This window comes from Nicotiana tomentosiformis, chromosome 1, assembly GCF_000390325.3.
Source record: "Nicotiana tomentosiformis chromosome 1, ASM39032v3, whole genome shotgun sequence".
NCBI classification, from domain to species: Eukaryota; Viridiplantae; Streptophyta; class Magnoliopsida; order Solanales; family Solanaceae; genus Nicotiana; species Nicotiana tomentosiformis.
The window spans coordinates 70,243,345-70,315,433 of NC_090812.1; the positions used below are offsets into that span (position 1 = coordinate 70,243,345).

General features: G+C 40.9%; 1 protein-coding gene and 2 pseudogenes across 5 annotated transcripts in view; all 3 read right to left on the reverse strand.

Moving 5' to 3' along the window:
• Nucleotides 1–12,426: 12,426 nt before the first annotated feature.
• Nucleotides 12,427–59,302, reverse strand: LOC138906769 (uncharacterized; annotated as a pseudogene).
• LOC104095327 (cysteine--tRNA ligase CPS1 homolog, chloroplastic/mitochondrial-like) lies at nucleotides 23,888–37,606 on the reverse strand (annotated as a pseudogene).
• Nucleotides 59,303–67,805: 8,503 nt separating the features above from the next.
• The window catches only part of LOC104105991 (cysteine--tRNA ligase 2, cytoplasmic-like), a 7,819-nt gene continuing 3,535 nt past the window's right edge, over nucleotides 67,806–72,089 (reverse strand). For 2 of the 5 annotated variants that reach the window (XM_009614437.3, XM_070184581.1), the window contains 7 exons: nucleotides 71,728–71,791; nucleotides 71,390–71,551; nucleotides 70,727–70,897; nucleotides 70,370–70,654; nucleotides 70,166–70,291; nucleotides 69,323–69,739; nucleotides 67,806–68,957 (listed from right to left, as the gene is read on the reverse strand). In XM_009614437.3, the coding sequence (XP_009612732.1) occupies nucleotides 68,565–68,957; nucleotides 69,323–69,739; nucleotides 70,166–70,291; nucleotides 70,370–70,654; nucleotides 70,727–70,897; nucleotides 71,390–71,551; nucleotides 71,728–71,791 (1,618 nt within the window). In that variant the 3' untranslated portion in view covers nucleotides 67,806–68,564. Of the gene's footprint in view, nucleotides 68,958–69,322; nucleotides 69,740–70,165; nucleotides 70,292–70,369; nucleotides 70,655–70,726; nucleotides 70,898–71,389; nucleotides 71,577–71,727; nucleotides 71,792–72,089 lie in introns of all 5 variants that reach the window. The other 3 variants (XM_070184586.1, XM_009614438.4, XM_070184596.1) reach the window with 3 other exon arrangements.

A 72,089-nucleotide genomic window follows, 5' to 3' on the forward strand; every position in this document is an offset into this window, starting at 1 on the left:
AACATCAAAAAGTGGTTAAAACATGGGCAAAGTAACATCAACACATATCGAAATATGCCAAACATCACTACCCCACACTTAAACCTTTGTTCGTCCTCGAACAAACCATCCTATAGTAGACGAAACAAAATTGAGCTCTTATCATTCAAAGCACACTGCACCTCTGACCGTGGTTATTTGCAACAATTAGGCTCTAGGCTATGCATCACATACCCTTCGCTTTACTTAAGCCATTCTTTTAAAAATATTCGAACAAAGATAACATGCTCACAACAATCCTAACCTCAAAAACCGACTCAATGTCACTATGCACTCATGGCTTGAACACCCAACATCATAGAGAAGTCTAATAACGTTACCTATCCCTCGTGAAACCATGTGCCCTCACAACAAGAACAATAGAGCGAGTTCAATCCACACATTCGAATCTCATGATCAAATATATTTTAATGACTCACATATATCAAAGAAAATCGCTCACTCTCACAAAGAAGTCACATGCATGAAATTAGTACCATAGGCTTGCCCTTAATGTAAATCTCTACTAATGTAAGCTCGCTCGATCTAAAATCAATTAGGACTTTTTCATGGTTGTAATGTGGGCTAAGGGACGGGTAGGATATATTTAAGGAATAGTGACTCACCCTCCTAAGCACTTTAATACATCACAAAATTACTTTAAGCGCAAATTCTTCAACACCACTTCAATTTCACAAACAATATCACCCCCAAAACAGTCCCTTTTTCTTTAAGCACTACTTTAATTCATACCCACTAGCAAGAACAAGATAACAATTTATTCATTTATATATATATTTTTTTTTTCTCTTTCAATTTCCGCTAGTGGTGTATTATTTTACAAAATAAGTGCACCCTTCTTTCTTTCATTGGTTCCACTCAAAAGTCACCCCACACTTAGTCCCTTCTTACTTCTTTTAGCGCTCATCTAACAATTAAAGTGCTTTAAGAGGTAAAAGGATCAAAACAATGTCAATTAAGAATAAAAAGGGTATAGGCTTGTAATGTGGGTACCAAATAAAAGGTCTACAGGCTCAAAAGGGTTAACTAGGGATAGATTCTATTTGTGATAAGCAATAAGCTCAAAAAGATCAAAGAAAGCCTAAAATCATTTTTCAAACCGAGCATCACCTAAAATTTCGCTTCAACTCACATACCGGGCAAGTTCTAGACACAAGTACAATACATGGACTACACAAAAAATCTCACCACACATGGCACATGACTCATTAAGGACGATCACATTCCGACTCTCAAGCAATGCAAGTATTCACGGAGCCACGAGATATTAAGCATTAAGCGCAAAGTGAACACAAGTCAAGAAAGTGAGAAATAGGCTGCAACAAAACATGCTATCCGTTTTAACAAGGCATCATCAATAATTTCAGAGTGAGAAGGGTCCCTTCTTACTTCTTTTATTCCCTACATTCCTACTCTAAAAAGAAAACAAAATTACCCGGTTCAAACTACATCCCATGGAAAAGAACCGAGGCACAAAGAAAAACCACAGGGGATTATTACTATCTACAAAGATACTATAAATATATATATATATATATATATATATATATATATATATATATATATATACATTTTTTTTAAAAATAAACTAATAGATAAACTGATAATTACTCCATATAGATGAATTTACTGCTATTTTATGCCATTAATCCAGTGAATATATTAGTACATTCATCCATACATCAAACATAAATCACCCCCACCCCACACTTAGGACTGTGCGTTGTCCCCAACGCACACAAACAAGGTAAAGTAGGGTGAGAAGAACTCCCTCAAGTCAAGGTGGAGGGCTCATCCGCAGTCTGTGGAGGAGCATCTGCATCCATAGCATTCCTATCATTAACAACTGGTGCGGATTCTGTATCAGGTGTTACAGCGACCTCAATAGGCCTGTTGAGTGGAGCCTCGGTGACTATGGGAGGAACAGGAGTGGATGGTCCGGCAGTGGATGATGCAATCAGCTGGGATATGTCTGTACCTGCACATTGAACCAGAGCTCTGAGGAGTAATGATATCTCCTTCATCATCGTGGCCTGCTCGGTCTGAACTCGGCTTAGATCTGCACGAGTCTGTCTCAACTCATCCCTGGTGGCACTCAACTCGACACGAGTCGCTATCAGCTCAGCCCTGTTCTCTTGCATATCTGCTTGCATATGTTCAAATAATTGTTGGATGGTGAGCTTAGAAGACCTTCCCTTGTTCGGCTCTAGAACATGAGTGACATCATATGGTCCTGGAGCTTTAGCCTCAATGTCGTCATTCTCCTTATCCCATAGTACTCCCCTCTCTGTTAAAAAAGCCGTTAGGGTATTAGCAAAGAACAGCCTCCACTTGTAATTCATCCTGGTTCGCTGCATTTGATCATGCATGATGGCTCCGAAGTTGAGTGGTATCCCCTCTAATAAAGCATATAATACGAGTGCGCGGTAACGAGGGACATCAGTTTTATGTTGGCATGGCAGCAGTCGGTTACAAATGAAATTTAGAGCCACACGTGCTAACGCACTCATGAATTCCTTTGCTATAGAGTGGTACTCCATACTCCCATGCTTCCATTCTGCATCCTTCCTGGTAGGGCATAGGACAGACTTAATGTGTGCATAATCTGGTGTTTTGCATATGGCGTCAAACCTGTCTGTGAGTGTGTGTGGCACCCTTAAGAAGTTATTCAGAGCTTCAGCTGACACATTAATATCTACCCCTCTTACTCGCACAATGTTTCCCCTTGCGTGACGCCAATTGGCGTAGAGCTCTCTAACAATGGTGAGGTTGGCTTTGCCATGGCCTTTCAGAATGGGTCCCCATTTTTGCACCTCTCGAATTGACTGGAGAAACTCTGAGTACTTTGTCTTAAGTGGTCCGATGTTTATCGGCTTTTCCGGAATGTACTTCTTTGAAACCAATATCTTCTTATAGGCTCGGAATGCTTTCTCATTAACAAAGTATTTCTCCCAATCAACTCGGTCTATGGGTTCACCCTCGTCTTCATCACTCATGTTGATCTGTAGGTGGTCATTGTCCGAATCGGAATCGGATTCAGATTCTGTAGTAATCTTCTCCTTCCCTTTATCAGTTGGAGCACTCATTCTCGAAGCTTTTCTTTGGTATGTCACAGGCTCTCGTATCTCTATTCCTTTGCTTGGTGTAATACCCTTCTTCACTGTCCTCCTGACCAATGTTTCCTCCTCCTCTTGCTCTGAATCATCACTTAACTGCCTAGGCAGCAGTTCCATTTCCTTCTCCGTCCGCTTCCTCTTTTTCTGTGGATTTGGACCGCCCGCTGCCCTTCCGGTAGGCTTTTTGGGCGGTTGCTTGTTACCATCTTTGTCTTGTTGCTTGGATGGTTTACTCGCTGCTGTCATTTTACGAATCTAAGTACCTGCAATGCAAAGAATTCAACAATTAGCAGATGAAACAGCGAAGTTCAGCTTGAAAGCAATTGCAACAGCTTGCAGACTTCAATTTATTCGTAAAGTCATGCCATTCACTCTTCATGGAATTGTAGCTCATGACTTTCAGCAAGTATGTGATAACTCTCTTCAAAAATTCAATTTCACATAGCCCCTCACTCGACCCCACACTTATTCTCAAGCATACACCAATGTTGCTCGGTTACTCAGACTTCACCGACGCCTAAATTTTCCTCAGGGACAATTCGTCGAACATGTGGTATGCAACAAGTGTGCCTAGTTCATTCTATCAGTTGAGCAATGCAACTACCCTCCCAAAATTGGACGAGATGAAGGGAATTATAGTTTATCATCTCGCAACCATTACAACTACCAAGAACGACAGCCCTAAAAACCTTGAAATTGCAAAACCTACTTGTTGCTACCATTGAAGGAGGGAGGAGAGATGAATTAGGAGAGAAGCCAACGGAAGAACGAAAAGGATGATGCGTACCTGTCGCATTTGAGCTTATCGCGTTACAATTTTGATGAGAGAATTCTGTTCTGCGTTCGTAGGCTTCGCCAAAAAAAATGAGTGGATGCGTCGCAAGAAACGTTTTTTTTTCGAATAGGTTATCTTAAGATGTGTTAAAATATATATTACTTACCTGTGCGTGCGAGCTTTGACGCGACGCATCCCCTTGTCTTCCTTCAAAAATTTTCGGACGCGATACGGGCGCGATAGGCAGACTTCACTGCCTTGAGCAATTGGCCCGTCAAATTTTTTTTTTTTTTTTTGCTGAGGGGGACGCGACGCATCCGCCTCGTTTTCTTATAAAATCTATGTCCTACGAAAAGAAAGAAAAAACAACAAAATAAAAAAAAAAAAAACTAACTAACTTGGGTGGCCTCCCAAGAAGCGCCTGATTTAACGTCGCGGCACGACGCAACATGTTCTTCATGCCTCCACTAAATCCATTGTGGTCTTGTGACGTGCAATGTCACCACCCCAATAGTGTTTTACTCTTTGGCCATTTACCAAGAATGTCGTATTGGACCCCTTATCACACAATTCTATCGCACCATGAGGTTTCACACTAACCACTTCAAACGGACCCGACCATCGAGATTTAAGCTTTCCTGGAAAAAGCTTTAGCCTTGAATTAAACAGTAGAATTTCTTGACCTGGTTCAAACTCACGATGTTGGATATGCTTATCATGCCATCTTTTGGTCTTCTCTTTATACAATTTGGCATTTTCATACGCATACAATCGAAACTCATCAAGCTCGTTGAGTTGTAGCAATCTCTTCTCACCGGCCAAGTCCATCTCCATATTTAGCTTTTTAATCGCCCAATATGCTTTGTGTTCAAGCTCGACGGGCAGATGGCAGGCCTTCCCATAAACCAACCTGTACGGAGAAGTGCCTATTGGGGTCTTGTACGCAGTGCGATATGCCCATAATGCGTCATCCAGCTTCCCGGCCCAGTCCTTTCTATTCATACTTACTGTCTTTTCCAAAATCTGCTTGACCTCTCTGTTGGAAACTTCTACTTGACCACTCGTTTGGGGATGATAGGCAGTGGAAACTTTGTGCTTGACTCCGTATTTTGCAAGAATATTATTCAGCAGTTTGTTACAAAAGTGAGTTCCCCCGTCGCTTATCAACACTCTTGGGGTCCCAAAACGTGTGAAGATGTGCTTCTTTACAAAGCCTACCACAACCTTTGCGTCGTTAGTAGGAAGAGCTATGGCCTCTACCCACTTAGAAACATAGTCGACCGCCACCAAGATGTATCTGTGTCCGTTAGAATATGGGAATGGTCCCATAAAATCAATCCCCCAAACATCAAAAAGTTCTACCACCAGTATATTTTGCAAGGGCATCTCGTGCTTCCTCGTGATAGTTCCAGTTCTTTGGCATCTATCACAATTTTTAACGAAGGCATGTGCATCCTTAAACAATTTTGGCCAATAAAAACCTGATTGTAGCACTCTTTGGGCGGTTCTATCCCCGCCGTGATGACCTCCATATGGTGACGCATGGCAGTCATGTAGTATAGCCTTCATCTCTTCCTCAGGAACATACCTTCTCACCAACTGATCTGCACACTGCCTATATAGGAATGGCTCATCCCACACGTAGAACCTTACATCATGTAGGAATCTTCTTCTATTGTCAGCTGTCCATTCTAGTGGCGTTACCCCACTTGCGATAAAATTCACATAATCTGCATACCATGGGGCTTCACCTGAGGTGATTGCTAATATTTGCTCATCCGGAAATGTTTCTTTAATTGACCCTCCTTCAGCTACATGGTTCCGGCTCTCTAATCTGGACAAATGATCGGCCACTTGATTTTCTGTCCCTTTTCGATCTCGGATCTCTAAGTCAAATTCTTGCAAGAGGAGGACCCAACGAATCAGCCTCGGCTTGGCGTCTTTCTTTTCAAATAGGTATCTGATAGCTGAATGATCCGTGTAGACGATGACTTTGGTTCCCACTAGATAGGATCTGAACTTGTCAAACGCCCACACCACTGCAAGCAACTCCTTTTCAGTCACTGTATAATTTATCTGAGCTGGATTCATGGTTTTGCTTGCATAATAAATGGAGTGAAAGATTTTATCCCTCCTTTGCCCCAACACCGCTCCAATTGCTATGTCACTTGCATCGCACATCAACTCAAATGGTTGTGCCCAATCGGGGCCAATGATAATTGGTGCAGTCACCAATCTTCCCTTCAGCTCCTCAAATGCTTTCAGACATGCATTATCAAACTTGAAGGTAACGTCTTTCTCTAGAAGCCTGCACAAAGGGGAAGAAATTTTCGAAAAATCTTTAATGAAACGACGATAAAAACCTGCATGACCCAAGAAACTGCGAATGCCTTTGATGGATGTCGGCAGGGGCAATTTTTCGATCGTCTCCACCTTTGCCTTATCCACCTGTAGACCATCTTTTGAAACCTTGTGCCCCAAAACTATACCTTCACGTACCATGAAATGGCACTTTTCCCAGTTTAGCACCAAGTTCGTCTCTTCACACCTAGCTAGCACTTTATCAAGGTTCATTAAACAACTATCAAAAGAACATCCAAACACAGAAAAATCGTCCATGAATACTTCTACATATCTTTCAACCATGTCAGTGAAAATAGCCATCATACACCTTTGAAAAGTCGCAGGTGCATTACAAAGACCGAAGGGCATTCTCTTGAACGCATACGTGCCATAAGGACATGTAAATGTAGTTTTCTCTTGGTCTTCTGGGGCTATAGCAATCTGATTATACCCCGAATAACCGTCCAGGAAACAGTAGTATTCCTAGCCAGCTAATCTATCAAGCATTTGGTCAATAAAAGGAAGGGGAAAATGGTCTTTCCGGGTGGCATTGTTCAGTTTTCTGTAATCTATGCAAATTCTCCATCCAGTTACAGTTCTTGTAGGAATTAAGTCATTATTTTCATTAACTACTACGGTTATCCCCCCTTTCTTCGGCACACATTGAACGGGGCTTACCCATTTACTATCAGAGATTGGAAATACAATACCTGCATCAAGCCACTTAATCACTTCTTTCCTTACCACTTCTTTCATGATTGGATTTAGTCGGCGTTGGTGTTCTACACTTGGCTTGTGTCCGTCCTCCATGAGGATTTTGTGCATGCAGAAAGCTGGACTAATGCCTTTAATGTCAGACATTGTCCACCCAATTGCTCGCTTGTGCTCACGTAGCACCCTTAATAGCTTTTCTTCCTGTAATTTAGACAAGTGAGCAGAAATAATAACAGGTAAAGTGTCAGAACTTCCCAAATAAGCATATTGAAGGTGAGGGGGTAGGGGTTTAAGTTCCAAATTTGGAGCTTTTTCAATTGACGGCTTTGGTGGAGGGCCACTTGGCCTATTCAGGGGCTCAAACGGGATTATTCCTTGCATGTAACCACATGATGTATCTAGGATTCCCTTCATCTCCTCAACCTCATCATCCATCTCCAAGCTATCAAACATCATGATTGCTTTTTCTAAACAGTCGCCTAGATATACACTCGTGTTAAGAAGTTTCTCATCCACCTCCACCACAGATATCATAGAGAGCTCCTCATAGTGGCGGGGGAGTTGGATTGCTTTGTAGACATTGAAGACTGCCTCCTCGTTGTCCACTCTCATAATCATTTTCCCTTCTCTCACTTTAATTATTGCATCGCCAGTAGCCAAGAGAGGTCGTCCCAATATGATTGGAACTTGTTCATCAGCCTCGAAGTCTAGAATAATGAAGTCAGCTGGGAAGATGAATTTTCCAATTTGCAGCAGCACATCTTCAATCACTCCTTCGGGGTAGGCTATGGACCTATCAGCTAATTGCAACATCACAGTGGTTGGTCTCGGAGCTCCCAGACCTAATTGCTTAAACAAGGATAACGGCATCAGATTTATGCTTGCACCCAAATCACACAGAGCACGTCCCACGTTAACATTACCGATTTGTACTGGAATGGTGAAGCTGCCAGGGTCCTTAAGCTTTTGGGGAAGCTTGTTTTGGACCCTTGATGTGCACTCCTCAGTAAGTGCAACCGTCTCGAACTCAGTCAATTTTCTCTTATGAGCCACTATGTCTTTTATGTACTTAGCGTACTTTGGAATTTCACGAAGTACATCCACTAATGGAATATTTAATTGAACCTGACTCAACATGGCGAGAAATTTGTTGAACATGCGATCGTCATTCCTTTTCTGCAATCTTTGGGGGAAAGGTGGTGGTGGCCTTGTAACCTCCATTCGCTCTGAACTTGCATCATCTTCCTTTGACTCTTGTGTTGCCTTAGGTGTCAACTCCCCCCAGGTATAGGTTTTTCTTTTATCTTCCTTGGCACTTCCTCTAGTTCCCTCCCGTTTCTAAGTGTAACTGCATTAATTTGAGGGTTCTTCTCTGTATCACTGGGAAGTGAGCCTGTAGGTCTAGTATTTTGGTTTGCTGCTAACTGCCCCATTTGCCTCTCAAGATTTCTGAAATCGGTCCTGAGCTGTTGATTGTCTAGTAACAACTTTTTCAGCAAGTCATTCGTACTTTCTTCCATTTGATGGGGTGGCTTCTGAGGTTGAGTAAAATTCCCTTGCGGCCTATACTGATTCTGTTGACTTCCGCCCCATGAGAAGTTAGGATGATTCCTCCAGTTTGGGTTGTAAGTGTTCCCATATTGCGCATGTTGATTCATAGGACCTCTGTTTTGTTGCCCCACATAATATATAGATTCAGGATTCGTGGGGCACATGTCAATCATATGACTATCTCCGCATAGTTCGCAACAAATAGACATCTGCTGTACATGTTGCATTTGTTTTGTTGTCATTCTATTCATCTGATTTGCCAATTTTGCTATATCGGCTCTCATGGCGGAAAAGTCATCAAGCTCAATCAAACCGGCGGCCTTCTGTTTAATTCCCCTTCGTGAATCCCCCTCTCCTTGCCAATTATGGTCATTAGCAGTGAAATTATTTAGCAAGAGTTGTATTTCACTATACGGTCTTGCCATGCAACTACCCCCACAAGCTGAGTCAAGATTCATCTTTGATGCTTCATCTAACCCATCAACAAAAGTGTGACCCAATACCTCATCAGTTTGACAATGATGCGGGCAGTCTCTGAGTAGTTTCTTGTATCTTTCCCAAGCTTGACGAAGTGTCTCGCCATCCCGTTGTTGGAACCCAAGAATTTGGCTCCTCAACGACTTTGTCTTCTTAGTTGGGAAAAACTTGATTAGGAATTTCCTTGCTAGATCATCCCAAGTGTGGATAGAGTTCGCGGGCTCCTTTTGCAACCATTCTTTAGCTTCCCCCAACAGTGAAAAAGGGAATAGTGTCAGCCTGACATAGTCCTTGGAGACGTTCGGATAATTGTAAGTGTCCGTGATTTCCAAGAAGTTCTGAATATGCCTCTGCGGGTCCTCATGAGATAGACCCACATATTGTCCTGTGGACTGAATCAGCTGTACCATGTACTGTTTGAGTTCAAAATGCCCAGTGATATCAGGCTTCACAATAGCCTGAGTCATATTCGCAAGATTGGGCCTTGCGGCTTCAATTACCGGACGCTCTTCATTGCCTGCCATATCTATTGGCTGTGGTTGGACTGCGATGTCCAAATCTCTTTCTATTCTCGTTCTAGCTTCGTGTTCCCTTCTCACTCTATGTAGTGTTCGTTCGATTTCTGGATCAAGAGGAATGAGGTTGTTTGCACTTCTACTCCTCTGCATTCGAGAGAAAACCTTGCATTGACACAAACCAGGCAAACTGAAAATTAAAACTTGAAAACAAATATCTAATAAAAGCTTAACTTAGTCACGTAGCTAATTTCTAAGTCCCCGGCAACGGCGCCAAAAACTTGTTGCGACCAAACACACTCACGCAAGTATACGCGGTCGTCAAGTAATAAAGTGACTAAAAGTCGGATGTCGAACCCACGAGGACTTATGATTAACTATTAACTAAATTAGACTATCCCAATTATCTAAACAAGAATTAAACCTAAAAATATTTTATTCTAAACTAATTAAATAAGAAAAATATAAATAATAAACTTTGAACAGAGAAAGAGCAGATTTTTATGATATCAATATAATGAAAACGATCTAGGGTTATGGGCTATCTAACAATCCTATTGTATTCTTCAATTGAATTGACCGACTAATTTATCTAGCTTATTGGTTGACAGGGTTAATATTGCTCATAAGAATCTGTCGAGTTCTTACTCGCCTATTCAAGCTAACCTAACGCCTATATGTCTATGGAGTTAGAATCAACAAGAACGCATTTATAATTCCTGTAAATCAACCAAGCAAGGCAATTAGGTATATGTCTATCCTAACTACGAATCCGTTCCCCGATGCCCGAGTTCAAGAACTTGCCCTACTCAATCCTATATGCAATATAGAATTCCCACTTTCGAGTTCAATTCTAGATTCGTAGATAATATTCAATTGGTGATCAAGCAATTAAATAATTAAGTGCAAGATTGAATAAATAAACTAATATGATAAATCAAGAAGTCAAAATCAATATCCGAATAACAATAGTCATGAAAGAACCACAACCCTAGAACGTGAAGTTTAGCTCCCCATAGACATGGTAGCCAAACAAATCATATAAAGAAACATAAAAATTACTAAGTTTGGTGGGAGAAAGAAGAAACTTGATGAATAACAGCCTCCACAGCTTTTTCGTGGCTTTTTCCCTCTTCCCAATATGTTAGATAACCTAAAGGAGGCGTTTTTGGCTTATATATTGCGTACAAAAGTCGTGGGCCAAAGCTCTCCTATTCCTAGTCCAAATCGGATTCAGGGATTGATGCTAAGGTGGATGCGACGCATCCACCTTGTCCTCCATTTCAATTTTTCTTCTGCGAAGGTGGATGCGACGCATCCACCTTGTCCTCTATTTCTCAGCTTGCATGCGATGGTGGACGCGACGCATCCAGCTTCACTTCTACTTCCCAGTTTCGCACGCGATGGCGGACGCTATGGCCCAACTTCACTGCTAAGGTTGCATGCAGGATGATGTTTTCCTAGGTTGGATGCGACGCATCCAACCCTTCTTCCTCTGGCTAAACCACCTTTTCTTCATATTTTGCACTCCGAACACCTTAAATCGTCACACATAACTTAATTAGTCATCAAACCAATAATTACACCATGTTGGGTGTTTTAAAGATTGAATAACATCAAAAAGTGGTTAAAACATGGGCAAAGTAACATCAACACATATCGAAATATGCCAAACAAATTTCAAATACCCTTACTTTTATTTTTTAATTCCAACTTACTTTTACTTTTCATTTTTTAAATTTTCACATTCTTTTGCTTTTATGTTTTTAATTTTTCACTTTCTTTTACTTTTTATTAAACAATTTTTACCTACTTTTACTTCTACTTTTTAATTCTATATTTCTACTTTTTCTATTTTTTTTATTTCCATCCGAAATTTTAAAAAAAATTAATTTTTTTTCGGTTTTTAATTTATTTTAAAATAAAGCTAAAAATAAAAATAAAAATAAAAATAATACTAATAGTAATAATTGACCTTTTAAATTATTATTAATTTTTACCCCATATATATATATATATATATATATATATATATATATATATATATATATATATATATATATATATATTAAATTTCTGAAAATATTTACATAGTAGAAGGTGATAAAAATTCAAATATAATAAAATATTAGGTGCTCACAATGGGTAATTGAAAGAAAGTAGTTTGGAATCACTTACCAACAAATTAGGGAAGAAAATGTCTCTTGAGAATCGCCTCTAAGTTTTCTAGTTTTGAAATTTTTGAAAGAATGGCAAATTCCCGTGTTTGATTATGTTTTAAGTCACAGGTGTCAAGCCTTCTTCGCATTCGCGAAGGCCTGACACGTTCGCGAATGGCAGCAGCCCAAAAGGCCTACGCCTTCGCGAAGGCTACTCCCCCCGGCCTTCGCGTTCGCGAGCCAGTGCTCGCGTTCGCGTAGAAAAATGGTTGTCCCCTCCCCCAGGTCCCTAACGTTACGCTTTCGCGAGATGCCAGTCGCATTCGCGAGATGCCGGTCGCGTTCGCGAAGGGTAAAACCCCTACTGCTCCGCGTTCGCGAAGAATAAAATCCACACAACTCTAGTTCACTCTTCGCGTTCGCGAGAGTACCTTCGCGAACGTGAAGAAGGAAACCAGAAAATACTGAAGCTGAAGAAAAATCAGATTTTTTTCTAAGTTCAATTCACCCCGTAGCCTATCCGAAACTCACCCGAGCCCTCGGGGCTCCAAACCAAACATGCACATAAGTCCTAAACCATCATACGAACTTGCTCGCACGATCAAATTGCCAAAATAACACCTAGAACTACGAATTTAGCACCAAATCGAATGAAATTTTCAAGAAAGCTTTTAAACCTCTATTTTCACAATCGGAAGTCCGAATCACGTCAAACAAATTCCGTTTCTCACCAAATTTCACAGATAAGTCTTAAATATTATAATGAACCTGTACCGGGCTCCATAACCAAAATACTGGCCTGATACCAACAAGATCATACATTAACCAAATTCTTAAAACCATTAGATTTTCAGTCTTTAAATTTTCAACAAAAATACATATCTCGAGATAGGGACCTCGAAATTCGATTCCGGGTTATGCCCAGGTCCCATATTTCGATACGGACCCACCGGGACTGTCAAAACACGAGTTCGGATCCGTTTACTCAAAACGTTGACCAAAGTCAACTCAAATGATTTTCAAAGCAAAATTTCATAATTTTCACAGTTTTAACATAAAAGCTTTCCGTACCATGCACACAACTCGAGTAGGGTAAAAGTGAGATTTTTAAGGCTTCGGATCACAGAATTAGGTTTTAAAATATAAGATGACATATCGGGTCATCACATTCTCCACCTCTAAAATAACCGTTCGTCCTGGAACGGACATAGAATAGTACCTGGGCTGGTGAAAAAATGCGGATATCTACTCCGCATATCTGACTCGGACTCCCAAGTAGCTGCCTCAACGGGCTGACCTCTCCATTGCACTCGAACTGAAGGATAACTCTTAGACTTCAGCTGTCGAACCTGCCGGGCTAGAATAGCCACCGGCTCCTCCTTGTAAGTCAAATCCTTGTTCAACTGGACAGAGCTGAAATCTAAACATATGGGACGGATCGCCGTGATACTTCCGGAGCATGGACATATGGAATACCGGATGAACAACTGCTAAACTAGGTGGCAATGCGAGTCTGTAAGCCATCTCGCCCACTCTCTCCAGAATCTCAAAGGGCCCGATATATCTAGGGATCAACTTGCCCTTCTTTCCGAATCTCATTACACCCTTCATGGGTGATACCCGAAGCAACACTCTCTCTCCGAACATGAATGCAACATCACGAACTCTACGGTCGGCATAACTCTTCTGCCTGGACTGAGCTGTACGAAGTCGATCCTGAATAATCTTGACCTTATCCAAGGCATCCTGTACTAGATCTGTACTCAAAAACCGAGCCTCCCCCGGCTCAAACCATCCGACCGACGATCGACACCGTCTACCATATAGTGCCTCATAGGAAGCCATCTGAATGCTCGACTGGTAGCTGTTATTGTAGGCGAACTCTGCAAGAGGCAAGAACTGATCCCACAATCCTCCGAAATCTATAACACATGCGCGGAGCATATCCTCCAAGATCTGAATAGTACGCTCGGACTGTCCGTTCGTCTGAGGATGAAACATTGTGCTCAACTCAACATGCGTGCCTAACTCACGCTATACTGCTCTCTAGAAGTGCGAGGTGAACTGCGTACCTCAATCAGAAATGATAGACACGGGCACACCGTGAAGACGGACGATCTCGCGGATGTAAATCTCTACCAACCGCTCCGAAGAATAGGTAACTGCCACAAGAATGAAATGCGTTGACTTAGTCAGCCTATCCACAATGACCCAAACTGCATTGAACTTCCTCTGAGTCCGTGGTAGACCAACAACGAAATTCATAGTGATACGCTCCCACTTCCACTCAGGAATCTCTATCCTCTGAAGCAAACCACCAGGTCTCTGATGCTCATACTTTACTTGCTGACAATTTAGACACCAAGCTACATAAGCAACTATATCCTTCTTCATCCTCCTCTACCAATAATGCTGTCGCAAGTCCTGATACATCTTGGCGGCGCCCGGATGAATAGATTACCGGGAACTGTAGGCCTCCTCTAGCATCAACTCACGAAGTTACATTAGGCACACAAACACGACCCTGCATCCTCAAAACTCCTTCATCTCCGACCGTAACCTGCTTGGCATCACCGTGCCGCACCATGTCCCTAAGGAAAAGCAAATGAGGGTCATCGTACCGCCGATCTCTGATACGCTCAAACAAAGAAGACCGAGCAATTGTACAAGCTAGAACACGTCTAGGCTCTGAAATATCGAACCTCACAAACTGGTTGGCAAAAGTCCGAACATCTAAGCCAAATAGCCTCTTACCGACTGGAATGAACGCAAGGCTGCCCATACTCACTGCCTTTCTACTCAATGTGTCGGCCACCACATTGGCCTTTCCGGGGTGGTACAAAATAGTGATATCATAGTCTTTCAACAGCTCCAACAACCTCCTCTGCCTCAAATTGAGATCCTTTTGCTTGAACAAATACTGAAGGCTCCGATGATCCGTGAAAACCTCACACGACACACCATTAAGATAGTGCCTCCAAATCTTTAGTGCATGAACAATGGCTGCCAACTCTAAGTCATGGACAACGTAATTCTTTTCATGAACCTTCAATTGTCGCGACGCATATGCGATCACCCAGCCCTCCTACATTAATACCGCACCAAGCCCTACACGGGATGCATCATAATATACTGTATAAGATCCTAAACCTGTGGGAAATACGAACACCGGCGATGTAGTCAAAGCAGTATTAAGCTTCTGAAAGCTCGCCTCACACTCGTCCGACCATATGAACGGGGCACCCTTCTGGGTCAACTTGGTCAACGGGGCTACTATAGATGAAAACCCCTCCATAAATCGATAGTAATAGCCTGCCAATCCCAAGAAACTATGGATCTCTGTGGCTAAAGTAGGCCTAGGCCAATTCTGAACGGCCTCAATCTTCTTAGGATCCACCTGAATACCCTCTACAGATACAACGTGCCCCAAGAAAGAGACTGAGTCCAACCAAAACTCGCATTTTGAAAACTTAGCATACAACTGGCTGTCTCTTAGCGTCTGAAGTACGATCCAAAGATGCTGCTCATGCTCCTCTCGGTTGCGGGAGTAGATCAAGATATCATCAATAAACACAATCACAAAAGAATCCAGATAAGGCTTGAACACCCGGTTCATCAAATCCATAAATGCTGCTGGGGCATTTGTCAAGCCAAATGACATCACCAGGAACTCATAATGCCCATAACGAGTCCGAAAAGCTATCTTAGGGACATCAGATGCCCTAATCCTCAACTGATGATAGCCAAATCGCAAATCAATCTTCGAAAACACTTGGTACCCTGAAATTGATCAAATAAATCATCAACCCTCGGCAATGGATATTTGTTCTTGATGGTGACCTTGTTCAACTGCCGGTAATCAATGCACACCCTCATCGACCCATCTTAATTCTTCACAAATAGCACAGGCGCACCCCAGGGCGAGACACTGGGCCTAATAAAGCCCTTATCAAGCAAGTCTTGCAACTGCTCTTTCAACTCTTTCAACTCTAGCGGGGCCATATGATATGGCAAAATAGAAATGGGTTGAGTGCCCGAAACCAAATCAATACAGAAGTCAATATCCCTATCGGGTGGAATCCCCGGCAGGTCTACAGAAAACACCTCTGGAAACTCACAAACGACGGGTACTGAATCCATGGCAGGAACCTTCGTACTAGAATTGCGGAAATAAGCCAAATAAGCTAGACAACCCTTCTCGACCATACGCCGAGCCTTCATATAAGAAATAATCCTGATGGTAGAATGACCAAGAGTCCCTCTCCACTCTAATCGAGGCAACCCCGACAAGGCTAAGGTCACTGTCTTAGCGTGATAGTCCAATATAGCATGATAAGGTGACAACCAATCCATCCCCAAAATAACATCAAAATCAACCATATCGAGAAATATGAGATCTACACAAGTCACAAGGCTCCCAATGGTAATCATACACGAACGATAAACGCGATCTATAACAATAGTATCTCCCACAGGGGTGGACACATACACGGGAGCACTCAAAGAATCACAAGGCAAAACCAAATATGAGGCAACATAGGATGACACATACGAATAAGTAGAACCCGGATCAAATAGAACTGAAGCATCTCTACTGCAAACTGAAACAGTACTTGTGATAACAATGTCAGATGACTCAGCCTCAGGCCTGGTTGGAAAAGCATAACACCGGGGCTAGGCCCACCACCATGAACTACGTCTCTGGGATGGCCTCTAGCTTACTGGTCTCCACCTCTAATGGCCTGACCTCCACCTCTAACAGTCTGGCCCCTACCTCTAGCTGCCTGACCCCTTCCTCTGGCTAGCTGAGCAAGTGGTGCAGCAACTGGTGCTGGAACCATGGCATCAGAACCCTGATGCTGTGAGCTGCCTGATGTCTGAGGGCAAAATCTAGCAATGTGTCTCGAATCACCACAAGTATAGCAAGACCTCAGCTGCTGTGACTGCTGGCCGTGAAACTGACCCTGTCGACCTGAGTAACTACCCTGAAAACTCTGGAGCGGAGGTGCACTAATAGGGGCTGGTGGTGCACTGTAGGCTAGCTAGTCGGAATAATGCATCTGAGGGCCACGACCATCGGAGGCACCGTGGGATGCCTGGAGTGCTGAATGAAACGGCCTAGATGGCCTCTGCAATAAGTACCTCGGCCTCCAGAGGAGGCTCCACTGAATCCACCGGAGTGATGAGGCCTCTTATCAGACCCCTGACCACTCCCCTAAGCTAAAACCATCTCGACTCGCCTGGCAACATTGGCAGCTGCTTGAAAAATAATCTCACTCCCAGTCTCCTTAGCCATCTGCAATCTGATAGGCTGAGCAAGTACATCAATAAACCTTCTCACCCTCTCTCTCTCTCGGTAGGAAGCAGAAGAAAATCATGACGGGCCAACTCCACAAAACGGGTCTCATACTGAGTAACAGTCATACTCCCTTGTAGGAGACGCTCGAACTGACGACGGTGCTCCTCTCTCAGTGTGATATGGAGAAACTTCTCTAGAAAGAGCTGGGAGAAATGGTCCCAAGTAAGAGCAGACGACCCCGCTGGTCTGGTCAACAAATAATCTCTCCACCATTTCTTGGCGGAACCAGTCATCTGAAATGTAGCAAAATCGACCCCATTGGTCTCCCCTATACCCATGTTCCGTAGCACCTCATGACAGCTGTCAACATACTCCTGAGGATCCTCTGAAGGAGCACCTCTGAAGTGAACCGGGAAGAGCTTGGTAAACCTGTCCAATCTCCATAAAGCCTCAGAAGACATAACTGACCCATCACTGGTCTGTGCCGCAACAACCGGCTGAATTACTCTGATTGGATGAGCGGATGGAGTATGATACTGGGGAGCCATCTGCTCCGGAGTGTGAGTAGCAGGAGTCTGGGCTCCTCCTCCAGCCTGAGAGACGACTGGTGCCATGGGAAATGCGCCAGTCTGGGCCACACTTTCCATAAGGCCCACCAAACTGACCAAAGCGTCTTGAAGCACTGGGGTGGCAATGAACCCCTCCAGAATCTGAGCTGGTCCGACAGGCACAGCCTGGGCTGGAACCTCCTCATCAAACTCTACCTGAGGCTCCACCGTTGGTGCCGCTGCTCGGGCTCTGGGCTGAGCCCTACCCCTGCCTCGGCCTCTGGCACGGCCTTGGCCTCGACCTCTGCCCCTCGTAGGAGCTGCCACTGGAGGCTCTGGCTGCTGCTCGGCTGAAGATGCGGTATGTGTTCTCGCCATCTACGAGAGAATAAGAGTAGAAGAGTTCAATTAGCATTGTGAGAACAAAATCGCTTGACAGAGAAGAATAGAAGTGAAATTTGTTCCTAAACTTCATATCCTCTAGGAGATAAGTACAGACGTCTCCGTACCGATTTCCCAGACTCTACTAAGCTCGCTCGTGAATTGTGAGACCTAGGCAACCTAGTGCTCTGATACCAACTTGTCACAACCCGGAATTTCTACCGTCGGGACCGTGATGAGGCCTAACATTTCACCTACTAGGCAAGCTAACATTAGATAATCATTAAACCAATCCTTTTTCCATTTAGTAAATAACAACAACTTAGCTAAGATGAAATATAGTGAGTGTGGAATAATATAAAAACTACATTAATTACTACCACCCGGATTTGGAGTAACAACTCACGAGCTACTATGATTTACTACAAACAGAGTCTGAAAAAGAAAAATACACTGTTTTGGAGTAAGGAAACAGTAAATGATAAAACTAGGAAGAGACTTTAGGGTCTGCGGACGCCAGTAAATCTATCTTGGGTCTCCTGACAGTAAATCCAAGCTGCTAAGCCTCACGATCAGCTAGGACCGGTACCAAAATCTGCACAAGAAGTGCAGAGTGCAGTATCAATACAACCGACCCCATGTACTGGTAAGTGTCGAGCCTAACCTCGACGAAGTAGTGACGAGGCTATGACAAGACACCCACATAATAAACTTGTGCAGATAACAGTATATGTACAAGAAAACAACAGTAACAACTAAACATATACTATTGGGAGGGGGAACATGTTAAAGGGGCACATGATATAGAAGATGCAACGAAAATGATAACCAGAATAGTCAACATGCTTTTAACCAATGAAAAACAACTAAACACAATGAAGAAAATTTCACGGCATCACCCTTCGTGCTTTTACTCTCAGCCTCACAATATAAATCAATAGATACTACACAACATCACCGTTCGTGCATTAACTCTCATAACATGGCACAACATCACCCTTCGTGTATTTACACTCATAATATGGCACGACATCACCCTTCGTGCATTAACACTCACAATATGGCACGACATCACCCTTCGTGTATTAACACTCATAATATGGCACGACATCACCCTTCATGCATTAATACTCTCCCTTACCATAATGCAATTAACAAATAATAACATGGAGATAGAATAACAAGTACAAGCCTTACTTCGACATTTGGTTCCACAATACAAACCTCAGCTTCGAAATCAATACTCAATTATCACCAGAAAATCCGTAAACATGATAAAAATGATCAATTTAACAAATACTAGTCTAAACATGGATAACATAAACACAGGAAGCTATAATTGCAAGAAACCAAGCCCCTACCTGCATGCTTTAACCCGACTATACGTTGTTCCCCAGCATCTAAACATGTAGCAAATAGATAAAACAAGTCCTACTCCCTTAAGTCAGGGTTAGACACAACACTTACCTCGCTCCAAAGTCCACTCAATGCTCAATTACCTCTTTTCCTCTAGAATTCACCTCCGAACCATTCGTATCTATCCACAAATGACTCAATAATAGCAAATATTGCTAAATAAATCAATTACAATGCATAAATTTAGGTTCTCCAAACTTTCTCCCAAAAAGTAAAAAACCGACCCCGGGCCCGCTTGGTCAAAACCCGAGGTTCGGACCAAAATCTATTTACCCATTCAACCCCGAGCCCGGATATATAATTGGTTTTGGAATCCGACCTCAATTTGAGGTCTAAATCCCCAAATTTCAAAATTCCTAGTTTCTACCCAAAACCCCCCAATTCTACCATGAACACTCTAGATTTTAGGTTGAAAATTCATGAAATGTAATGGGTAATTGAAAGAAAGTAGTTTGGAATCACTTACCAACAAATTGGAGAAGAAAATGTCTCTTGAGAATTGCCTCTAAGTCTTCTAGTTTTGAAATTTTTGAAAGAATGGCAATTTCCCGTGTTTGATTCTGTTTTAAGTCACAGGCGTCAGGCCTTCTTCGCTTTCGCGAAGGGCTTGCCGCGTTCGCAAAAGGCAGCGGCCCAAAAGGCCTAACCGTTCGCGAGTCCAACTATGCGTTCGCGAAGGCTGCTCCCCCTGCCTTTGCGTTCGCGAGCCAGTGCTCGCGTTCGCGTAGAAGAACGAGTGTCCCCCCCCCCCCCCCAGGTCCCTAACGCTATGCGTTCGCGAGATGTTGGTCGTGTTCGCGAAGGGTAAAACCCCCACTGCTCCTCGTTCGCGACAAAGCTTACGTGTTCGCGAAGAATAAAATCCACACAGCTCCAGTTCACTTTTCGCGTTCGCGAGAGTACCTTCATGAACGCGAAGAAGGAAATCAAAAAACACTGAAGCTCAAGAAAAACCAGATTTTTTACTAAGTTCAATTCACCCCGTAGCCTATCCGAAACTCACCTGAGCCCTCGGGGCTCCAAACCAAACATGCACACAAGTCCTAAAATATCATACGAACTTGCTCGCGCGATCAAATCGCCAAAATAATACCTAGAACTAAGAATTTAGCACCAAATCGAATGAAATTTTCAAGAAAGCTTTAAAACCTCTATTTTCACAACCGGACGTCCGAATCACGTCAAACCAATTCTGTTTCTCACAAAATTTCACAGACAAGTCTTAAATATCACAATGAACATGTAACGGGATCCGAAACCAAAATATGGGCCTGATACTAACAAGATCAAACATTAACCAAATTCTTAAAATCATTAGATTTTCAGTCTTTAAATTTTCAACAAAAATTCATATCTCGAGTTAGGGACCTCAGAATTCGATTCCGAGCATACGCCCAGGTCCCATATTTTTATACGGATCCACCGGGACTGTCAAAATACGAGTCCAAGTCCGTTTACTCAAAACGTTGACCAAAATCAACTCAAATGGTTTTCAAAGCAAAATTTCATATTTTTCACAGTTTTTAACATAAAAGCTTTCCGGACCGCGCACGTAACTCGAGGAGGGTAAAAATAAGATTTTTAAGGCTTCAGATCACAGAATTAAGTTTTAAAATATAAGATGACCTATTAGGTCATCACACTAGGAGGAATCTCTTCATCTTGCCATTCCCAATAGGAATATTTTTCATCCTAAAAACCAAAAATAAATAAAATAAATTTACAAGCAAATCGAAATAATTACAAGCTGAATAATTACAACTCAGTTTATTCTATATCAATTTACTTAGACCCCTATTTGAAAATACCAAACTAAATAACGCAGCAAATAAACTCAATCATAGATACAAACATTCAAATGAACGGCAATGACTTCATTAAATCCTAGTAGCTCAAAGGAGTCGAATCATAACAAAAGACAACAAAAGACAAATGTCGGAATGTTCTAGTAGCTCAAAGGGGTCGAATAGGAGGTGTCGTTGTGGACTTGTTGCCAATTATTTCATGGCATGGACTCCTTTAAATGCTGGGAGAAAGTTTTTCAAGTGCCCGAAGTATGAGGTAAGTAAACTTTTTGATGGATTCTTTTAATTATTCTGATTTGCTTGTAAATTTATTTTATTTATTTTTGGTTTTTAGGATGAAAAATTTTCCTATTGGGAATGGCAAGATAAAGAGCTTCCTCCTAGAGTTTCAAATCTCATATGCAGTTTAAAGAAGGAAAATGAGGCTCTAATCCGTGAAAAAAATGCTCTCCAAAGGAAAGTTGCCGATCTTGAGAATGTTATGATGCTCGTCGATCATGGAGGAATAGAAGCCTTGGAATTGAAAAGAAATATTCTAATGAAGAAAGTGACTGATTTAGAGTACTCAGTTGTGCTTGATGCTAAATTTCGGAAGAAGATGTGGATTTTCATGTGTGTGATATTGGGATGCTTTGTTCTGTTCTTTGGATCAGGAGGGAAATGATATGTAATGTTAGTGTTATTGTGGCTTAATTATTGTCTTTTGTTATGTAATGAAGCATTATATTTTTGTACAAGGATTTAATGAAGTCATTGCCGTTCACTTAAATGTTTGTATCTATGATTGAGTTTATTTGCTGTGATAATTAGTTTGGTGTTGTCAAATAGGTCTAAGTAAACCAATATGGAGTTGTGAAAGTGTTTGAGAAATGACTATTATAACTGACTCATATATGCCCCTGTACAATTCGAACTGGATCTAACTTGCCCTCACAGATACCTGTGATTTTTTTAATCAGGTTTTGGATTTTTAAAATGCAAAAATATATTCCACGTGGCTTTATAAATCTCCCGTTAGTGATGGAGGGAAAATATGAGCCCATTTATTGACGGCAAGGACAGATTAGAGACCAACCTTTAATGGACGGCTAGCCTGTCCTATTTCATATAGTAAATGGGCATTTTAGGCCCTTTTCTGTTTATACAATGATTTTCCGACATGAAAGGCAATGGAGAAGAAAAAGGTGGCTTCTTTTTCAGGTGTGAAAAGTAGTGGTGGAGGAATAGGTCTCAGATCAGACGAATACACTCAGATGTGATATACAAAGAAGGAGAAGAAGTCATGGATTTTTGCATCTTGTTATATCCAGACCTAGTGACGTCTCCGATCTTCCTCCTCCATTGTTTTCGCTGCCAGTAATGGATTGATCGCAACTTTGTGATTTCAGATCTGGATATGACGGTGGGTGGTGACGATGTTTAAAGGTGATTTGCGGTGAATAGGGTATATGGCGGAGGGTGGTGATGTGTGGAGAAGAGAGAAAGAGGCACATGTTTAGTTGGGATCCGTAGAACTCCGCCGGAGAAGACACTCGGCAGTGACTTCTCTACTGCCGAGGGAGAAGAGAGAGGGAAAATGAGACAGAGTTGAGGGAGAAGAGAGAAAGAGGGTTGATATAAAAGACTATACGGTGGAATAACTCTGTGTATTTGGTATTAGCTATTAAAAATAAATAAATTAAAAGGTAGCTATGATCCATTAATAGCTCTTAGATTTAGCTATGGGAAGTAAAGTTTCCTATTAACTTATAACTTATAAGGATGAAATACATTCTAGGCCAAATGAAGTAAATATCTGCTGCAGAATGCGCATCGTCCTTCTACATATCCAGATCCAATCCTGAGGAGAAGTCATTGGCCTTTATCCCCTGTACTGTTGGCAATATTAAGCACAATCTATAAGAACCATCCAATTATGTTCCTCTCTCTTATTACAAACTTGTTCCCGAGAAATTATGGTACTGAGGGACCTCTCTCATTATAAGTTTCGTCTTTCATGTGGAACGCGGAACGCGAAAATTAGTGTTCGGATGCCAACTGAACCACTTCCTAAGAATAAATAGTAGTCACGAGGTCAGAATTTGAACTATAGTGTCAACGAGTTCGAATTCAAAAATACTAATTTGTGTGCCTAGTTGATACTTCTTTATTCCCCCGGAAACTATTTGAAGGCAAAAAGTTACCGGCGACAATCTAATGAGAGATCAATCCACCTTCCTATTGTTCCTTTCATGTTCACTCAATTCTACTATTCTATAAGTGATGGTTTAGCAGCTCTCTATCAACGTGCTATCTTGACGATTAGGGGCATTTCTGTTATTTCTAGGAATTTTGTGCTTTAGTTATGTTGTACTAAGCGCAATAGTGTGCACCTTCTATGGGCCCACCAGAACTTTCATTTCATGTGCTTTGTCAACAAACGTACTCTAACGTGAGCGTATGGAATCATCAGTAGAAAAAAATACCAATACTAACTGAATATCAAGTGAAAAAGTTCAATACTTCAACATCTTTGAAATAGAAGTTAAGAGTCATTCATCTCATTGACATGAATAAAAATAAGGCTTTGTGGAATTAAGTTCACTAACATTCCTCATTATAACATCAACTGTAGTTTTCTCTAGTTCTTTAGCTGTACAGACTATTTTATCTGTGAAATTGGCAGAGTGAGAGTAAAATTATTGTCCAGATCTTACAAAAGGCCTCCAACCTATTTGTGTTCCGGTATCCATTAAAGCAACTCCCTTGACTAGTAAATCACTTCTAATCTGATCGTTTCTTGGAAACTCCTCATTTTCCTTGCTAGTGCTCTTTCCTCTATTGCACGCAAAATATCTCCCTCCGTCAACTCAGCTATTTTCAATGCTCTCTCTTTAAACTGCTGCAAAACCTCAGCACAAGTTGAATCAACAACTAGCAATCTAAGGACATCCAACACTGCCTTCACTTCTCTCCCGAGCTCAGTTAGGGACACGATTAGAACAACTAATTCATGTTGTAGCTGTTGCATATGCTCATTCTTTAGCTTGTTCAAACAAGTATTCATAAGTTTAAGGGCTTCTTGAAGAGCATCATTTAAAAGTGTAGGCGTATGCAAATCATCAACAAGTTCTATCTCCAACTCATTACGCAGCTTCTTGATGCATTTCTCGGCCTCACAGCTAACACGCACAACCACCCCCTTTAGTACTTTGGACGGCGACAAAGCTTCTTCACAATCATGTAATGTCTGATAAATGTGGAACACAGAATCTGAGGTAATTTCTATGTGTGATATTGAGTAATTAACATGAGAACGGTAGTGCGTCTCCAACAAAAAGTACCTCAAAGCAAGGGGATGGTACAATGGAGTAACGTCACGTATAATGAAGAAGTTCCCTAATGATTTTGACATCTTCGTACCATTATTGGTAACAAAACCATTATGCATCCAGTAGTTGACATTACTCTACGGGCCATAAACAGTGCAACTCTGGGCGATCTCATTCTCATGGTGTGGAAAAATCAAGTCCATTCCACCACCATGTATATCAAAAGAATGTTGATACAAACTAAGGGTCCACCAAACTTATATAGAGAACTAGGTTCTCTATTAGTTTTCACAGAACACACTCACACAACTGTAAGTAAATAACACAATAGAGCTTTACGTGGAAAAATCCAGCTCACGGGATTAAAAACCACGACCTACCCTTGTAGGATTTCAACTTCGCCACTGAGCAAATTTCAGATTACAAACTATTGTAACCTAGGAATTAACCTCTTAATCCCTCACTAACTTGTAATAACTCTATTACAAGACCCTTTGTAATAACTCCATTACAAGGCTTATAACTCGACTAACTCTATCCAAGAGACAAATACATGGTTTATGATTTTACAAAAGTTTCCTACACAATGATTCTAACTAAGCTAAGTAGGAATTACAAGTTAATCACTTTGACAAAGGTGCTACACAACTAAGGATATATGATGACTCAATTCAGGAAATTGGTCCTTCGTTATGTTGCGCTTTGTTCTTGACGCCTTAACTGTCACTTGCAGGTTGGCAATACACTTGAGAGAGAGCCTGATGAATTTTAGAGTATGCCAGTGTAATGTTTTGCCTTTGCTTCATGTTAATATTACATAAGTGACATCACTTGAATGATGCAAGCATGTTTGGTACAAAGGCATTCCCCATAAAGTGACTGCTCACTGTTTACACTATTGCGTGTGTGTAGAGGAACAATTGCAGTCACTTTACAGTCGTGGGGAGTTAACTGGTACTGTCAGCAAGGGAACTGATGTCGATCTATTCCCTCTGTTATTTCTTGGACTTTGAATGTTAGAGCATGTCCCAGACTTGAGACTTGTTGATCTTGAGCACTCAGAGGATGTGGAATAGGTTCTCCATCTGGTTCTCAATAATAAGTTTGTTAAATCATCAAAACATAGCAAGATACATAACTTATCAAATGTGTTAAATAGTAAGCACTCATTTCAGTGCAATCAATATGCTAACCTGGTCTTCCACGACCCCAAGGGTTGTCCCAACTTGGTTCACCATGTATTGGTAAAAATAAATATTACACGTGGAGTTAATTATGTGGTTGACACGGCAAGGCACGTGGATCACTAGAAAAGCGACAGCTGGAGAGGAGCACTAAAAGAGACACGAGTCGCAGCAGATACGAACAAATCACCCACGAGGTGAAAAGAAATGGTTGCTCGAGTCTCTTTAAGTTATATGAAGAGGCACCGGTGGAATGAGCCAAGACAGTAAAAAGGGGTAGATTCATGGATCTTCAATTAATGAGCGTGGATGATTACAAACGTTACAGAATCTTCACGGACAGTTACAATTACCAATTATAACGTTCATTAATGTCATTAATGCTCATAATGACTCGGTCTTAAAAGGGAAAAGACGTTGTACTTGAAGATCTCTATATAAGGGAAAGAAATGTCATTTGTACAGACACGTTCTGATTATTATTGGAATATAATTGCTTTCTTGTGCTTTCTATTGATTACTTTATCATTTTTATTCTAATTTCCTTTCTTATTTCTGAGAGAATATTGAATTTCTTGATTATCAGTAACCCGAGTACTTCTAAAAATAGGCTTTAACCGAGAATCTAATTCTTTGGTTAAACAATTTGGTTCCGTTACCGAGAATCTGATAATCTTCTCTTACTTTCGAAATCACTCTCTCTCAACTGAATCATGTCAAATGTCAATGACAACAACCAGCAGGTGGAAGGAACTCCAGTTCCATCACCTCAAGGAACCCCACGCAATTCAAGGAAAGCATCACCAGAAAGATCCACTACTCATAAAAATGAATAACATGGAAATGAACAAACTGTCGAGCAGGATGTTGTGAAGCAGTTAATTGCTGAGTACGTGAATGATGCTCTCCAGGCTTTCGTGAGGGGACTACCAACTGTGCCACCCACACCTCCACCAAATAATACTGCAACTGTGGAAATTCCATGATCAGGGTTGGCTAATTTTGGAAGCGGAGGAACTCCCAACGAGTCACGTGATGGGAGACTAGGTACACCTAATAATTCTGATTTATAAACTTTAATACTAACCTTGCAGAAACAGGTGAAAGAACAAAACGACCATATTGAGCAAATACCCGGCGTACCACATGTGATCAAAGGAGTTGATTTTGACAAATATTCACAATAATCATGGAAACCAAGCGCAACTCCATTACCAATTCCCAAAAAGTTCAAAATGCCTGACATCTCAAAATACGATGGAACAACCGATCCACGTGACCACGTTACTGCATTCACCACGGGAGTAAAAGGCAATGATTTAACCAAGAAGGAGATTGAATATGTGCTGGTCAAAAAGTTTGGTGAAACACTTACTAAAGGAGCGTTAACATGGTACTCTTTTTTACTTGAAAATTCTACTGACTCTTTTGTTGAGCTTGCAGATCTATTTATAAAAGCACACTTGGGTGCACAAAAAGTTGAAAAGAGAATGAAGGATATATTCAAAGTAAAGCAAGGAGATACAGAATTGCTTCGAGAATTCGTAGACAGATTCCAACGTGAAAGAATGTTGCTACTAAGAGTACCTGACAATTGGGCAGCCATGGCATTTGCAAACAATTTAAACAAGAAAAGTTCACAAGCTACGAGGAGGCTTAAAAAGAGCCTACGAGAATTTCCTGCCACGACATGGAATGATGTCTATAATAGGTACAGTACCAAGTTACGGATCAAAGAAGATATCGTAGCTCAATCAAGGGTTGAAGAAAAAATAGTTTTGAGGCGGCCAGAATCTGAGAAGAGGTCCGGTAAGAATAGGTACGAGCCATATATAGGACCTTCAGGGCGAGAAGCTCATTCCAAATTCGAAAACGTGCAGGCTGATCACAGGTTCGCAAATAGAGATTCAGGTTCGTCATCGTCGAGATTCAAAAAAGATCGAGGTGAACGTAACAGAGATGTTAATACAAACGCAAGGATTGGGGACTACAATTTTAACGTGAGTACCTCCGAGTTGGTCACTGTTTTAAGAAGCATGGGGGATAAGGTACGATGGCCTAAAGAGATGAGATCAAATCCAAATAGGAGAAACCCAGACTTTTGGTGCGAATTCCATAATGATCACGACCATAGAACATCGGACTGCAGATTATTACAAGGTGAGGTGGAACATTTATTGAAGCAGGGCTATCTGACAGAATTGTTCAGTGAGAAAGGCAAACAAGCTTACATGAAAAATAGGCAAGAGCCCCCAAAACCTTCGTCTCCAAAGAGAATAGTAAATGTGATAAACAGCGGAGAAGAAGTCAACGACGTAACCTATACAACCGCAATAAAAACAACAAAGTTCACAATAACTCACGGGAAGCGAACTCGTCAAACTCTGGAAGACGAAAACATAACCTTTGATGATGCAGATGTCGATGGATTAATGATTCCTTGCAACGATGCACTGGTAATATCTTTACTTATACATAATACTAATGTAAAACAAGTTTTGATTGACCCAGGTAGCTCTGTGAATATCATTCTATTACGAGTGGTGAATGAAATGCTGATGGGCGATCGTGTAGTTCCAAAAGCATGTTCCTTATCTGGATTTGATAACTCAATCGTTATTACAAAGGGTGAGATTGAACTAAGCACATGCGCAGAAGGGGTCATCAAAGAAATAAAATTTCAAGTGATAGACACGGATATGGCCTATAATGTGATTCTTCGGAGGCCGTGGATTCATGATATGGATGATGTGCCATCCACATTACATCAAGTTATCAAATTCCCTTCAAAATAGGGAATTTAACAGATTTGAGGAGATCAACAAACTTAAAGGAGCATCAATTCGGTGATACAGCCAAGTGAAAAAGATACGAATGCAAGTCAAAAAGATACGAGTGCAAGTCAAAAAGATGCGGGTGCAAGTGAGAAAAATGCGGTAAATTAAATTTCAACAGAAATTGTATCAAAACAAACAGACGTGGACTCAAGACTAGATGTAATTCAAGAGCCAGAGGAGAACGAAAATATTAAAACAACGATTAAGGAGGTTGAAGCGGTTCCACTATTCGAACAATGGCCAGATCGAAAAATTCATATCGGAGCAAGGTTAAACCCAGATAGGAGAGGTAAGTTAATCGAATATTTAAAAGCTAACGCGAATTGTTTTGCATGGTCCCATTCAGATATGACAGGTATACCTCCGAAGTTGATGACTCATAAATTAAATGAAGATCCATCATTCATACCTGTCAAACAAAAGAAGAGGAAGCAAGGATCATTCAAAAATCAAGTGATCGATAAAGATGGGGACTTATTGTTACAAAGTCATGCCTTTTGGCTTGAAAAATGCTGGAGCCACATATCAGAGGTTGGTGACCAAGATGTACCAAGAACACCTGGGGAAGACGATGGAAGTGTACATTGATGATATGTTGGTTAAATCTACACAAGCGGAAGATCATTTTCAACATCTTTCAACTACCTTCGAGATCCTCCGCAGATATAATATGAAACTAAACCCAGAAAAGTGCGCTTTTGGCGTAGCTTCAGGTAAGTTTCTAGGCTTTCTCGTATCTAATAGAGGAATTGAAGTAAATCCTGCATAGATTAAAGCTATTGAAGAAATACCTGATATACTCACAAGCAAAAAAGGGGTACAAAAATTGACAGGTAGGATTGCAGCTTTGGGAAGATTCATTTCAAGATCTCCAGAGAAAAGCGTTAAATTCTTTTCAGTATTGAAGAAGCAAAATCAGTTTGAATGGACTGAGGAATGCCGACAAGCCCTCAAATATTTGAAGGCATACTTAACAAATCCTCCCCTACTGTCTAAACCAAGGGATGGAGAAAGACTATTTGTATATCTTGCAGTTGCAGAAGCAGCTGTAAGTGCAGTTTTAGTAAGGTAGGACAAAGGTAAACAATCTCCTATTTATTATGTTAGTAAATATTTATTAGATGCTGAAACTAGATATCCTCATCTAGAGAAACTAGCTTTAGCATTAGTCACGACAGCTAGGAAATTGAGACCATATTTTCAATGCCATCCTATCTCCGTAGTAACTGCATATCCATTAAGGAATATTTTGCATAAACAAGAATTGTCAGGCAGACTAGCCAAGTGGGCAATAGAACTAAGTGAATATGACACTATTTATCAACTTAGAACAACAATAAAGTTTCAAGTTTTAGCAGATTTCGTCAGATTTTAATATAAAATTAATTTCTGAAGTAGAAAAGGAATTACAAATTTTTATTGGAGATAATCCATGTACATGGACTTTATTTACTGATGGCTCTTCAAATGTCAAAGGAGCCGGTTTAGGTATTGTCTTAATCCCACCCTCAGGTGAAAGTATAAGACAAGCAATTAAATGTTACCCTATGACTAACAATGAAGCAGAGTGTGAAGCTGTAATTGTAGGTTTGGAACTAGCACGAGAACTCTCCATAGAGAAAATCATGATTAAAAGTGACTCTCAACTGGTAGTCAATCAGATGCAGGGGACTTACACTGCTAGAGAGGCATGAATGCAACAATACTTGGAAAAGGCACGAGAACTGGTCAGGCAATTCTAGTCATGGAAGATCGTGCAAATACCCACGGAAGAAAACGCAGAAGCAGATGCGTTGGCTAACCTTTCTTCAGTTGCAGAAGTAACGAGTGAAGAAAATGCTATTGTAATACATTTATTTCATTTAGCACTTGACCAGGATAAATATGAGGTAATCTTTAATAATTTAACCTGGGATTGGAGAAACGAGATTGTTAATTTTTTGCAGTACAGGATCGTACCTGAAGGCAAGAAAGAATCTCAAGTGTTTCGACGAAAAGCTGCTCGTTACTGCCTAATTCAAGATAATTTATATCGAAAAATGTTTGGCGGGCCTTTAGCAAGGTGCCTTGGACCCAATCAAACGGAGTACATGATGAGGGAAGTACATGAAAGACATTGCGAAAATCACGCGGGTGGAAGATCTTTAGTTAAAACACTAATCAGGGCAGGATACTACTAGCCTAAAATGGAAGAAGATGCGAAAAATTTTGTAGCCAAATGTGATAAGTGTCAACGATATGCCAACAATATGCATCGACCTGCAGAGTTATTAGATACAGTTATTTCCCCACATCCATTTATAAAATGGGGAATGGATATAGTAGGGCCTTTACCACAAGCTAAAGGAAAGGTACGGTTCTTATTAGTGTTAACAGATTACTTTTCAAATGGGTAGAGGCAGGAGCTTTCAAACAGGTACGAGAAAAGGAGGTGAAAGACTTCATTTGGCGAAACATTATATGCCGGTTTGGAGTTCCAAAAGAAATCGTATGTGATAATGGCCCACAATTTAAAGGCTCAAAAATCACGGAGTTCTTTCAAAGTTGGCAAATCAAATGAATAACCTCTTCACTTTATCATCCAGTGGCAAATGGACAAGCTGAGTCAACAAATAATATTATCATCAATAATTTGAAGAAGAGACTAGAAACATCAAAAGGGAATTGGCCTGAAGAATTACCAGGAGTGGTATGGGCTTATAGAACCACAACAAAAAAGCCACGGGAGAAACTCCATTTTCTCTTGTGTACGGTTCAGAAGTTTTAATCCCAGTTGAAATAGGAGAACCAAGCACGAGATTCACATTGGCAACAGAAGAGTCGAACAATGAGGAATTAAGAACAAACTTGGACTTACTCGAACAAAGAAGAGAAGCAGCTTTAATACGTATGTCAGCACAAAAGAAAATCATAGAACGATACTACAATAGAAAGGCTCACCTCAGGTACTTCAAAATTAGGGACTTCATTCTTAAAAAGGTTTTCCAATCAATGAAAACAACCGTAGCAGGAAAGTTAAATTCAAATTGGGAAGGACCCTATAAAGTTTGAGGTATCGCTAGAAAAGGTGCCTACGAGTTACACTACTAGAAATCCGATAAAAACTGATCAACGTTGGTCGGTAATGGCCAAAAACCTACCAAAATATGACCATTTATGTGTGGACGGTATTTTTGTGGTCGGAAAGGCATACCGACCAAAGTTGGTCGGAAATTACCGACCAACTTTGGTCGGTCAATTAAATTCAAAAAACAATATTGCAAAAAAAAAAAACGACCAAAATTGGTCGGTATTTTAATTATGTAATAAAAAGATTCACCATCTGGGAATCGAACCGGGGTCTGGACTGTGGCAGGATACTATTCTACCACTAGACCATTGGTACATTTTATTTTAAGACTGTCTTTTATTTGATTTATACTCTTTAATTGTATTTTCGCACGAAAATAACCAACCAAAGTTGGTCGGTTTTATTAAAAAGTAAAATTATCGACCAAAGTTGGTCGGTTTTTTTAAGTGACCGGCCGAATTAACCGACCAATTTTGGTCGGTTTTTTTAATATTGATTTTTATTTATTTTAATTGAAAAACCGACCAAAGTTGGTCGGTTTCTTGAAACATAAATTTTGCGGGACTCAAAAATAGTTCCCTGCATTTTTGCGCCAAAGAAAACCGACAAAAGTTGGTCGGTTTCGTAAAAATAAAAAAACTGGTGGGTCGACCTTGGTCGGTTTTTGCCGAATTTCTAGTAGTGTTAGAAACCATGATTGGCAAGATTTTAGTTTTTACCCTCGAGTTGGAATGCTCTTCATTTAAAAAAATATTATTTCTGAGCAAAAGAAATACCCACGGTCAGGTATCGTTCAATTATGATTTTTGTTTTGTACAGATAAAATTATACTAACAATTTTAGATGATAGGCAAAAAGCTAACCCACACCAAATGATGATATTAGACCTGAAAGACACGCAGAAGCAACACTATTCTCGGCCTAGGGTTACAACCTTTCTGATGAAAATATAAAGGGTTAAGCAGTCATCATCTAAATTATATATACCTCCGAGTCCCGTATATTTTTTCTTTTCAGGAAATGGACCACGTGGAAGGAATAATCAAGTGCTCGAGATTTCATACTTCAAAGCTCAAACACTTGGGGGATTATATATATATATATATATATATATATATATATATATATATATATATATATATATATATATAAGGAAGGCAAAGAAGACTAGAAAAGTAAGAATTCAAGTCAAGCCAATGGTCTACCCAACAAATCGAAAGTTAAGAGCAAAGTCAAGAGCCAAAAATGCAAGTCTGATTCAAAAACCTATGAAGAATATACTCGTGGATGTAAATTTCAAAATCTTACGAATGGAAATATTTAGTCATGGGTTGCAAGATATAATTTAGTCATGGGTTGCAAGATATACCCTTGAACTTTTTAAAATATGTTGTAAAGAAAACAGTTACGAAAGAGTTATAGATGATACTTGAATACATGTAAAGTATTATACAATTTGAAAGTTCGAAAGATACAAAACTTTCTCAAAGTTATTCAAAGAAACATGTGTGTTCCTATTTCTTCTTTCGTATGTTTACACCATTATGAAGTTGAGACGTCTTCTTCATTAAGTGTCATTTATAAAAGGGCCCTCTTTTATAAATCGTGCTTGTTTCAAAAAGTCACGAAGTACTAAAGCATTTTTAATGCATAACAAAAGAATAGTAAAGAAACTTGGAATAAAATATCATAGAAGTTGAACAAAAACTTAGAAGATGATATTATAATAGCTTGGTTAAAACTAAGTATGAACTTAGTTCCAACCTAATTGTCTTATACAAAAAACCCCAAAACGGACTAGGGATAAGATTTTCCAAAACATTACTCCCAAATGGGACCAGGGGTAAATCTCCAAATGTTCCACCAATACTAAAAAAACAAAGAAACATTTCAAACTTTTTAACTTTCAATATAGGGCAGAATCTGAATCGGTAGGATGAAGAGTGGCATCATCACCAGAAGGAAGAGCAACTTGAGCAGGAGAAGGTTGAACAACAGCCTCACCATGAGCGATTTCATCACCCTCGGGAATGTCAACCTCAGGTGAAGAAAAGCTTTGACTCTGCTGGGTCTTTTCAATCGTCTCTCTAATCTTTGCAATCTCAACATCTAAGTCAAAGCCTTCTCGGCTTACTTCCATTAACGTTTCGAGGCAAGTGTTCAAAAAAGCCCAACTAACATCAACAACGGCTTTATCTTCAAGGGCCTCATAATCTTTTTCTCACTGCTCAACCTCAGCTCTTAATTCATCCTTCTCATTCAAGGCAGCATCGTATGAAGCCTGTAGGGGGCAAGAGATCTCTCTAAAAACTGAACCTTGTCTGAGGATACACGAAGATCTTCTTGAGTTTGCGTGAGCATTTGAACAAGCTCTCCAGAGTAAGCTTCTTTTTAGTTTAGTAAATCCTTTAAGCTCCTAATTTCTTCAGAAGCCGTGGAAAGCTGCTCAGCAAATGAAGACTCGAGAAGATTCTTGTCTTTGCCCACCTGATTGGATGAGGCTTTCTAAGGTGCACTTGCTGCTCTAAGGTGCACTTTTCTTCCTCTAAAACCTCCATCTCAAGTTGAAGTCCCTCGAACAGTTCTTTCCAGTTGTCCGCCTCAGTGTGATAATCATTCATCAACTGCTCTGTGTGGACGATCCTTTTCATCATCTCCGTTCCGATGAGATTGATCTACGCAATAAAAAGAGGAATGTGATACCAGTAAAACAGAAATCACGTAAAATAAAAAGACAAGGTTTATACCTTTAAAGACGAATGCGCAATATCATTTATCCACGTTAGAAAGCTGTGACTTTCCAGTTTTGACTTCTTAACTGGGCTAATCAGTGGTTTCAGCCATACATCAGCTTGGCCAAATTTCTTCAAAAGATTACCATCTTCAGGAATCTTAATGGTAACTTGTTTTATTGCCCTACTGTTACTGGAGGAACCAACTTTAACATGGGAAGTTGTAACAGTAGGGGCAGTCGAGGAAGTCAAAATAGCCACTGGCGGAACAGTGGTAATAGCAGCAGGAACGGGTAACTGAGGTCCAATCGGAGTAGAGGCATGAAAAGTGGCAAGAGGCGTTTCCTCAGATATAAAGCCAAAGCTTTCTTCGTCAAACCCACGAGAAAATAGATGTTCAGTAGAGTCACAGGGTGCAGCAGGCGTCTCTTCATTAGAATTCACTAAGGTAGCATTTTCAGGCTCGGACATGGGAACAGAACTAGGAGGGGGAGTAGCTTTGTCATCTAAAATGACCTGTCTCCTAGCTCGTGGCTTACGAACCAACGAGCCTTCGTCCCGTTCTTCTTTATCCTCAGAGTTCTGTGGTCTATCAGCTTTTCTTTTTGACTAAGAACTCAAGATTATCTCTTGAGCCTTTGATAGAGAGAGCCTCGAAACAGTGATTGAAGCAGCACTCACACCTCGAATGGGAAACCCTAACAAAGAAAGGGGTAATAAGTTCCAAAATAAACATGGAAGTAAGGAAGAAAGTGAAAGAGAAAGTTACTGTGAGTCTTAACTTTCCATCCAAATCTATTTGAAAGGTATTTCCAGGACCTTTCTTCCATAGGAGCAACGGTTAACAATTTCTCTACCCAACCACGTAGATCAGAAATCTCCTCAATAGTTCCCATGGTTGCTAAAAAAGAAAAGTAAAACAGTTACGAGATTACAAGTTCTTCACAAAAAAAGAAGAGAAATAAAATATTAAAAGAAAAACTTACGTGCAAAATTCCACTTCTCAGGGAAGGACATGTTCTCTTCACCTACTAACACACTTGTATGAGCAGCAACAAATCGGGCATACCAGCCACGATCTTTGTCGTCTTCAGGGCTAACCAAAACCCTCTTACTCCTCGCCACGAGAGTAAAAATCCCATGACGAAATAATTTGGGAGAGTAAAGATGAATCAGATGGTAAAAGGTGAAGGGTAAAGAAGCCAAATTTGACAAGTATCTAAGGCATGCCACAACCCTCCATACAATAGGACTAATTTGTCCTAAACACACATCGAAGAAACGACAAAACTCAATGATAACTGGATCAATAGGTGGCCTAAAACCTAATGTGAAGGGATATGTATACACAAAAGAAAAATCAGCTTTAAAGGAAGTGATCCGTTGATTTTCATGGGGGACCAGAATCGGGAAGTCAAATTTCCAATAGCAATCTCTCCGCACAATAGAAACTAAACCCTCAGTAATCTGGGAAGGGTAAATATCAACATGATCATGAGAAGTCATGGAAATGACCTGATTTTTAATTAATTCTCTATCAGTGACAAAGGAAAGTTCAGCGGGAATAATCTCGTCGACAGTAGGTTCACGAAGCGGTTCACTAGAATTCCTACTTCTAGAGGAAGATATATGTGAAGAAGAAGCCCTAGTTCTAGAAGATGATGGAGAAGTAGTACTGGGTTGAGAAGGAGAACCACGTATACACACTTACCCTAAACTACGTAACCTACCACCTCTCCTACTCCTGATAGGAGTGGAAGAAGGGGGAAGTTCATCTACTAAGACGACTTTTCGAGGATCAGAATTTGAAGAAGACATAGTTGTATGGGGAAGTAGTACATAATGAAGAACAAGAGTAAGTTGTGAATAAAGAACACTGAAGAAAGTTTTTCGTAAAAGCAAAGGCAAAGGATGTATTTATATGCAGAAGCAACCGTCATGTAAAGAGGGTAATGATGGAAACGTCATTATGAAAACAGTCACTTCATAACTGATGCAGCCGCAAAAAAGCCATAAAACCCGCTGAAGAGTTGCGAAACCAATCGATGACTGCCACGTGTCACATGCATTAAATGGAAGTGACATACGACGCATTGGTTCAGAGAAAGATGCAATGGTACGTGAGAAACGACGATAAAAATTCCCGCCATAAATATATCCACTTCCCAAATATTCAATTGCTGAATAATTAGTAAGTGGGGGGACTATCTGTATTGGTAAAAATAAATATTATACGTGGAGTTAATTATGTAGTTGACATGGCAAGGCACGTGGATCACTAGAAAAGCAACAGCTGGAGAGGAGCACTAAAAGAGACACGAGTCGCAGCAGATACGAACAAATCACCCACGAGGTGAAAAGAAATGGTTGCTCGAGTCTCTTTAAGTTATATGAAGAGGCACCGGTGGAATGAACCAAGACAGTAAAAAGGGCAGATTCATGGATCTTCAATTAATGAGCGTGGATGATTACAAACGTTACAGAATCTTCACGAACAGTTACGATTACCAATTATAACGTTTCATTAATGTCATTAATGCTCATAATGACTCGGTCTTAAAAGGAAAAAGACGTTGTACTTGAAGATCTCTATATAAGGGAAAGAAATATCATTTGTACAGACACGTTCTGATTATTATTGGAATATAATTACTTTCTTGTGCTTTCTATTGATTACTTTGTCATTTTTATTCTAATTTCCTTTCTTATTTCTAAGAGAATATTGAATTTTTTGATTATCAGTAACCCGAATACTTCTAAAAGTAGGCTTTAACCGAGAATCTAATTCTTTGGTTAAACACACCAGGCTTTGCAGCTTTCCACAAGGCAAAATCAGCAGGATTCCGCTTTCTTGAATCAACTTCAACTCGTTTTCCAGCACTATTATCTTCTAATTTCGCTCAGATAATAATGGACTATCGACAGAGAAATAGACATCTCCATCTATTGCTCATTATCTTAGCAATCATATCCTTAATCTGCTCCATATGCTGATCAGTAACACGTGGCTGATGAGTAGGTGGGAGGACCTGAAGATCATCCATGTCTTTTAGAAACTCTTGGAGGTGGCTGTATCTAGCACTCAGAGCTGTTGGATCAACTTCTTCTCCAAGTTCTTTAGCCCGACGGATTACGATGTCATCTATATCAGTAAAGTTGCGCACACAAACAATATCATATCCCAAGTATTTGAGGTACCTGTAGGGAACATACGTAGGCACGGGCATGGCCCATGTGACTCAAATTGTAAGGAGTAACGCCACACACGTACATCTTAACCTTCCCAGGTTCCTTCGATTTGAAAGGCTTCTTTCTGCCTGCTCATCGTGTTGTAGATGTAAAATTACACCTTCTCCTTATTCGTATTCTTATCCATTGTTGATTCGCCCTTCAAAACCATATATATTTAGGGGTGGTGAAAGACTTATTCCTAGTCCGATCCATAGTGATTAGGTATATTAGGAGTGAATCCAACAGGAGTTAGGAATTCTTTTTTCCCTATATATCAAACAGAAAGCGAAAGCTTACCATCTATAGCAAAATTCTCTCAACAGAAATATTAATTTATTTCAAGCAAAAAATATACTCCCAATAATTTCTTTCTCTCATTGTGTTTGCTATATTATTGGTAGGTTACTAATATAATTTTATTAATAACAGTAAAAATTTATTACTCCATTGTTAAATAAAAGTAATGCACACATTGTTAAAGTTTTTTAAAGAAACACTAGTTGGTATGATATTGTTATATAGATTTTATACAGTTACATATTATTGGCGTACTAGTTTTTATTCATAATAAATTGGCTTACTCAATGATATACTATACTATTGCTGTATCACTATTATAATTTTGCATATACTAGTTGATGCCTCCAGCACAAGGGTGGTAAATAAGCAGGTTGGGCTACAATTGGACAGGTTAAAATGAGCTGAGCTAATAAATGGGTCATTGCCCAACCTACCCAAATGTTACTTGGGTTAAAATGGTTTGGGTCAATATGGGCTAAACAGTGGGTTATAGCCCAACCTGCCCAACTTGACTCATTACCTCCTATAGCAAAGGTATATACTCTATTTATTATAAACAAAAATTATTTTAAAATATTATTTTCTATAACCACCTTTTATATTTTATAGTAAAATAAGTATTTTAGGTATATACTACCATTAAGGCATGAAATAAGGCTTGAAATATACTATTTATTATTTTTCTCTCTCTTAGACAGCTGGATATACCTATTTTTAAGGGATTGCCGTTACTGTATTCATGAATACATGGCGCGAATACATGTGAATACATGCGCGTACAACTGTATTCATAAATTCAACAACGCAAATACATGTGAATACATGTGTGTACAGCTGGACTGCCCTGATTTTAGGTGCTTTTTGTTGTTGTATTCATGAATATATGGCACAAATACATGTAAATACATGCGCGTACAGCTGGACTGCCCTGATTTTAGGCGCTTTTTACTGTTGTATTCATGAATACAGCAACGCGAATACATGTGAATACATGCGCGTATAGCTGGACTGCCCTGATTTTAGGCGCTTTTTACTGTTGTATTCATGAATACAGCAACGCAAATATATGTGAATACATGCGCGTATAGCTGGACTGCCATAATTTTAAGCGCTTTTTACTGTTGTATTCATGAATACATGGCGCGAATATATGCGCGTACAGCAGGATTGTCCTGATTTTAAGCGCTTTTTGTTGCTGTATTCATGAATACAACAACGTGAATATATGTGAATACACTACTGTAACAACTGAATAGTAGCTATAAAAAGTAATTATGTATATGGTAGCTATAGAAAATTAATTTTCACTAAACAATAGTGGTTTCTGAAAATCCATCTTATTTTTACAATGTAAAATCCTTTTGTTTTTTCTTGTAAGACAACCAATGTCACGAGAAATCTTTACTTTTTCCGTATCTATTCTCTTTTATCTTGAATTTCCTTTTTGTAAGACACCATCAGCAACTCTTTCTGTGACTAAGATCACAACTAATTCGATTTCTTAGATATGGTAGTATTAACCTTGTTAATTATTGTAATTGATAAAAAATAAATGGAAATTTCAGAAAATCATTTAATTTGCAAGGGTAGTTTAGTCATACTAGGTATTTTTGTATAGAATTTAGTATTTTCTTAATGGGCGTGCCTAAAGCAAACTGGTCACTTATTATGGAACGGAGGGAGTAGTCTTTAGTTCAATCCCCAACTAAAGTTTCATTTTCATTTTTCATTTTGATTTCATGTCGAACTAATATTTTGTTTTCTAAAAATGAAACTTTTCAAAGATAATAATATATGAGATCTATTCTTTTACTTTTAAGATTAGATTACCTCCTATTTTATTTTTAAATATTCTAAAGTGTATGATTGATCACAGTGTGATTTATAAAAAGAACAAATGTTTTGACCATATAAAACAATTCTATTTCATCATGAGATTATAAATTAAATTTCACCTTTCTGGACAAGGAATTACTCATATTTTTATTTGATTGAGCATAAGTGAAGGTTCACATATGTCCACCTTCAAGAGAGAATTTTGGGCACTCATATGGGTCGTAGTTGGGCACTATCATGCGTTAATTTGGGCTAGTAGTTTTTCATGGGTTACTTTGGGCTAGCCCAAATCAGCCCATCTACAAAATCACTCTAGCCCAAACCCATTAATATTTGGGCGAGTTGGACGGATTACATGGGTTTGGGCCTGTTTTGCCACCCCTACTCCAACAGTTCAAATGCTCAGTGTCAATGGCGTGCTGGATGCAAGCCACTTGTTTGTTTAATATCTTGACGGTATAGGTGCATTTGCTTTTTTCTTTGTCATTCTCTAACCTGCTTGAGTTGATTCTAAATCTTGAAATATAGAGCAATGGCATATTAGCCTTTGTTTCTAGTTGAGGTTTAGTGTATCTCTAAACGGCGCACTGGGTTCAAATATTTTAGGAATGCTAACAGATTTTGTCTATCGACCTATATTTGTTACACAAATATGCAGGCATATAGTTTTGTTTTTAAGAAATTAAAGAACATCTATATAAGAATTGAAAGCCAATTCAGGGAAGACATTCTTGAGTCACTATAAAATTCAAAGGACTTCCATTGGGAAAGAGCAGATTTATGCTGCACGTAATTACTGAGTTCATAAACCTAAGTGTTGGAGTCGTTACGTTTGCGCTCATCCATTACAAAAACCCATGCAAATATATCGTGTGTCAGTGCTATCCATCTTAATTACTCCTATTGTCACTGTAATTAATTGCTACAGATGCATAACATAAGAGTTTTTTGTTTTCCAAAATATGATAAACGAGTCCATTAGAGAGGATCGAGGAGCTTCTGAAATAGTGTTCTCATGTGGTATAGGATTCGGCAAAACCTTTGGCTTAGGCTTCACTTCAACTTCAACTTCATTTACACTGCAGACAATTATGGCATCCGGCTCATGGCTGCAAGGGTAAATCACGGTCAAGTCTCTTAATTATGGCTAAGTGAAATATATATGGAGTAAAAAGTTAAATTTCCACAATAAAAGAGCATGATAAAATGAGTCCAATCCTTACGGATTTTCTCCCTCTTCCATTCTGCTAAATGACAATGCTGCAACGTTTAAAGGGTATATATTTAGGGTACTGCGGTTGGACCAGTAAAGACAATCAGCATTTCAGTTAGTCAGATACAGAGTGATAGAGATCAAAACCAAGTTAATTAGTAACAAATATTTACCTGATACAACCTCTTTTTGTTTGCAGTTCGCATGCAAAAGGTTGTTACCCAAGATTATTATGATCAAGTCAACGGTGTGAAATCAAAAACATGTATCACTCATCAAAACAATAACAAACTGACTATAAATTGATAGGTACTTCCCTCAGAGTTCTTCAAGCGGATCTCTTTGAATCTCTAGATTTCCTTAGTTGATGCACTTGCACTTTTCCAGCTTGCACTTGTTCTTCGGTTTTACAAATACAAGTAGCAGACTAAAAATAAGCAGAGTCTACCAATTAAGCCTTTCAGAGCAACATATTTAAGTTGGTTGAAAAGTAGAACAAATCTAGCACACCAATATTCAATTTGACATAGAGTTAATATACTGAAATATCTAGCATATCCAGTCAAACATTATAATATCATCATCATTCATGCAACATGAAAATTTAAACCATACAACAGTAAAACATCCAGGTAAACATCAAAGTAAAATATCCAAGGAATCGTTGTTATTCCCGCCAATATTGCTGTATATGTAAATAATAATTCTGCAAAATATAAGTTATCGTAATGAAACAGTAAATAATTCGAACCCACTGAATTCACAGTGTTTCCTTAAGAAATTTAATCCCCTCCTAGTACCCAAGGTAATGGATTATTTCCTCCCAAGATAGAACGAATAACACACTGGTGTAGCGGTACTTCAAACCCCAGTGTTTCAGCGAACACAAAGTTCGGTAGCAAATCACACTTACAGTTGCTTTGTTTGAAGTTAAAACAATGTAGAACGAAGGAGTAGAAACTCAGAAAATCGTATGGAAATACTGAGAGGAAGGAGTGCAATGTATAGCCAAATCTGTTGAGCGATTTGTGTCTTGTGTATTGTGTGTTGTGTGTCTTTCTTCAACAGCCGCTGCACATATATATAGCAGCCAGTGTTGAAGAAGAACAATCGTCCACCCTCCATGGTGGAGCAAGCATTAGCTTGTTTGTGGAGCAAGCCTTGTGGTCAATACACGGATTGGAAAATATCCGTTATAAATACGGATAATCTTACGTTAATATTTACTATTAACAAATAAATTTGGTCCAAAAAATTAATCAATCAATCGATCATTTGACCAAATCCGAATCCGAATCCGAATCCGAATCCGAAGCCGAAGCCGAAGCCGAAGCCGAAAGCCGAAGCCGAAGCCGAAGCCGAAGCCGTAGCCGAAGCCGAGCCGAGCGAGCGACGACGACGACGGCGCGAGGCTTGCTTTCTTCTTAACTCTTTAAGAGCTACAAGAAGAGCAATTATATATATACCCACCAAAAATCTCTTCCTCTTCCAATATGGGACAATGTCTCATTGTCAAGAGGGGGAAACTTAAAATTTTACTCAAAATTTTATTTTCCCTCCATTTCCCATTCACCCTCATTTTAAGACTATTTCATCTTAAAAATAAAACCTCAACAATCCACCACATGAATGGGGAATGGCTATATCACGGAAGTATGCATGGAAAAACTGTGTGATTTACAAGCAAGGATTAATCGCATCTGGATAAGTAGGTTTCCCTTTGAACTTTCCGTAGTAAACTTATGTCGGATATACTCGGTCAATTGATAGATTTGATATCTTTGAACCGTCGATCTTTGGTGTATACCTAGACAGCCATAAGTCACACAATCAACCCTTAACCGTCTTTGGTTCTCATTGTTGTGTTCGTTTCAGCCATGAACACCGCCTGGTTTCATAAGTGCGTAGAGAACTGGCCTTACAAAGTTCTCCTTGAAGCGGCTAACACTTCACACTTACATAGGTGATTCCTAAACGTGTCATCCTGTAGATACACTATTTGATATACCCCGTATCAAATTTAAAAATCATTAAAAGTCTTAATGCTTTATCCTTGGTACTGAACATTGTCTCATCACGAGAACGGACTAAAATTTTATTTGACAATGTTGAACCGTCATTAATGACTTTGTTTGATCTCCTTGAACCTAGATCTTGGGATCTCCAGTCTTCTAGGTAGAGTTACCGCCACAATGACTTGTTCTCGGCCATAGCCCCATTCCCCTTGATGATTTCTCAACTACCTCTCTAGTTAGGCCTTTTGTAAGTGGATCCGACACATTATCACTTGACTTTACATAGTCAATCGTGATAATTCCTCTAGAGAGTAATTGCCTAACGGTTTTATGTCTTCGTCGTATATGACGAGATTTACCGTTATACATAACGCTCCCAGCCCTTCCAATTGCCGCTTGACTATCACAATGTATGCATATTAGTGCCAATGATTTGGGCCAAAATGGAATGTCTTCCAAGAAATTCCGGAGCCATTCAGCTTCTTCACCGGCCTTATCTAAGGCTATGAATTCAGCCTCCATTGTAGAGCGGGCAATACATGTTTGTTTGGACGACTTCCAAGATACCGCTCCTCCACCAATAGTGAATACATATCCACTCGTGGACTTAGAATCAGTTGAACCAGTGATCCAATTTGCATCACAGTATCCCTCAATCACCGCAGGGAATTTACTGTAGTGCAATTCAAAGTTCTGGGTATGTTCTAAATATCCCAAAACTCGTTTCATTGCCATCCAATAAGATTGGCCTGGATTGCTCGTATATCGACTCAGTTTACTTATAGCACAAGCTATATCTGGTCGTGTACAATTCATGATATACATTAAGCATCCCAACACATGAGCATAATCCAATTGTGATATGCTTTGGCCTTTATTCTTTCCTAATGCAAGATTCATGTCAATTGGAGTCTTTGCAACTTTAAAGCCCAAGTGCTTGAATTTTTCAAGTACTGTCTTAATATAATGAGATTGTGACAATGCCAGACCTTGAGGAGTCTTATGGATCTTAATTCCCAGAATTAAATCAGCAACTCCCAAGTCTTTCATATCAAACTTGCTATTGAGCATACGCTTAGTAGCATTTATGTTGGCAATGTCATTACTCATTATCAGCATATCATCCACATATAGGCAAACAATGACTATGTGATTTGGAACATTTTTAATGTACACACATTTATCACATTCATTTATCTTAAAACCATTTGACAACATTGTTTGGTCAAATTTCGCATGCCATTGTTTGGGTGCTTGTTTTAGTCCGTAAAGAGACTTAACAAGTCTACATACCTTCTTTTCTTTACCTGGAACCACAAATCCTTCAGGTTGTTCCATGTAAATTTCTTCCTCCAACTCTCCATTTAAGAAGGCCGTCTTAACATCCATTTGATGAATTTCAAGACCATACACTGCAGCTAATGCTACTAACATCCGTATGGACGTAATTCTTGTAACTGGAGAGTATGTATCAAAGTAGTCTAGACCTTCTCGTTGTCTATACCCTTTGACTACGAGCCTTGCCTTGAATTTATCAATAGTGCCATCATCTTTGATTTTTCTCTTAAAAATCCATTTAGAACCCAAAGGTTTATTTCCAGGAGGAAGATCAACCAATTCCCATGTATGGTTGTTCAATATGGATTCTATTTCACTATTGACTGCCTCTTTCCAAAACAATGATTCCGAAGAAGTCATAGCTTCTTTAAATGTTTGAGGCTCATTCTCCAATAAGAAAGTCACAAAATCTGGTCCAAATGAAGTAGACGTTCTTTGACGTTTACTACGTCTTGGATCCTCCTGATTACATGTACTTTCTTTTGTTTCTTCCCGAGGTCGTTTAGATCCTTCACCAAACGACTCACATTCCTTTTTATACGGATATATATTTTCAAAAAACTCAGCATTATCTGATTCTATAACCGTATTATTATGAATGTCGGGATTTTCTAATTTATGAACCAGAAATCGATATGCTTTACTATTTGTCGCATATCCTATGAAAACACAATCAACGGTTTTCGGTCTTATCTTTACCCTTTTGGGTTTAGGAACTTGCACTTTTGCCAAACACCCCCACACTTTAAAGTAATTCAAGTTGGGCTTCCTTCCTTTCCATTTTTCATATGGAATGGATTGTGTTTTGCTATGGGGCACTCGATTTAATATTCGATTAGCCGTAAGAATGGCTTCCCCCCACAAGTTCTGTGGCAAACCAGAACTTATCAACAACGCATTCATCATCTCCTTTAATGTGCGATTCTTTCTTTCCGCAATCCCATTAGATTGGGGCGTGTAAGGGGTTGTTGTTTGATGAATAATTCCATATTCTAAACATATTTCTTCAAAAGGAGATTCATATTCACCATCCCTATCACTTCTTATCATTTTTACTTTCTTGTTAAGTTGCGTTTCAACTTTATTTTTGTATTGCCTGAATGCGTCTATTGCTTCATCTTTACTATTCAGTAAGTAAACATAGCAATATCGAGTACCATCGTCAATAAAAGTTATGAAATACTTCTTTCCACCGCAAGATGGTATTGACTTCATGTCACAAATATCTGTGTGAATTAAGTCTAAAGGATTTGAATTCCTTTCAACTGACTTATAAGGATGTTTAACATACTTAGATTCCACACATGTTTGACATTTTGATTTTTCGCATTCAAACTTGGGCAGTACTTCCAAGTTAATCATTTTTCGCAAGGTTTTATAATTGACATGACCCAAACGTACATGCCATAAATCATTTGACTCAAGTAAGTAAGAAGAAGCTGAAATATTATTATTATTTTCAACAACCATTACATTTAGGTTGAAAAGGCCCTCGGTGAGGTAACCTTTTCCCACAAATATTTCATTCTTACTAATTACAACCTTGTTGGATACAAAAACGCACTTAAAACCGTGCTTAACAAGAAGTCCAGTAGAGACTAAATTCTTTCTCATTTCGGGAACATGAAGGACATTGTTCAAAGTCATGACCTTGCCAGAAGTCATTTTTAGAAATACCTTCCCATATCCTTCAACTTTTGCTGTTGAAGCATTTCCCATATAAACTGTCTCTCCGGGTTCAGCAAGAGCATAGGTAGCAAAAGCCTCTCTAACTGCACAAACATGGCGAGTGGCTCCTGAATCAAACCACCACAGTTTAGGATTTCCCACCAAGTTACATTCAGATTCTTGTCTTTCTTCGGAGCACGACACTCCGTAGATTTGTGTCCGATTTTCCCACAGTTATAGCAGTTTTCACTGAACCGCTTCTTGCTGGGGTTGTATTTCGGACCAGAAGCCTTCTTCCTCTTTTTGTTATCTTTAATAATATTTGCTCCCATTATTGTTGAATTTCCACGGCCTCTCCTTTCAGCAGCTTTATTGTCCTCTTCGATTCTCAACCGAACAATGAGATCTTCAAGGGACATTTCCTTTCGTTTGTGTTTCAAATAATTTTTGAAGTCCTTTCACAACGGAGGCAACTTCTCAATCATTGCTGCTACTTGAAATGCTTCGTTGATGACAAGACTTTCAGCAAGTAGATCATGAATAATCACTTGCAATTCCTGGACTTGGGTAATAACAGACTTGCTATCTACCATTTTGTAGTCCAAAAATTTTGCGGCAACGAATTTCTTCATCCCGGCATCTTCAGTTTTATATTTCTTTTCAAGTGCATTCCACAATTCTTTTGACGTCTCCACGCTACTGTATACATTATACAGATTATCATCCAGTCCGCTAAGAATATAATTCTTGCATAAAAAATCAGAATGCTTCCACGCTTCAATCACGAGAAAGCGTTCATTCTCTGGAGTTTTATCTGGCAGATCAGGAACATCTTCCTTGATGAACTTCTGTAGACATAACGTAGTTAAGTAGAAGAACATCTTCTGCTGCCAGCGCTTGAAATCAATCCCGAAAAATTTTCCGGGTTTTTATGCCGGTGCCAACGCCGGTGTTTGGCTTGTCGATGCGTTGGCAGTCACCGTCGGGACAGCTTGGTTTTCGCTATCAGTCATCATTTTTTCTGTAAAACGAAATGACACAAACAAACGTTTAATATACGTTTTCAAACTGGAGTAAAAATCACGTAGATTTTAATCTCCAACAAAACGCCACGAAGGCTTTACTCTCCAAAATGGGAGTACACAAAACCACAAAGGTTTTAGTTTGCAGAATAATAAGAATAATACAAATACAGATATAAATATTAAATTCTTTAAGGTTGTTATTCCCGCCAATATTGCTGTATATATAAATAATAATTCTGCAAATATAAGTTATCGTAATGAAACAGTAAATAATTCAAGCCCACTGAATTCACAGTATTTCCTTAAGGAATTTAATCCCCTCCTAGTACCCAAGGTAATGGATTATTTCCTCCCAGGATAGAACGAATAACACGCTGGTGTAGCGGTACTTCAAACCCCAGTGTTTCAGTGAACACAAAGTTCGATAGCAAATCACACTTACAGTTGCTTTGTTTGAAGTTAAAACAATGCAGAACGAAGGAGTAGAAACTCAGAAAATCGTATGAAAATATTGAGAGGAAGGAGTGCAATGTATAGCCAAATCTGTTGAGCGATTTGTGTCTTGTGTATTGTGTGTTGTGTGTCTTTCTTCAACAGCTGCTGCACATATATATAGCAGCCAGTGTTGAAGAAGAACAATCGTCCACCCTCCATGGTGGAGCAAGCATTAGCTTGTTTGTGGAGCAAGCACATTCTTGGTGGGTGGTCAATATACGGATTGGAAAATATCCGTTATAAATGCGGATAATCTTACGTTAATATTAAGCCGAAGCCGAAGCCGAGCGAGCGACGACGACGGCGCGAGGCTTGCTTTCTTCTTAACTCTTTAAGAGCTACAAGAAGAGCAATTATATATATACCCACCAAAAATCTCTTCCTCTTCCAATATGGGACAATGTCTCATTGTCAAGAGGAGGAAACTTAAAATTTTACTCAAAATTTTATTTTCCCTTCATTTCCCATTCACCCTCATTTTAAGACTATTTCATCTTAAAAACAAAATCTCAACAATCGTCACCGCATAGCAAAATATACTCCAATAGAATTGACATCGTTCTGATTGAAACTCCTTTGTACTGCACCAACCAGGTAATTTTCCAGGCTTTCAATTCCCATATAATGTGCTGCCTGAGAAAAGTTAGAAAAATAAAGTTACGTATTACTACTCTATACCAATTCCAATCAAATAAACAATAATAAAAGCAAGTGAAAATTCACACATTGACAAGATTGACCATCATATCATTGTCAACATCGTCCAGAAAATGAGCATGGAGGATTCGACGGACATCTCCCCCATTCGCGGTCCTGAGAGGCTCCGTTTCGTGCTTCATAAAATCAATCAACTTAGCGAGAATGTTGTATCTCACATTAAACAAAGGAACAGTGCGGGGATTCATTTCGATGGTACGACAAACGCGTTCGATTAGCTTGGAATGATATGCCACTTTCTCTTCCACCTCGATAATGAGGAAGACATAGTGAAAGTAAAGAAGAAGAAGAAGAAGATGAGAACTAGAAAGGAAATGAAGGAAATAAAGAGTAAACGATACTGATATTGTATTTAGGACATGAATTTATAATGGTTGAAATGAACAACTTATAAGTTGCCAACAAAAAGCACTGCATAACTGAGGACTGTACTAAATACATGCACTCATTCAAAAAGCAATTGTCCCAAAGATTAACCAGCAGATATCTTTACATTTTGTACCTTTAAAGGTCTATTAGTTGCTACTAAATTCTGGTTAGGAAGGCCCACAAGTTGCCAGCAAGTACATGCAGAAGACCCATTCAAAAAGCACTGCATGATTGTCCCACAGATTTAACCAACATATATCTTTACATTTTAGTAAAAGATTTAAAGTATAACAAGCTATGAGATAAATAATAACACACGAACTTTCAATGGTCACTACTACAAAATCCGTCACAGATCGAAATCGATCGGAAAATAAGTAATTTGGTCGCAAAAGTCAAAGAAAATATTTCTGACAACGGAAATAGTGGTCCCAGAACAAAGATGACCAAATTCCGATCGATTTCGGTCAGAAATTGGTCAATCTTTGACCAAGACCGGGTCATACTTCCATATTATCTACCAAAATAATTTTTAATTAAATTTTTTTAAATATACCGACCGAAATCAATCGGTATATTTGAAATTATTCTTTCTCACCTAAGGCAATTGATTTTTTAATATAACAAAAATTATATATATACCAACCGAAATAAGTTTTAATTAAATTTTTTCGACCGAATTCGGTCGGAAATTTAATTTTAAAAATTTTAAAATATTAATTTAATGAAAATACCGACCGAAATCGGTCAATTTTAGTCAATTTATATAAATAGCTTTTAAATAAATAATATTTAATACTTAATTGATATATAGATTTTTATATATATATATATATATATATATATATATATATATATATATATATATATATGTGTGTGTGTGTGTGTGTGTGTGTGTATTTTTAAATTACTTTTATATGGATACTATATCCTAGCTGTGTATCTATATATACATATATGTACATAATATTTAATTGATTTAACATCCTAAATTATAATATTCAATATTTAATTAATTTTATATTTACACACATACACACACACACACACACACACACACACACACACACACACACATATATATATATATATATATATATATATATATATATATATATATATATATATATATATATGCGCGCACACACATATGAATGCTTTATTCTCGATCACCTTATAAGTACTTTGCTCGGATACTTCATTAGTGGATCAATTAGAAATTCAATTATATTCGATTAAAACTTACTATAACACATTTAAAAATAAAGTGTATAGTTCTATAAGATGTAGTGCTATATATATATATATATATATATATATATATATATATATATATATATATATATATATATATATATATATATATAGCATATGTTAATATAGCATTAATATGTATATATATGTTGTTGCTGCAACTTAAGTATTAATATAGCTTATATATATCTATATAGCACTACATCTTATAGAACTATACACTTTATTTTTAAATGTGTTATAGTAATTTTTAATCGAATATAATTGAATTTCCAATTGATCCACTGATGAAGTATTCGAGCAAAGTACTAATAAGATGATCGAGAATAAAATATTCAAGACTATGTCGATTGTACACATCTTGGAGCATCTTGTCACTCATTATACTAGAGCATGTAGTCACTTAATTAAAATGTTTAAAATGTTCACTTAAACTTCAAGATTCATTTTCTTATTTATTCACCGATCAAACATTCGAGCGATGTAATAAACAATTGAGAATAAATTAGACTTATATATATATATATATATATATATATATATATATATACACACACACACACACACACAACAATATATACTTGGTCAAATCACGCGATTGGAGAATATTGTAATGACCTGACCGATCGTTTTGCTTTCTAGAACCCGTTCCCCTAAATAAGACTTTCCGTACGTGCTTTTATTATTTTATGACTTGTGGGGATGGTTAGTTCGGGATTTGGAAGGGTTCAGATTAAAATCGGAATACTTGGTTCCTTAAGGTTGGCTTAAAAGGCTAAGTTTGACTTCGGTCAATATTTTTGAGTAAACGACCTTATAATCGGGATTTGACAGTTCCAATAAGTTCGTATGATGATTTTGGACTTGGGCGTATGTTCGAATTGGATTTTGGATGCTTTGGGAGTGTTTTGACGCCTAATAGTAAAAGTTGGTATTTTGGGTGAATTTCATAAGTTTGGGTTGAAGTGGATCTTTATATTATAGACGTCAATTTCGGATTACGAGCCTGGGAATAGCTCCGTATGGTGATTCTGGACTTTGGGGCGCGTCCGGAAGTGGATTTGGAGGTTCGTAGGTCATTTCGGGGTCATTTGGCAAAAAATAAAAATTTGAAGTTTTTGGAAAGTTTGACCGAGGGTGGACTTTTTGATATCGTATTCGGATTCTAGTTCCGGAAGTTGGAGTAGGTCTGTAATGTCATTTAAGACTTGCACGCAATATTTGGCGTCATTCCGAGTTGATTTGATAGGAATCGGACTTGCGGGAGTATTTTTAGAAGTTTTTGAGTTCATGAGTTAATTTATGCATTTTGGCGTATAATTCGTGGGTTTTGATGTTATTTCAGTGTTTCGATCACTCAAGCGAGTTCATATGATGTTGTAAGACTTGTGTGTATTTTTGGTGTGGAGCCCCGAGGGCTCGGGTGAGTTTCGGACTTTCGGTAGGATGAGAAAAACTTCAGTTTTTCTGGTGTTTCTTGGCAGCTATTGCAGGTCTCGCAAATGAGAGAATTTGTTCGCATTTGCGAACCTCGCATTAGCGAGAAAGGCTTCGCAATTGCGAAGAAGCCTAACTTGGGCAGTGTTCGCATTTGCGACACTTTGGTCGCATTTGCGATCTCAACAATGTCCGCATTTGCGACTTCTTAGTCGCATTCGTGACCTTGGCAGTAGAAGCCCAGGTTCACATTTGCGACCTTGGCAGTAGAAGACCAGGTTCACATTTGCGATGGATTTGTCGCATTTGCAACCTTCGCATTTGCGACCTTCGCATTTGTGAACCAGGCGTCGCAAATGTGACATCTGAGATCTGTGCACAGCTCTATTCAATGAGGGACTTAGGCCATTTAGCTCATTTTCTTTCATCTCTTGGGCGATTTTGGATCTCTTGGAAGGGGTTTTTTTACCTAGCACTTCGAGATAAGTAATTTCTACATAACATGAGCTAAATACATAGATTATGGGTAGATTAACATGTTAAAATTTGGTAAAATCAAGGGTTTAGATGAAAACCTAGGTTTTGGATAAAAATGGGATTTGACCACGAAATTGGTTATGGAATGTAGTAAAAATCATATATTTGAGTTCGTGAGGTTATGGTAACAACTTTCTTCAAAAAATTTCGGAATCCGGGCACGTGGGCTCGGGGGTAAATATTAGGAATCTTACATTTAGGGTTGGGTAATCACTTTAATAGTTGGAATATGAACTTTTGAACATGTATTGATTAGTTTATATACTATTTGATTAGTTTTGGATTGTTCGGCACCAAATTGAGGGTTTGAGCATAATCTTGGATCGGAAAGTAGGCTTTGAGACGAGATAAGTCTCTTTTCTAACCTTGTAAGAGGGAATTAACCCCATAGGTGAATTGAATTAAAATGTGCTTCTATTTGTGGGGGCTACGTACGCACGAGGTGACGAGAGTCCGTACGTAGCTGCTAATTATGCTATTATCCGGGTAGTCTAGGACCCATACCATGCTATACTTACAATGTTTGTACCCTACTTGTTAACTTAATTGCTTAAGTCTTTTGAAACCTGATAAAAGAATTAAATTTCACTTATTTGAAGTTGTGAATGGAACACTTGACTGTTATTGAGAATTTGTGTTTCCTTAAAATATTTTCTATTTGTGGAGTTGTCATGACCCGGAATTTCCACCTTCGGGACCGTGATGGCGCCTAACATTTCACTTGCTAGGCAAGCAAACGTTTGAGGATTCTTTAAACCAATTTTTAGTCAATTTCAACAGCATAATCAATTAAGCTAAATAAATGCTAAAACTGAAATGCGGAATAACATAAATCCCATAATATTTTGATACAATACGGATCTGGAGTCACAACTCACGAGCTTCTAAGATTTGCTACAAACAAAGTCTGAACGAAATACAACAATTATGAATGAAAAGAAACAGTAAAATAAGGAAACTAGAAAGGGACTCCAAGGTCTGCGGACGCCATCAGATCTACCTTGAGTCTTCGATAAGCAAGTCCGGACTACCGAGTCTCGCGATCAGCTAGGGTCGGTACCAAAATCTGCACAAAAAGTGCAAAGTGTAGTATGAGTACAACCGACCCCATGTACTCGTAAGTGTCGAGCCTAACCTCGACGAAGTAGTGATGAGGCTATGACAAGACACCTACATAATAAACCTGTCCAAATAACAGTATATGTACAAGAAAACAACAATAACAGCTAAACATGCACTATTGGGAGGGGGCATGCTAAGGGGATACAAGTGTAACGACCCGGCCTGTCGTTTCGAGAGTTATATCCCCGTTTTCCCCATTTTTGCTTCCTTTATGATTTTAAGCTATATTATGATATACCGGGTTAGTTGGTTCGGGTCTGGAGTGGTTTCAGAGTGGAATGAGACACTTAGTCTCTAAAGTAGAAGCTTAAGTTGGAAAAAGTCAACTGGATGTTGACCTATGTGTAAACGATTTCGGATTTGAATTCTGATGGTTCTGTTAGCTCCGTTAGGTGATTTTGGACTTAGGAGTTCGTCCAGAATATGATTTGTAGGTCCGTAGTAGAATTAGGCTTGAATTGGCGAAAGTTGGAAATTTGGCGATTTCGGTCGGCAGTGGAAAATTTGATATCGGGGTCGGAATGAAATTCCGGAAGTTGGAGTAGGTTCGTAGTGTCATTTGTGATGTGTGTTTAAAATTTGAGGTCATTCAGACGTGGTTTAGTTGGTTTCGGCATCGGTTGTCAAATTTGGAAGTTTAGAAGTTCTTAGGCTTGAATCTAAGGGTAATTTGGTGATTTGATGTTGTTTTGAGTGATTCGAAGGTTCGACTAAGTTTGTATGTTGATATATGACTTGTTGGTATTTTTGGTTGAAGTCCCGAGGGCCTCGGGGTGATTTCGGGTGGTTAACGAATTTGTCAAAGTTGGAAAATATAGCTGAAGCTGCTGCTACTGATATTTTCGCACCTGCGGAAGGGGGAGTCGCAGGTGCGAGGGTCGCAGGCGCGGAAGGTGGTCGCAGATGCGTAATTTTGGAAGGTGGGGATCGAGCGCAGGTGCACAAGCTTGGCCGCACCTGCGAGCCGGCATGTGCGAGGAATAAGGCGCAGGTGCGGAGTCTGGGCGTTTAAGTGACTTGCGCAGGTGCGGTTGTTTGGACCGCAGGTGCGGTCGCGCGGGTGCGAGTAAAAGGCCGCAGGTGCAAGCCTAAGCAAAGGAGTTGTTTTGAGTGTGGGGAGTTTAGGCATATGTCGAGGCAGTGTCCTCATCGTCATGGAGGTCTATCTCAGCAGAGGAGTCAGCCTTCGACTTCAGCACCAGTTACTTCACCACCCGCCCAGTCAGCTCGGGGTGGAGGTCAGTCAGCTAGGGGTCGCCCTAGAGGGGGAGGCAGTTCAGGGGGTGGCCAGGCTCGTTTCTATGCCCTCCCTGCCAGACCAGATGCTATTGCTTCAGATGTTGTGATTATAGGTATTGTCTCGGTTTGTCACAGAGATGCCTCCATATTATTTGACCCTGGTTCCACGTATTCATATGTTTCCTCGTATTTCGCCCATATTTTGGATATGCCCCGTGAGTCTTTAGTTTCATCTGTTCATGTATCTACTCTTGTGGGCGATACTATTGTTATGGACTGCGTATATCGGCCATGTGTGGTGACTATTGAGGGTCTGGAGACCCAAATGGATCTATTGGCTATCTCCATGTTATGATGTTCTAGATTGTCACGCAAAGACCGTGGTGTTGGCTATGCCGGGATTTCTGAGGGTTGAGTGGAGCGGTTCTGTAGATTATGTACCTAGTAGGGTGATTTCATATTTGAAGGCTCAGCGTATGGTTGAGAAGGGTTGCATGTCTTACTTGGCTTTAGTGAAGGATGTTAGTGCAGAGACTCCTACCATTGATTCTATTCCGGTGGTACGTGATTTTTCGGATGTGTTTCCTGCAGACCTGTCGGGCATGCCGCCCGACAAGGATATTGATTTGGTGCCGGGCACTCAACCCATTTCTATTCCACCATATCGTGTGGTACCGGCGGAGATGAAAGAGTTGAAGGAACAACTTCAGGAACTCCTTAATAAGAGGTTTATTCAGCCTAGTGTGTCCCCTTGGGGTGCACCAGTCTTATTTGTGAAGAAGAAGGGTGGTTCCATGAAAAATTGCATTAATTACAGGCAGCTGAACAAGGTCACTGTCAAGAACAAGTATCCTTTGCCTCGTATTGATGATTTATTTGACCAGTTTCAGGGAGCGAGGGTATTCTCTAAGATTGATTTGAGGTCCGGTTATCACCAGCTGAAGATTCGGGATTCGGATATTCTTAAGACAACTTTCAGGACCCGATATGGCCATTATGAGTTCTTAGTGATGTCTTTTGGGCTAACCAATGCCCCAACAGCGTTCATGCATTTGATGAACAATGTATTCCAGCCCTATTTGGACTCATTCGTTGTTGTATTTATTGATGACATCCTGGTGTACTCTCGTAGCTAGGAGGAGCACGCTCAACATTTGAGAATTGTATTACAGAGATTGAGGGAGGAGAAGCTTTATGCAAAGTTCTCCAAGTGTGAGTTTTGGCTAGGTTCAGTAGCATTCTTAGGGCACGTGGTATCCAGTGAGGGTATCCAGATGGATCCGAAGAAGATAGAGGCGGTGTAGAGTTAGACTAGACCGTCCTCAGTCACAGAGATTAGGAGCTTTCTTGGTTTGGCGGGTTACTATCATTGCTTTATGGAGGGATTTTCATCTATTGCATCGCCCTTGACCAAATTGACCCAGAAGGGTGCTCCATTCAGGTGGTCGGATAAGTGTGAGGAGATCTTTCAGAAGCTCAAGACTGCTTTGACCACAACTTCAGTGTTAGTTCTGCCATCAGCTTCAGGTTCTTACACCTTGTATTGTGATGCCTCGAGGATAGGCATTGGTTGTGTTTTGATGCAGGAGGTTAGGGTGATTGCTTATGCCTCGCGCCAGTTGAAGACCCATGAGAAGAACTATCATGTCCATGATATTGAGTCAGCAACTATTGTTCACGCCTTGAAGATTTGGTGTCATTATTTGTATGGGGTTCATTGCGAGATCTATACTAATCACCGGAGTCTACAGCATCTGTTTAAGCACAAGTATCTTAATTTGTGTCAGAGGAGATGGTTGGAGCTTCTTAAGGACTATGATATCACTATTTTGTACCATCCGGGGAAGGCCAGTGTGGTGGCCGATGCTTTGAGTCGTCGGGCTGAGAGTTTGGGGAGTTTAGCATATCTTCCAGCAGCAGAGGGACCTTTGGCATTGGATGTTCAGGCCTTAGCGGGTCAGCTTGTGAGATTGGATATTTCGGAGCCGAGTTGTGTGTTGGCTTGCGTGGTCTCTAGGTCTTTTCTTATTGACCGTATCAGGGAGCGTCAGTATGATGACCCCCACTTACTCGTTCTTCAGGACAGGGTTTAGAGAGGTGATGCTAGGGATGTGACTATTGGTGATGACAGTGTGTTGAGGATGCAGGGCCGGATATGTGTGCCTAATGTAAATGGGCTTCGAGAGTTGATTCTTGAGGAGGCCCACAGCTCGCGGTATTCCATCCATCCGGGTGCCGCAAAAATGTACCAGGATTTGAGACAGCACTATTGGTGGAGGCAGATGAAGAATGATATAGTTGGGTTTGTAGCTCGGTGTCTCAACTGTCAGCAGGTTAAGTATGAGCATTAGAGGCCGGTGGCTTACTTTAGAGATTAGAGATCCCAGAGTGGAAGTGGGAGCGGATCACCATGGACTTCGTAGTTGGGCTCCCACGGACGTCGAGGAAGTTCGATGCTATTTGGGTTATTGTGGATCGGCTGACCAAGTCCGCGCACTTCATTTCAGTTGGTACTACTTACACTTCAGAGCGGTTGGCTGAGATTTACATCTGAGAGATTGTTCGCCTGCTTGGTGTCCCAGTTTCCATCATTTCGGATAGAGGTACTCAGTTTACATCGCAGTTTTGGAGGGCCGTGCAGCGAGAGTTGGTACTCAGGATGAGTTGAGCACAACTTTTCACCCTCATACGGACGGGCAGTCCGAGCGCATCATTAAGATATTAGAGGACATGTTGCGTGCGTACGTCATTGACTTTGGGGGTTCATTGGACCAGTTTCTACCACTCGCGGAGTTTGCATATAACAATAGTGATCAGTCGAGTATTTAGATGGCTCCGTACGAGGCTTTATATGGGAGGAGGTATAGATCTCCGATTGGATGGTTTGAGCCGGGAGAAGCTAGGCTCTTGGGTACAAACTTGGCCTAGGATGCATTAGATAAGGTAAAATTGATTCAGGATCGGCTTCGTACGGCGGAGTATAGGCAGAAGAGCTATGCGGACAGGAAGGTCCGTGATGTATCTTTCATGGTTGGGGAGAAGGTTTTACTAAAGGTATCACCCATGAAGGGTGTTATGAGGTTTGGGAAGAGAGTCAAGTTGAGCCCCAGGTTCATTGGGCCTTTTGAGGTGCTTCAGAGGATAGGGGAGGTGGCTTATAGGCTTGCCTTGCCACCCAGCTTGTCGAGTGTGCATCCAGTGTTTCATGTTTCCATGCTCTGGAAGTATGTTGACGATCCGTCCCATGTTTTGGATTTCAGCACGGTTCAGTTAGAGGGTGATATGACTTATGATGTGGAGCCGGTGACTATTTTGGATCGGCAGATTCGAAGGTTGAGGTCAAAGGACATAGCTTCAGTAAAGGTGCAGTGGAGAGGGAAGCCGGTGGAGGAGGCCACCTGGGAGACCGAGTGAGAGATGCAGAGCAGATATCCACACCTATTCAAGACTCCATGTATGTTTCTAGACCCGTTCGAGGACGAACGGTTGTTTAAGAGGGGGAGGATGTAACAACCCGGCAGGTCGTTTCGAGAGTTATAGCCATTTTTCCCCATTTCTGCTTCCTTTATGCTTTTAAGCTATATTATGATATACCGGGTTAGTTGGTTCGGGTCCGGAGTGGTTTCGGAGTGGAATGAGGCACTTAGTCTCTAAAGTAGAAGCTTAAGTTGGAAAAAGTCAACTGGATGTTGACCTATATGTAAACGATCCCGAATTTTAATTTCGATGGTTCCGTTAGCTCCGTTAGGTGATTTTGGACTTAGGAGTACGTCCGGAATGTGATTTGAAGGTCCGTCTATGCACATCCTCATCGATCCATCGTTCTTCTTCACGAACAACACAAGCGTACCCCAGGGCGAGACACTAGGTCTAATGAAGCCCTTATCAAGCAAATCCTGCAACTGCTCTTTCAATTCTTTCAACTCTGGTGGGGCCATACGTATGGCGGAATAGAAATGTGCTGAGTGCCCGGAACCAAGTCAATACAAAAGTCGATATCCCTGTCGGGTGGCATCCCTGGCAGGTCTGTAGGAAACACTTCTGGAAACTCACGGACAACTGGTACTGAATCCATGGAAGGAACCCTCGCACTAGAATCGCGGACATAAGCCAAATAAGCTAGACACCTCTTCTCGACCATACGCCAAGCCTGCATATAAGAGATAACCCTGCTGGTAGAATGGCCAGGAGTCCTTCTCCACTCTAATCGAGGCAACCCCGGCAAGGCTAAGGTCACCGTCTTAGCGTGACAATCCAACATAGCATGATAAGGTGACAGCCAATCCATACCCAAGATAATATCAAAGTCTACCATATCGATAAGTAAAAGATCCACACTAGTCTCAAGACTCCCAATGGTAATCACACACGAGCGATAAATACGATCTATAACAATAGCATCTCCCACAGGTGTGGACACATACACAGGAGCACTCAAAGAATCACGAGGCACAACCAAATATGAAGCAAAATAGGATGACACGTAAGAATAAGTAAAACCCGGATCAAATAGAACTGAAGCATCTCTACTGCAAACTGAAACAGTACCTGTGATAACAGTGTCAGATAACTCAGCCTCAGGCCTGGCTGGAAAAGCATAGCATCGGGGCTGGGCCCTACCACTCTGAACTATATTCTAGGACGGGCCCTAGATGGCTGGCCTCCACCTCTAGCGGTCTGACCTCCACCTCTAATGGCCTGACCTCCACCTCTAGCTGTCTGACCCCTACCTCTAGATAGCTGGGCGGGCAGTGAAGCACCCGGTGTCGGGACCATAGCACGAGAACCCTGATGTTGTGAGTTGCTCGATGCCCGAGGGCAAAACCTAGCAATGTGCCTCGGATCACCACAAGTATAACATGACCTCGGCTGTTGTGATTGTTGACCCTGAAACTGACCCTGTCGACTTGAGTAACCACCCTGAAAACTCTGGAGCGGAGGTGCACTAATAGGAGCTAGTGGTGCACTGTAGGCTAGCTGGTCGGAATAAGGCATATGAGGGCCACGACCACCTGAAGCACCGTGGGATGCCTGGAGTGCTGAATGAAACGGCCTGAGAGGATGGCCTCTACCAAAAGTACCCTTGCCTCCAGACGAGGCACCGCTAAACCCACCGGAATGACGAGGCCTCTTGTCATACCCCTGACCTCCCCCTGTGTAAGAACCATCTCGACTCGCCTGGCAACATTGGCAGCCATCTGAAAAGAAATCTCACTCCCGGTCACCTTAGCCATCTGCAACTTGATAGGCTAATCAAGTCCCTCAATAAACCTCTTCACCCTCTCTCTCTCTCTCTCTCTCTCGGTAGGAAGCAGAAGAACAGCATGACGGGTCAGATCTACAAAACGGGTCTCATACTGAGTGGCAGACATACTGCCCTGCTGGAGACGCTCGAACTGCCTGCGAAAATCCTCTCTCAAAGTGACGGGAAGGAACTTCTCAAGAAATATCTGAGAGAATTGGTCCAAGTAAGAGCAGGCGACCCCGCTGGTCTGGTCAATACAAAATCCTTCCACCATCTCTTGGCGGAACCCGTCATCTGAAACATAGCAAAATCGACCACATTGGTCTCAACTATCCTCATGTTCCGCAGAACCTCATGGCAATGGTCAAGATAAAAATGTGGGTTCTCAGAAGGTGCACCACTGAAGTGAACTGGAAAGAGCTTGGTGAACTTGTCCAATATCAATAAGCCCTCAGAAGATATAGCTGGCCCATCACCGGCCAGTGCCACAACAACCGGCTGAACTACTCTGACTGGCTGAGCTGGTGGAGTCTGATACTGGGAGCCATCTGCTCTGGAGTGTGAGTAGCAGTGTTCCTCCTCCAGCCTGAGAGATGGCTGGTGCCATGGGAAATGTACCAGTCTGGGCCACACTCTCCATAAGGCCCACCAAAGGGACCAAAGTGTCCTGACGCACTGGGGTAGCGATGAACCCCTTCGGAACCTGAGCTGGTCCGACAGGGACAGTCTGGGCTGGAACCTCCTCGTCAAACTCCACCTGAGGCTCCACTGCTGGTGCTGCTGCTCGAGCTCTGGGCTGAGCTCTGCCCCTGCCTCGGCCTCTGGCATGACCTCGACCTCGACCTCTACCCCTCGTAGGAGCTGCCACTAGGGGCTCTGGCTGATGCTCAGCTGAAGATGCGGTACGTTTTCTCGCCATCTACGAGAGAACAAGAGTAGAAGAGTTCAATTAGCAATGAGAGAACAAAATCGCATGACAGAGAAGAATAGAAGTGAAATTTGTTTCAAAATTTCATAGCCTCTGGAAGATAAGTACAGACGTCTCCGTACCTATCCTCCAGACTCTACTAAGCCTGCTCGTGAATTGTGAGACCTAAGCAACCTAGTGCTCTGATACCAACTTGTCACGACCTAGAATTCCCACCTTCGGGACCATGATGGCGCCTAACATTTCACTTGCTAGGCAAGCCAACTTTAGAGGATTCTTTAAACCAATTTTTAGTCAATTTCAATAGCAGAATCAATTAAGCTAAATAAATGCTAAAACTGAAATGCGGAATAACATAAAGCCCATAATATTTGATACAATACGGATCTGGAGTCACAACTCACGAGCTTCTAAGATTTGCTACAAACAGAGTCTGAACGAAATACAACTGTTATGAATGAAAAGAAACAGTAAACTAAGGAAACTAGAAAGGGACTCCAAGGTCTGCGGACGCCAGCAGATCTACCTTGAGTCTCTGATAAGCAAGTCCGGACTGCCGAGTCTCGCGATCAGCTAGGGCCGGTACCAAAATCTGCACAAGAAGTGCAGAGTATAGTATGAGTATAAGTGACCCCATGTACTCGTAAGTGTCGGGCCTAATCTCGACGAAATAGTGACGAGGCTATGACAAGACACCCACATAATAAACCTGTGTAGATAACAGTATATGTACAAGAAAACAACAATAACAGCTAAACATGCACTATTGGGAGGGGGCATGCTAAGGGGATACAAGATACGAGAAATACAACGAAAATGATAACCAGAACGGTCAATATGCCTTTAACCAGTAAAATCAATTAAGCACAATGAAGAAAATTGCATGGAATCACCCTTCGTGCTTTTACTCTCAACCTTACAATGTAAATAAATGGATACGGCACGGCATCACCCTTCGTGCATTAACACTCACAATATGGCACGGCATCACCCTTCGTGCATTAACACTCACAATATGGCACGACATTTTCCTTCGTGCATTAACACTCACAATATGGCACGGCATCACCCTTCGTGCATTAACACTCACAATATGGCACGACATCACCTTTCGTGCATTACCACTCTCCCTTACCACATAACGATGAACAAGTAATAACAGGGAGATAGAATCAACAAGAACAAGCCTTATTTCAACAATGGTTCCACAATACCAATCTCAACTTTGGAATCAATACTCAATTATCAAAAAATCCCGTAAACACGATAAGAACGATCAATTTAGTAAGTAACTAGTCTAAGCATGGATAACAAGATCAAAGTAAGCAATAAACTATAAAAAACAAGTCCCACCCGCATGTTTTAACCCGACAACAATGCATAAGTACTCGTCACCTCACATATACGTTGTACCCAACATCTAAACATGTATCAAATAGACAATTAAGTCCTAATTCCTCAAGTCAAGGTTAACCACGACACTTACCTCGCTCCAAAGGTCCACTCAAAGCTCAATCACAACTTTGCCTTTCAAACAAGCCTCTGAACCAATAGAATCTAGTAAATTACCAACCAAACGATTCAAATTAAGCCTTAGGAACTACCCACGATTGCAAAGAATTCAATTTAGGTCATTATTGAAATAGTCAACTCCCAGGCCCGCTCGGTCCAAACCCAAAATACGGACCAAAACCCGTTTACCCATTCACCCCCTAGCCCGGTTATGTAATTTGTTTTGGAATCCAACCTCAATTTGAGGTCTAAATCCTCATTTTATAAAAATTCCTAATCCTACCCAAACCCCCAATTTCCACCATGAAAATACTAGATTTTAGGTTAAAAACTTATGAAATGTAATGAAAGACTGAAGGAAAATAGGTTAGAATCACTTGCCAATGGATTGGGGAAGAGGAGTTCTTTGAAAAATCGCCTCTAAGGTTTTCTAGTTTTGAAATTTTGAAGAATGAACAAAAATCCCGTCTAACTCCTATTTGTTCAGTTGCAGATATCGCATTTGCGACCAGGGGTTCGCAAATTGCGAACCCCCCGCAAATGCAAAGAACACCTCGCAAATGCGAAGTCTGTGCACCTCTGCTTTCATCGCATTTGCGATGAAATTTTCGCAAATGCGACCTCCTAATCGCAAATGCGAACTCTTGCTGACCCATGAAAATGAAAATTAAAGAATAGAATGAAGTATTTCAAACTTTATCCAAGCCTTAAGACCTAGTGTGCCTCGTAAATACATCTCCATACAAAGTCTGGATCAATGGTTCTGCTAACATATCTTTTGTAGACGCATATTTCATGTTCACTACCTTGTATCTAACCATGTGTGTCGCATAGTCCATATGTCTCGCATAGAGGATATTGCAGTCTCACAGTCACAGTAGACTAACATTGGTTCAACATTTTATGTGATATACAATAAGTGTTCCAAGAACCTTTTCCACCAAACAACTTCTTATGTTGCTTATGCAAGAGCCACATATTCGACTTTCATCACAAATAATGATATACATAATTGTTTCTTACTACTCCATGATATTTCGCCATCAGTGAGTAAGAACACATCCGACAGACTTCCTTTCATCTAAATCTCCTCCATGCCCAACATCATTGTGTCCAATTAATCGCAGATATTTGTTGTCGTGGTGACTAAGGGGTGGTTTGGTAGGAGGTATTAGAAAAAATAATGCAAGCATTAGCTCTATGCATTACTAATACCTTGTTTGGTACATTTTTTCAACATGTGTATAATTAATACTTGTATTAGTTATACATCATACTTGGTATTATCCTATGTATAAGTAATGCATAGAAAACCATGGCATTAGTAATACCAAGGCTACTAATGTATGCATTAGGTTGGTTAAAGACAAAATTATCCTTAAAATCCCTTAAAACTTGAGAATATGGAGGGCATTTTTGTAAACAACTGTTTTTCTTAAAAATTATGCAATGCATTATAATTTTAATACACCACACCAAATAGTAGATAAGAAATAATATATGCATAACTAATGCTTGCATTACTAATCCATGCATTACTAATTCATGCATTACTAATACACCTTATTCTGTACTATTCTTATACACCCTACCAAACGACCCCTAAGTGTGTAATCAGCAGTTCCTTCAGATATCTCATGATCCTCTTTACTAATTGCCAATGTGCATGACCAAGGTGGTGGTTGAAGTGACGCAGCAGGCTGTTCTTTTTGCCGTGATGCAGCGGACTGTTTTAGTTGAGATTGTGCAACAGGCGGTTCTTTTTGCACTGCTGCAGCAGACTGCTCAAGTTGAGCTGGCGGGGCAGGCTGTTCTAGTCCACGTCTTACACAAGGCCTCCAAACTGTTTCTGTACCTATGTCCATTAAAGCAATTCCCTTAGCCACTAAATCAGTTCTAATCTGATCGCTTCTTGCAAACTCCTTATTTTTCCTTGCTAGTGCTCTTTCCTCTATGGCCTATATTGAATCTCAACAGAGCCAACAAAGAATTGATGCTTATTGAAAAAAGATGAAGAACATTGGATGCAAACGGGATATGAGAGTTGCTTAAGCATAGGATTTTTGGTTGGACACAGTGAGTATTGTTACGCGGCGCCTTCCTGATGTTCCTTGGAAGGGTGACGTAAGGCTAAGCAACCGATGTCAGTGCGGTTGCTATGCGCCAACTGAGGTCCTCGCCGTACGCTAGACTAGATTGTCAGTGCCGTACGGGAAAACCAATGTCGTAAGCAATTGAGCAGCGGAAAATGAGCAACTGATGATGAAAGCTGATGATTGTATTGATGATGATGATGAAAGCTATTACAAGATGCTATGCAGTGTCGGGGGGGAGAGACACCAGTACAGAGAATTGTTTGAATGCTTGAATGTTTGAATGCTTTGGTCCCCCTTAATAATGCTTAAAAAAAATAAACCAAAGTTACATGAGTTGACCTAAGAAAGTTGTAGAAGCACACTGAAAATGAATGAAGTAAAACTACTCTATAATTACAATGAAAAGGACTTAGTCTTCTATGGAAGCAAGTCCGATGGCAGCAACTTTGTCTTGAGCAGCAGGGTCTGCGCGCGCATTGCTGTGGGCGCGCGCGGCACTATTTGGATCTGCCAGCGGCTGGGCGCTGGTGCTTGGCATTGGGTCTGCGCGCGGGGCACTGTCTGGGTGTGCGGCGCTGATGGCAACATGATGATTTGTGCGCGCGGCATTGTCGGTGCGTGCGGCACTGATGGCATTGGCCAGCCGCTGGGCGCTGGCATTGATTATCGGTGGGGCGACAGAGGCGCATGCTCGCTTGTCACTTGGCGCTGCCGAGACCACGGGGCCGACCGTGGCGCTAGGCGTTGGGAGGCTTGCCGGGACGCCACGGGGCGCGTCCAAGGGGTCATGGGTCGATGATGGAAAGCAGCCCATGACATTCTTCCCCCACCTGAGTTGGCGACGTCCTCGGAGCCTTACCTGCAGGATGATGATGATTGGTCAGGCTCTTGATGGCTGGGAGGTCTGTTCCCCTCGGTGCTGTGAGATGTCTTTCTGAATGATCTTCCATGCATTTCTGAAATGGCCTGAGGCGGCTGACATGGAAGACTGGATGGATTTTCCACCAGGCTGGTGTGTTCAGCTGGTATGTGGATTTCCCGATGCGCCTTTCAATGGAAAAAGGCCCGATGTAGCTTGGCAATAGGCGAGGATCTTGGGTCCTCTTTGCAAACAAGTTTCGCCTTGGGGTTTTTACCATCACTTTGTCCCCTGCTTGATGTTGGGCAAAGTGACGGTTTTGTTCGGCATGCCTCGTTGCCCTGTCTTGGGCCCTGACAAGATAGCTCCGCACTATCTTCAAAGTTTGTTCCCATTCTGTACAGAAACTGGCAGCTCGGTGAGATGATGGTATGATCGGTGCATTCACATTATGGGCGCACTTTTGTGAATTGAAACACAGGTGAGCAGCATCCAGAAGCTTCACCCAATGTGTTTGTGACCCGGTTGCAAATTGGCGGAGATATTCCTCCAGCATGTCATTGAACCGGTCTGTTTGATCATGTGTTTGCTGATGATGATGGCTTGAGTTGTAACTCAATTTGGATCCGAGGCAACTGAAGAGTTGGGTCCAAAACTTGCTAGTGAAGCGTGGGTCGCAGTCACTGGTGATGTTGTTGGGCATACCCCAATGTTTGACAACATGGGAGAAGAAGAGTCGAGCTGTTTCTTCTGCCGACATGTTCTGTGGGGCTGCAATGAAGGTAGCATACTTGGAAAACAGGTCTACTACCACCATGATGGTTGCATGATTTCCGACCTTGGGTAATCCTGTGATGAAATTCAGGGAAATGCTTTCCCAAGGTCTCTGTGGGACAGGTAGCGGCTCCAAGAGTCCCGCTTGTGCTGGGTGATCCGACTTGGCCTTTGGGAATGCTTGGCAAGTCTTCACACAATGAGGGGCGCCATGAGCTGTTGGACCCCGATGATGTGATGCCTGTTTGATGATGTTGAGGGTAGCCGGAACTATGGGTTCAGGTCTGTTGGTTCCCTCCTTAAACTGCATGGCCGTGATGTTTCCAGCGGCCATCTTCTTGGATATGCATGGTATGGTGTGGGGTTTGGCCCCGTTGTCTCCCATCATTAGGAGCATGTTGGCATATGGTACCGGGATGGTGTTGGTCTGCCTGAGGAATTCCAATCCCACTATCAGTTCGAAGTCATCGATGATAGCTATGCGTAGGTCGAATATTCCCTTGTATGGGCCAAGCTGGATTGGCGCTTCTTTGGCTATTCCACTCACTTGCTGAGATGGAGAGTTGATAGCCTTGACACGACCCTTGCATTTTTGCACTGCTAGACCGAGGCGTTGCACCTGAGTTGAGGCCAGGTAGTTGTGGCTAGCACCCGTGTCTATCAATGCCCGAATAGGTCTGCCGTTTACTTTCATGTCAACGAACATTAAGGTCCTCTTTTGTGATGTGGGAGGCCTCACGTCCGCCTTTCCTTTCCCTTTCTTGTCGATTGGGAATGCCTTCTTCTTGGGGTTGCCAGTACTGGTTCCCGCCAAGGTATCATGAATGGAGCCGACAAATGCGTTGAAGGCACCTACTTGATCGGCGCCGTCTGAGCCGTCGGTATCTGACTCGTCATCGTCAACAGTTTGTTGAGCATTGACTTGTGTATTGGGGCATTGATTGTTCCAATGTTCCCCGCCGCAATGACGGCATTCTGATGGGGGCTTTCTCCCCTAATTGTTGTTGACTGATGCAGTAGTGTTACTGCTTGAGGTAGGAGTCTTGGATTTGGATGCACCTCGATCTCCTCCGTTTCTGTTGGGGCCACCGTTGCTAGGTTGGCTCCCGTTGTATCCCCCTCGGACAGGCGGCTGGGGCCTATCCTTCTGAGTTTCCAACTGATAATCCCCAAGGCACTCTGCAGCTTGAATGGCCTTGGGCAGGGTATCTACCCGTTGTCTTTGCAGTTCCATACGAGCATGAGGTTTCAAACCTTCTATGAATGCGAACAGTTTGTCTTTGTCCCCCATATCCCGTATGTTTAGCATGAGTGCGGAGAATTCACGCACGTAGTCCCGCACCGACCTGGTGTGGCGGAGTTCACGCAACTTTCTTCGTGCATTGTATTCCACATTTTCGGGGAAGAACTGTAGGCGTATGGCGGCCTTCAGTTCTGCCCATGTCTGGAGAGTATCTTCACCGGCCCTGATGGCTTCGTATTTGACTCGCCACCAGAGTTTTGCATCGCCTTGAAGATACATGGCAGCAGTTGCTACCTTTTTGGATTCTTCCAAATGTCCAACGGCATCGAAGTATTGTTCGATGTCGAAGATGAAGTTTTCCACTTCTTTAGCATCCCGGGCTCCGTTGTATGGCTTGGGCTCCGGAATTTTCAGCTTTTGTGGAATGGGGGCAATGTTCATGGCACCCCTGATGTGGTTTTCGCCTCCTTTGAGCAGGCTTTGTAGTGCAGCATTGACAACATTGAGCTGGCCTGTCAAGTTGTCTATGGTTTGCTGCATGACTGTCAGTTTGTCTGCCTCTAGTTCCCGATGGGCTAAATCCTCGGCACGCTCCTGTTGGAGGTCCTCGAATTGGCCATGAATTTTGGTTGCCTCGACGGCAGCCGTTTGTCGGTCTTCCTCAGAGTCTTGACTGATGTTTGCTATGTCATTTTCGGCCTGCCGCATTCGGCGGTCCAGGTCGTCCAACCTTTGCACTAGGCTGATTTTTAGATCAGGCAACGTATCCACGATGGGCCGTAATGCGTCAACCGTCTCTTCTAGGGTCGTGATTCGATCCCCATGATTCACCATGGTCAGAAATGGTGATGATGATGCCAATGAGTTCCCTCGTCCGATGTCGAGCCTAGGCTCTGATACCAACTGTTACGCGGCGCCTTCCTGATGTTCCTTGGAAGGGCGACGTAAGGCTAAGCAACTGATGTCAGTGCGGTTGCTATGCGCCAACTGAGGTCCTCGCCGTACGCTAGACTAGATTGTCAGTGTCGTACGGGAAAACCAATGTCGTGAGAAATTGAGCAGCGAAAAATGAGCAACTGATGATGAAAGCTGATGATTGTATTGATGATGATGATGAAAGCTATTACAAGATGCTATGCGGTGTCGGGGGGGGGGGAGAGACACCAGTACAGAGAATTGTTTGAATGCTTGAATGTTTGAATGCTTTGGTCCCCCTTAATAATGCTTAAAAAAATAAACCAAAGTTACATGAGTTGACCTAAGAAAGCTGTAGAAGCACACTGAAAATGAATGAAGTAAAACTACTCTATAATTACAATGAAAAGGACTTAGTCTTCTATGGAAGCAAGTCCGATGGCAGCAACTTTGTCTTGAGCAGCAGGGTCTGCGCGCGCATTGCTGTGGGCGCGCGCGGCGCTATTTGGATCTACCAGCGGCTGGGCGCTGGTGCTTGGCATTGGGTCTGCGCGCGGGGCACTGTCTGGGTGTGCGGCGCTGATGGCAACATGATGATTTGTGCGCGCGGCATTGTCGGTGCGTGCGGCACTGATGGCATTGGCCAGCCGCTGGGCGCTGGCAGTGAATATCGGTGGGGCGACAGAGGCGCATGCTCGCTTGTCACTTGGCGCTGCCGAGACCACGGGGCCGACCGTGGCGCTAGGCGTTAGGAGGCTTGCCGGGACGCCACGGGGCGCGTCCAAGAGGTCATGGGTCGATGATGGAAAGCAGCCCATGACAGTATGTTTGTATGTCTGGGCAGCTTTAGTAGCTAACTTTGCTAACTTATGGAAGGCAGTTAAGTAAATTTCTTAGGCAGTCTGCACATAAGTGAGTTTGCAGCTAAAATCCTGCCCTGCCCCATTTACTATTTTCTGAAAATGTGTTTTGACACGCCCTGCCCTGCCCCATTAAGGCTTTGCCCTGCACTGCCCCGCCCCATTTGCCATCCCTAGGTGCAACAGGCGGTTCTTTTTGCACTGCTGCAGCAGACTGCTCAAGTTGAGCTGGCGGGGCAGGCTGTTCTAGTCCACGTCTTACACAAGGCCTCCAAACTGTTTCTGTCCCTATGTCCATTAAAGCAATTCCCTTGGCCACTAAATCAGTTCTAATCTGATCGCTTCTTGCAAACTCCTTATTTTTCCTTGCTAATGCTCTTTCCTCTATTGCAAGCAAAATATCTTCCTCCGTCAAGTCAGCCCTTTTCAGTGCTCTCTCTTTAAACTGCTGCAAAACCTGCACAACACAACAAATGAGTTAAATAAGACAACATCTGAGACTGGCCATATAGTAATAGGAAAAAATGTGCTCTGTTCCAATATGTTTGGCTATGTTGCACGGACTCTCCAAAATATTATCGTACCCGTGTCAGATCCTCCAAACATATACTACTTTTGCAGGATCCGACATGCATCGCCAGACATTTTCGGACAGTCTGGGCAACAAAGCTGTTTGGCATTGCTCGATAGGAAAGAAGACACGGAGTATTAATTTTTTAAACCACAAAAATTGAGAGGTGCTAATCTTTTAAACGGAAGCAAAAAAAAAAAAAGAGCTGCCCAAAATAATTGAGACACAGGGAGTATTAATTTTGACAGCACCTCAGCACAAGTTGAACCAAGGAGCAATCCAAGGACATCCAGCACTGCCTTCACTTCTTTCTGGAGCTCACTTAGGTACAAAATAACAGATAACTGTTGTTGCTTTTTCTGGAAAGTATCAAGAGATAACGGAACATTTGTTATACCACACCAGCCATGTGCAGAAGTGAAAAAAGAAGGTAGAGTTCCCACCTTCAGCATGTTCACATAGCTATTCATAAGTCTAAGGGCTTCTTGAAGAGCAGCATTTAAAATTGCAGGTGTATGCAAATCGTCAGAAAGCTTTGTCTCCAATTCATTACGCAACTCGCTGATGCATTCTTGGGCCTGAGGGCTAACACGCACCCCCTTTACTTTTGTTTCTGTTACAGTTCCTTGTTGGAAAGCAGACAAAGCTTCTTCACTATCATGTAAGGTCTATCCACCACAAAAATTATCCAAATAAATGACTTTTAAGAAAAAGGATAGATTCTAACTACAGATTGTCTTAAGAGAGACAAAGTTTCAAAGTTGCATGAACATTCGTGTAATAGGAGAAAGTTCAGAAATAGATATAAAATGTATAGACAACCCTTTTGTTTTTATCCGAACTAGTATGTTGCTGAAACCATAAACAATATATCACTCAGTTCAACTATTGTGCATGCGAAGTAGCAATAAAACAAGCCAATAAAAGTAGCCTGTAGAATATGCTCTCGACTCAGATCTAAAGTAACTAGAATGAACAGCCAGAAATTAAAGAGAAACACCAAAAATTGCATAAGAATTGCTTGTATCGATCAGCGAGAAGCAAAAGTAATTGAACTATGAGGTATTAAAAGGATATTAAAAGTTTTTCCCAACCTGATAAATGTAATACACAGATTCTGAAGCAATTTCTATCTGTGATATTGAGTAATTAACAGGAGATCGGTAGTGCGTCCCCAACAAGAAGTACCTCAATGCAATGGGATGGTACAATCGAGTAACCTACAAAACATGTATGCTATGATTCAGAGCATTATAAAAAGAACCACATTAAGACAGTAGCTAATGAGTACATTCTACCTCACGTATAGTGAAGAAGTTCCCCAATGATTTCGACATTTTCTCATCATCTATGGTAACAAAACCATTATGCATCCAGTAGCTAACATTACTCTCCGGGCCACAAGCAGCGCAATTCTGGGCAATCTCATTCTCATGGTGAGGAAAAATCAAGTCCATTCCACCACCATGTGTATCAAAAGAATGTGTTAAATAGTAGGCACTCATTGCACTGCATTCTATATGCCAACCTGGTCTTCCACGACCCCAGGGGCTGTCCCAACTTGGTTCACCAGGCTTTGCAGCCTGTAAAGAAACGAAATTGGCATGTAAAGCTAAAGCAGTAACTTTATAGAAAAGTAAAAGAAAACTTCACACCTTCCACAAGGCAAAGTCAGCAGGATTTAGCTTTCTTGAATCAACTGCAAAGCGTACTCCAGCTCGATTATCTTCTAATTTTTGTCCAGATATGCGACCATACTCTGGAAAACTATCGACAGAGAAATAAACATCTCCATCAACTGTATATGCATAGCCATTAGTCATTACCTACAGGTTACACCTAAAGATCATTAGTGCATAAATAATGGCATTTTGAAGAAACCAGAGCATATATGGGGAAGAAGAAAAGACAAAAAGCAGTTTACGCTAGATCTAAGAAAGATTATAGAACTGCAGACTTTAAGCAACATGTTGCACTTTCCTCTCATCAAACACAGAGTTTTACTTCTACTGACGGCATTGTACATCCTTACTACATATGCATTTCTCTCATTGTATACTAGAATAAATATTACAGACTCTCTTTAGTGTAAAGGACACAATCTTGGAATGTAGTTCTTAGTGTTTTTTTTTTTCCAAAAGCAGCAGTCATGAAGAAACAAATTTTCACAGAAAAAGATTGGCATTCATGTTACTAAATTTCGGAGTAGGAGAAACCACATTAATTTTGACATTACAAGGAGATAACGAGAGGGAGCCCATCAATAGGCTTTTAACTGTCAAAACACGTTTTGGAAGAGATAATCTAGATGTGAGAACCTTAGCTATCATTTCCTTAATCTCCTCCATATGCTCACTAACACGAGGCTGATGAATTGGTGGGAGGCATTGGAGATCATCCATGTCTTTTAGAAACTCCTGGCAGTATCGACCACTCAAAGCTATTGGGTCCTCTCCAAACTCATTAGCCCGACGAATTATCTGAAAAGAACCGACCGTTAAGCACCTGAAGTATTATATACAGTGAGCTAACTGATATTGCCATGCTTATCGTAAAATAAAAAGAAATAAGTTGTCTCCTCTTCTTAGGTCAAAGAAGTTCCTTTTGTCTTGGGAGATAAAAGAGACTTACTCCCCAAAATAAATGTAATTCTCACCTTTTCATCTACATCTGAGAAGTTGCGCACATACACAACATCATATCTCAAGTATTTCAGATACCTGTAAATTCCAAATCAGACTGTTAGTTAATTTGAAGTAAAAAAAAAAAAAACAGACTACTAAAAGAAATAATCTAAATGCACTGACATTGAGCCATACCAAAACACATGATAAAACATAAGTTCCATGATAATAAAAAAAGATGCAGGTTAAAACAATAAGCTCTTCGTGGGTTCTTTTCTTTTTCCTTTTCTCCTTTTTGCAGGTAACCATTAACCAAAGCTCTTTTTGGTTCCCATGTTTACTAAGTCCAAGTTAATCTGGTAAACAGCTGCCAAGATGCACCAACCACGTATGA